The 71,617-nt window shown below is 40.8% G+C and overlaps 3 protein-coding genes across 5 annotated transcripts in view; 1 reads left to right on the forward strand and 2 right to left on the reverse strand.

The window, feature by feature from the left end:
* Positions 1-772: 772 nt before the first annotated feature.
* SPX (spexin hormone) lies at positions 773-5,449 on the forward strand. Its single transcript, XM_021539149.1, has 6 exons — positions 773-778; positions 1,663-1,743; positions 1,867-1,924; positions 3,396-3,458; positions 4,085-4,168; positions 5,403-5,449. The coding sequence occupies exons 1-6, from the start codon at positions 773-775 to the stop codon at positions 5,447-5,449; spliced, it is 339 nt and encodes a 112-aa protein (XP_021394824.1).
* Positions 5,450-8,623: 3,174 nt separating this feature from the next.
* On the reverse strand, positions 8,624-52,049 carry GYS2 (glycogen synthase 2). Of its 2 annotated transcripts, none has more exons than XM_021539178.2 (16): positions 51,520-52,049; positions 42,910-43,091; positions 40,237-40,428; positions 39,544-39,729; positions 30,400-30,544; positions 26,208-26,325; positions 25,682-25,802; positions 23,008-23,114; positions 21,013-21,072; positions 20,306-20,384; positions 19,684-19,797; positions 17,255-17,381; positions 15,857-15,952; positions 13,878-14,028; positions 12,668-12,748; positions 8,624-9,888 (listed from the first exon to the last, which is right to left on the reverse strand). In XM_021539178.2, exons 1-16 carry the CDS (start codon positions 51,638-51,640, stop codon positions 9,579-9,581), a joined length of 2,190 nt encoding a protein of 729 aa, XP_021394853.2. In that variant the 5' UTR covers positions 51,641-52,049; the 3' UTR covers positions 8,624-9,578. The 2 variants fall into 2 exon arrangements, with proteins under 2 accessions (XP_021394853.2, XP_021394854.1); XM_021539179.2 differs by having other exon boundaries at positions 13,865-14,028.
* A 9,969-nt stretch (positions 52,050-62,018) lies between these two features.
* Positions 62,019-71,617, reverse strand: part of LDHB (lactate dehydrogenase B) — a 10,682-nt gene continuing 1,083 nt past the window's right edge. For both annotated transcript variants that reach the window (XM_021539181.3, XM_021539182.2), the window contains exons 2-8: positions 71,224-71,355; positions 68,307-68,424; positions 67,643-67,816; positions 65,699-65,872; positions 64,322-64,439; positions 63,063-63,186; positions 62,019-62,368 (exon numbers count right to left, since the gene is read on the reverse strand). In XM_021539181.3, the coding sequence (XP_021394856.1) occupies positions 62,201-62,368; positions 63,063-63,186; positions 64,322-64,439; positions 65,699-65,872; positions 67,643-67,816; positions 68,307-68,424; positions 71,224-71,349 (1,002 nt within the window). In that variant the 5' untranslated portion in view covers positions 71,350-71,355 and the 3' untranslated portion in view covers positions 62,019-62,200. The remainder of the gene's footprint in view (positions 62,369-63,062; positions 63,187-64,321; positions 64,440-65,698; positions 65,873-67,642; positions 67,817-68,306; positions 68,425-71,223; positions 71,356-71,617) is intronic.

The following is a 71,617-nucleotide window of genomic DNA, read 5'->3' on the forward strand; positions in this document are numbered from 1 at the left end:
GCTCTTGGAAATGACCTCCCTAATCCCTGATTTTTTGCTTTTTTTTCTGTTCACTGCTCCACTGTTTGACCTATTCAAGCCCATTTTACTCCAGCCAATCCATGAGACAGAAGAGTGTTTCTGACTATTAGGAAGTCAGGATTTATTGGGTATTTTTGGTCTTTTTTGTTGTTGCTCTTGTTGAGCTTTGTACTTCTACTTGTGTGTAAAAAAACTAGATGCAAACAATGATTAGAGACTCAAACCACAGACTCCATCCTCTTCATGCATGCAATGAATAACCTCAAGCTAGTAACACTGGGTAAATCACTTTTGTCTTGATGCTGCTGAGCAATTTACCATCTTTTCCAGCTCCCACAAGGGATGCTAATCTGATATATTGTAGATTATCCTGGGTAAACTCTCACTATCCATATTCATGCCCACTCTGGCTGTGATTATTGATCATCCAGCAAACACACAGGGCTGATGCTGATGTATTCAGGAGGTGTTCACCTGTTTAATGGGGTGCATCTCCAAGTGCATCCATCTTTCAATCATTTCAATCAGGACTTCCTGCAAGGCTGTAGGTTTCCCTCAGGAGTCATCAGACCTTCTGCTTCTCCATCTACAAGGCTGACAGGAGATCCCTTCAGACTCCTCTGCCCCGTCACGGAAGGGGAGGGCACCTCCACTCCAAAGATTTAAAAAGGGACCCCGGCCGTGTAGGAAGGAGAGCTTGTGACACATCATCCCAAGCAAAGAAGAGTGAAGGTTTGTCACCGAGATAAGTATGAAGGTAAGTGAGAATTCTTTGGACTGTAGCAAACATTTAGTTTGCAATTAATACTTTTTTTTTTTTCATGTGATTGCAATATTTAGGAGCTGCAGGGGGGCTTAAGAAATTTTCCTTAAAAATAGCCTGAAAGAAACACACACATAGATATATTATATGTATTTCAAACAACTGCATTAAAAGTACACCAATAGCACAACCTCCTAAACCCAGGATGAAATGAACCACTGTGAAACATCCAGGTAGATTCTCTGGTGCCCATCACTGTTACCAATACAGGAATAACAACATGTGTGAACGAGCAGAGGTGCAACTTGTGCACAGAGGATTCATGCTCACTGTTTCCATTTGCATGTGCTGTATGAGTGAACTCGCTCCAAGAACCAAAAAAAAACTTGTAATTTGTTTTAATCATGGTTTATATTGATAGGATGCTAAATTAAAAATATTTTTTCCTTTTTTTTTAAGCTGAGGAAGTAGAGATTTTGTCTCTTTGTTTATTTGGAATGACAAGCCACCTACATTTGCTTGTTGTCTACGGTTTGGTAAAATCAAGGTAGCTTTTATACCATCTTTACCCATTAGTTTGTACATTATTCTCATTTCTGGAGGATCTGGTGTCCTTTGTAAATAGGACCACAAAAGGTGCTTGCCTTGATGGCAGCTCTCACCAGGACGGAATGGATTTGAGTAAAAAGAATAAAGTTCAATTTAATATTAATCCTCTGATCAGATCAGCGTGAAACATCCACTGAGCAAGAGGAGGTTTGGCAGCAAGGCGGGGATGAGGCAGGAGTTGAGACACCCTCACATTTCGATGGGAAGTGGGGAGGATGTGCAGATGTGAAAGACTTTTCCTGCAACTTGTGGTTCTCTGTTGTGCACAGGGGCTGCATAAACTCCCAGCATCTGCCCTGGCCCTGTTCCTGGCAGCGTCCTTCATTGCCTTCTCCTGGAGTGCCCCTCAGGTGAGCTCATGAAGCTCAGAGCTTGGTGCCATAAAGTATTTGAAGTAATTAGCAATGGCCTGGAATGTTGACGTGTCTCTTTTCCCTCTTTTTTTTTTTTTTTTTTTTTTTTTTGGCATAAAGGTTCATTTCCAAAGGAGAAACTGGACTCCTCAGGCCATGCTCTATCTGAAGGGTGCACGTAAGTCCCAGGCTCTTTCCATTTCGAGAAGAAAATTTTCTGTCGCAATCTGTGGTATTGATGATTCTGAGATTGTAAAAAGTCTCTGTCAACCCTGCTGCCAAAGCAGAAGCCATAATTGGTCTGTGCTGTTTCAAGGTTGTTTATTCTGTTTATCTCTAACATGTTCTGCTGCCCTGCCCAGCTCTGTCCTGCAGGGCAGCGTGTGGGGCTCTGCCCTCAGTGGGATGTTACAAACATTAAATACCAGAAACTCCCTGGCTGGATTTACAATAACGTGCCAATATCTGTCACCTACATTGGACAGTGTGTCCCCAGCCTGAACCAACAGAAAAATGCCAACACCACAGTGAAACATGGAGGGCATGAAGAAGGAGAAAAAGGACAAGGCACACCCAATTTCCTCCATCTTGTCCCCTTTGGACCCCTCATCTAGAATCCTAAAATTTTACTTTTGCACCCGTGCCACACTTAATTATTACTCATATCAAACAGAGCTGGTAATTCATCCTGTAAGATTGAAAACTCTTTTCCATGGACAGAGATCACAGCCAGTGTCTCTCAGGGCTCTGTCCAGGGGGGTTCCTGACCCCTGCCAGGGTCCCAGACCTGCCAGGGCAGCCAGAGGGAAGCCCTGGACTCCCACAATTTTCTCCACCTCTGGATTATTCCTTGGTTCCACGCAAGCAGGAGGTCCTGAGGATGCTGTGGGGGTAGAAGTTTTGAGGCTTGTAGGGAGAATGTGCTAATTGCATGGTGCTAATTATGTCATGGTCACACCTTTGGTCCCTGTACAGGCCAGTCCCTTCACAGTTAGACTCAAGGTCTTTGTGGGTCCTTGCCACTCAGGAATATTCTCTTATTCTGTAGTTAGAGATTTTGTCCTTCAATCCAAATCATCAAATTTAACATAAATATTAATAATGAAAAATTTTATTCTGAATTGTTGATTTAAAATTAAAAGATATCAGGGAGTGCAGGTACTAAGAGAGAAAGAAAAAAACTCCCTGTAAATGAGGGGAAAAAAAAAGAAGGTCATAATCCTGAAAGAAATGCAAAAGGGAGACAATATAAATAAATATAAGCTCCAAACAACTGTAAATATAACCGAAAGTTCTAGTGACATTAATACAGTTATTCCTAGTCATTAAAGTGAAGATTTTGATATTTTTGTTATTTTTTTTTAATTCTTCCAAATGAATAATGCATTGTGTTACTTCCCTAGTGAGCCTTTTATCATTCTTACTGATGCATAGGAAGCAATGTGATTTTATTTTGTTAGTTTGGGATTTGGGATTTTTTTTTCTTTTTAAATAAGAATACAATTTAAAAGGCAATATTTTATAGTCCAGCAAAGAGATTGAAGGCTCTTGACCATATACAAAGTTTAACAGAGTCCTTTAGGGATTTTGAAGTAGGAATTACAACAAGTTTGGGGATTCTTTTCACCCTTGTCCACCTGCTTTTGTAGAGGGCCGTCGCTTCATCGCAGATGAGAGCCAGAGGAAGGACATTTATGACAGAGTGCAGCTGGGTGAGTCACCATCCTCCTTCCCAGGTTATGGGGAAAATCCCTGGAAAAGGGCAGGGATTTGTTTTCCTGGAATCACAGCCAAGGAAACAACGAAACCCCCTTTTTTCAGTCCCTTCATTCCAACCAGCACATGACAAAGACTGACTTTCCTCTCTAGTGCACCTATGTGATTTCATTTACATAATTTTCAGACTGACCTGGCTGCTAAGTGGGATTTTCATCAGTGCTTTTGACTTTCTTTTTGCACTGGAAAAAAAACCAAAATCAGATCAAGCTATTAATTGTGCTGAAGCAACAAATAACACAAGGAGACGTCATCAATCCACACCAGGCAATGTTTCTGGAGGGAACAGAATGTTGTAAAAAAGTTAGGAACTTACAAAGAAGGAAAATGTTCTTTTTCCCTTCTGAGGGACTTGGTAATAACCTCCCTTTTAAAAAGAGTGCTAATCTCTCATGTTGATTATCAGGCTGGTTTTGAGCAGACAATGTTATAGAGTGAAGGAGACAATATTTTCTTGTCTTTGAGTCTCTAGTTCTAGAAATAATAAAAAAGCAAAGAACAAAGTAAAAAAAAATGCCATAGGGCACTAACTAACCATGCATCTCTGATTTTTTTATTCTAGAAACACGCAGCCATAGCACAAATCCTTTATCCCTTTCTGAAGCTGCTGCACTGTTCCTTACTTCTTTACAGAAAGCACAAGAAGGTGAATGCACGTTTTGTCTTACTCTGCCTTTTTTAAAAGCGGTTTTTCAGTATTTCATTTTCTAGCAAATTAATCTAGAAGGTCTGTTTTGAACTGAGATATTGTTTAACAGAGAGCCCTGTATTGGAGTGTACATTTAGACAGATTACAACATGAGCCACATAATGACAGCAGGTAAATATTTGTATATTCTGCTTTTAATTTTCTCTTCAGATGTTTTACTGGGTTGGATTCAAGGGAATGGCTATTTTAAAATTGAATTTTCCAACCCAAATATTTCCTGGGGTAACTTTTTCTATAGAATATTGTTTACTTGTGAAAATTTTATTCCTCCACTGGATTTGTTTCAAAGGTTTAAAAGAATCCATAAGGAGAGGAGCTGTTGGCTTCAAATCACCAGGCTGAGACTCTAAATCTTTGCTCTCCATGCCCTCTGTCCTTAAATCTCTCACCTCTTCAGCTACCACAGACTTTTTTTTTTTCTTTTTTTTTCTTTTCTATTTTTTTTTTTTTTAATTGAGCTAGGGCTCTGTGCTCAGCCCTCTCTTCCCTGTTGTGGCAGAACTTTGGATTAAAAAAAAAAAAAAAAAACCAACACAGTGGCATTTTGGAGAAAGGCAGAATTAAAAATGAGCATAGTGCTTTGGACAAAATATATGAGCACTTCTAAAGTTAAATCAGTGAAAGTCTCATTTGCATGCCCACAAAATCCTCTGAAGGTGGATTTTCCTGAATTTTAGTGGTATTTTCCTGCCTGCTATTGCTGTAGCAGGGGAGATGGACAACAACAGAGGAAAAAAAAGTGTAATATCTGAGAACTGGCAGCTTGTTTGAAAAAATCTAGGTGGAATAACATTTCCATCACTGTGTTAGGAAATAACCAGTCAAACCTGGGTAAGCCATGCACTTTCAGATCAGCTGATTTTAGACTTGACTGATGGTAATGCACAAATGAAGAACAAATTAATTATTTTCTTCAGCATGAATTTTTTTTTGTCATGTGCTAACTTACCCCTCTGGACATGGTTTGCATTTTTGTTCCTCAGCAAACAGAAAAATTACTACGTTTAAAAATGAGAGAAAACATGATTGTTTCTAGAAATGCTGTCTCTTAGCTGAGCAGACACACTGCACTGAATCTGTACCTCAGGCATATCTGAAAGCTGAAAACTTTGGCTGGCTGAACTTTTCTTTATCTACAACTCACTTTTCCCCATTGTGTCTTGTCTTACAGTGGAAGAGGAAAACAGTGAATACCCTGGCTACTTGACAGTCTATTAAATTGGTGAAATTATTTTAAATGTCTTTAACATTTGTACAGCTTTGAACCTGAAAGCATCTCTTATGTAAGTAAAGTGTTTCATCCATTCACACTGAAGTTCCCAAAGGGTGAGGTGTTTTCACAGTGCAAAATTTTGAATGCAAAGGGATTAAAAGGTACTAGTTCAGATTAAAAAAAAAAATCTGTAAAGTTCCTGCTTTCTTCAGAGCATTTTTTGTGTCCCATTTGAAATTTAAAATACATGGCACCATCTCACCTGAAAAGATAATTAAAACTGTCTTTTTGGTCAACTTAATCAAAAAGATTTTCAATTGTCATTGGGAAATCCTTTACCACCTTCCACTCAGCTGAATAGTGAAGCTTTTTGAACTCTGATAAAGATATATTCCATTACCACGTCACTGGTGGCCCTGTAGGCTGCTGATGGTCCATAAATTCAGTGAGATATAAACACATTCCAGCTATCTATGACTGCAAAACTGGTGATTTTTTTAATTTTTTTTTTTTTTTGGCAGGTATCAGTCAGCACAGAGAATAGGCAGCAGCACTTTTTGACCCAGTCCACTCCTGCAGAAATACTCTGAATAATCCTACTGAGCAAGTCCCAGCACATAAAGACAGTTTGGGGACAGGCCTTGCATTATCAGGACCTCATTAACAACCATTAACAACTGCATTGTGATTGTACTTTTTTGTTCTTTCTTTCTGAGTTGCAGAACTGGAATGATGCATAAATCTGTTAATTATCATTCTGTGCTGATAAGGATGTATTATTTATGTAGTTCTGTGGTCTTACTGGAAAGTCCTCTGTAGCTCTGATGTAATTAAAAAATAGCCACATGATTTCTGTGTCCAAGCAACTGTTTTATTTTTTTAACCTTCTAGTCATGTTCTTTATCTTTTAATGTTAAATTCCCCTTTCTTTCTCATAATACTGTGATTAATTCTAACTCACACTGACTATGAAGTTGCTTTACCTCAACACAAAGAAACACAGCTGAAGGAACAGGGGAATTAATTTGTTTCATGGAGGCACTTTCAGTAGTTGTTTATAATCTGTATCACTTCATGGAGGAACTGGTGAAATCAAAGTGTCCTGTTTTGTTCATTTTTAAGCACTAATATATCTTCCAATGTCAGCGTTTGTTTTATGACAGAACATTCATGATGAACTTCACCTCAAGATCAGTGGTATCCACCTGAATCCTTTCATTAATTTAGCTGCCCTTTGTTTCAAACATATTTGGAATATCTCAGGCACATCTGAGTGATTTTCCAGCATGTTTTACAAGATCATCAGTCAGTGCTCAGACAAAAAGTAGCATGGAATCAAAGAACACAATACTAGAATGGCCTAGTTAGGAAGGGACCTAAAAGATCAACCAGTTCTAAATGCCCTGATGTGAGCTGGGACACCTTCCACTAGCGAAGTGAAAAGGAGAGGGGTTTACATCCTTTGTTTTATCACTGCCTTGAAATTCTTATGCCTCTGCCTATCCCAGTGATACAGAAATGGTACCCACCCTATTCCCAGCTGACTGATTGTTGTGTGTGTTCCTGATTTAAGGTCTCAAGCTTAAACAATTCTCCACAAATATCATGAAACAGAATAAACCTTCTGCCTTGCTGGTGAGGTGTTTGTGAAACCCCAGTGATTTCCATCTGGAAGACAACACCTTATGGAACAGATAGCAGCTACCAAGTTTGTCAGGTGTCAGTAACTGTTGGGAATGCGTGCCATTTAATTTAGGCAATCTGCTGCTGTGGCTGAATGAGAAGCTGTTCCCCTGATACTCTAAATTCAACATACAGAAGTGTTTTGCTGTAGATAAATTGCCTTGTTATTAATGGTTAATCCTGGAATCAAGGCAGAACTAACATGAGCCCAAGGCATTGGCAAAGTTCACTTTGGCCACTGCAGCACCTGAATCTGAGAATTCAGGCCAGTCCCATCTCGAAAGCTGAGCACTTTCTAACACCAGGAGGGTGCTCAAAGCACGTGAGTGTGCTGAAACACACACACAGCCTTCCTGCTCTACAGCAGAGCTGTGGAATACAAGCAACAAATACAGATCTCTCAATTTATTTATGAAAACATCAACTTGCAATCAATATGCCCTTTATATGTTCTTTATCTTGGACTCTCAGTCATTACATCTTTTGACTCTGTAAGGGAACTCTGATTAGGAGCACTTTGTGGAAGAAACACAAAATGCAGTTTTCTCCATGTAGTAAACTGTGTGAAGGAAAAGATTTGCGGAATCTTTGCTTTCACCACTTTTATATGAGAAATTACCCAGTGTTTAATTACCTTTTAAATAGCTAAAGAAATAGTGACTCCTTTTAATTCCAAGTAAGTTTTTACCATAAAAACTGGACTTCTGAGAATATTCTTTTAAGTATCTGAATCAGCTCAAGAATGGAAGTCCAGTTTTAAAACTGATTTTAGGTGGCCAAAAATACAAATAGGCACATTATCACTTTTATTCTAAGTGGCCTATAGTCAGAACCATGTCATCAAGCACTGCTTAAGTGTTTGAAAGGTAGGAGCCTAACCAAAACTGGACATCTAGGCTCTCCCTAGGATTGAGATTTACTAGGATTTACTAGGAAAGGTAAATACCTCCAAAGCTTACATTGTCCTACCTGCTAAAGGACTGGCTTAACAAGGTTCTGAACAGGTCTTTTCTTGAGCAGCATGAGAAATTTTTGATGCACAAACTTGAAAAAACAAGAGATTGATCTCTAATCTCTTAATGATAAGATGTGCTTCTGAAGAGCCTATTCGGGCACTCTGCATCTCTAGCAGTTGCAATACTTCTAAAAGTTTTCTGTAAGGCAAATGAAATGTTTAGTTCTTGTGAGGATCAGTTATTTCCCAAGAGCTTTGAAGTCTCAAGTGCTTTTCAAAATAGTATCTGAAAGGTTTTTAGGATTATTTGTTGGGATTAGGTCTCTTCTAGAAGAAGTGAAACAGAGCATGGACTAATGGAAATTACTGATCCTTGAATGCTGGCACTTTGGTCTGTGGCTTCTTGTCTGCAGGGGAAGCTGCTACTCAAGGACTTTTGTCATTCCCTTTAGCCAAGTTACATTAATTTCCTCCCAAACCAGTTTGTTAACAAACTTACAATCTACAACAAGATGAAAATAAGAGAGACATACTAGAGGAATCAGAAAATAAACGGTCTGCTGTTTATTGTGGGTCTAAATGACCTCAGAAAGACGACTTCATTTGTCTCTAAAATTCAAATGCCCACTGCATAAGACCTTATATTGCCCCACAGGAAGCATGTTTTACCACCGGATCAAGACACTTCTGTGTGCTGTAAAAAAGTCTTTTAAATTATGTAAGTTTACAATAAACAGCATCAGGAAAAAGAAAGACCATTTTCTTTTCAGTGTATCTTTTTTAACTCTTCCAATATTTCTCCAGTGTGACACTTTTTTCTCTAATTTTTTGAGCTCTGGTTTAAAGTTCATGTTAGTTTAGGAGGGGAAAAGGGGAAACAAATTAAGCATAAATTCCTTTGGGATTCCTGTTGCCCTGATTTTTAAAAGTGTTAAGTTTTCTTTTATAGTTCTTTTGAAAGTTTTAAAGTTCTCATAAAACCTCTTTAGCCTTCTGTTTACATACTTCTGCTGGAGTTTTCATGCACTGTTCATGTAAATAATGATTGTTTTGCATTCTTCTTTGTGGGAGGAGAGAATTGATGGACTGTTGGTTTGACCAGTGTGGTTGGAGAGGTGGCAATTTCATCCTCCAATCCACTGTCACTTTTGGAATTCTTAATATTGCGAGGTCAGAAATAAAATTGGCTCTTTTACTCTTTTGAACTTACCAAGTTTCTGTGTACTCATTTTGTGTCCAATAGTGACAGACACCCAAAATGTAGCTATTTGTCTAGACTATGATTAATACAGATGACTCCACAGACAAAGGTATGATCTGCAGTTTTTATAAGTGCCTGAGGGGATTGTCTCATTCTCTAGTTTTATTAAGCCTGAAAAATTTCTTCTACCTCAAAGGGACACGGAAAAATTGTCATTTAAACTATTTTCAAGGTGAAATAACATTAGGCTTTCCAAAGGTGCAGCTCAAGTAACTTTAAGGTTCCCCTAATTACATCACACTGTCCTTAACACAAAGCTTGCCAAGCCTACAGGAGAAACTGTTGAGCAGATGGGGAGCGACGCCAGGGTGAGAGCAACGAGTTCAGTTCCTGTATTCTCCGTGCTGCTTCTTTTTTCCTTGAGGCAAGGCTCCAAGGGAAAAGGGGGACTTGATGTTCTGCCTATCCCTTTCAGCCTCCTCGTCCTCGTCGTATCTCTCATCCTCATCGTCATCCTCGGCTTCGCTGTGGTGCGGGCTGGAATGCTGGGAGGCCGAGGGCGATGGTGGCACTGATGAGGGTCTGGGGAACCTGAAACCTTCTGTCTGCAGAGAGAGCAGCGAGGGGAACTGTTACAGGATTTCTGAGAGACAGAGGCCACGATTTATGTTTGGAATGAGGTTTGAGCTACACAGCCAGACTAGGCCTGGTAAGCAGCCTTGAGCCTTTGATGCAGTGAGAATTCAGTAGTGGCACAGTCAGAAATTATGTTAAGGTAACTACAAAGCAATCAGCTATCCAAGCATGAATTAGGGTAGAGCTGCAGTGTGAAAAGCCTGACCATCTCAAGGCAAAGGTAAACAATGTTAGCTTGCCAGTCAGAGTGCCTTTGTAAGCTGTAAACTATATGGAAGTGTATATAAACTGCCATCTTCTCACTAATAAAGGGGAGAACGTTTGATTAACTGTGTGAACCCCGGGTTTGGCTGGGGTTCTCGTGTGGTGGTAGAGCTTCTCTTCTAACTCGTGTTTCTAAAGGAAAACTCCGCAGTCTCTTCTTGTTCGGTCTCAAGATGTTTTATTGCTAGTTATCTAACAGATTAAGTTCTCGGGCTGCGGCCCTTTGGTCAGCGGCCCAGGCAGAGAGGCACACACTCCTGACACCCTGACTGTCTGGTGTCTTCTTCTCTTCTCTCCCCGCCTAGGGCTGCTGCTATCTTTTATAAGATATATTACGTGTAACATGTTTACAATTATTCCCCAATACCTATTACCTACGTTACCAAGTGTTTTTCTATTCTAAACTAATTTGTGAGTGCCAACATCACCAAGAACATGGAGGTAAGGAAGAAGAAAGAAGAAGGATGGGTTCAGCCCACTTTCCTCCATCTTAGAACTTCTGACCCCCATGTACAAAGTAAAAACCCCCCTGTACATGTACTAAAACCCCCCTGTACACTACCAAAAAATATTTCCCTCTACTTTGTGACTACATTTACTATACTATCTAGCACTTTGTGACTGCTTGTTTTACCTTCAAAGTTGGTAATTCATTCCATGGTTCAAACTCGAAATCACAGCTAAATCCAGCTGCCTGCTGGGGTCCAGACTGCGTCTGACCACGGCCTGGAACCTCTAAAAATGTCTGAGAGGCATTTTGAGTTCCCACAATTAACCACATTGGTTCAGATCTGCGTTTGTCCTGTCCAGTTTCCTGTTTTCCTGAGATTCCCTGGCTTTTGGGAATGTGTCAGCTGAGCTCCTCCACTGCTTTTTTACAGCAATTTAAGGCTATCGCCACTTCAGAGGAAGCTGGTGGTCAGATGTAAGCTAGACCTAAATCTAAAATTAAGCTTCCCTCAACTCAGATCTCCTCATTCCTCCTCTGTCATACACACTTATGCACACTCTGTCTTTACACGTAAGTTTTAGGCTCATTCAAAGTTTGGACTGCACTGAAGCATGTGTACACACTTGTATGCCAGAGATGCTTACCCTGTGCCATAAACAACATCCTGCCCTTCCAGAATTGCTTTTGTAAAACATGGCCCTCTTTAATGAGGCTTAAAACAATCAGCAGAAGACAAACTCCTTCTGTACTCTGTAGTCAGAATATGCTTACTGAAATTTAGGGTTCAATCTGAACATTCAAAACAGTTTTCTATTTATAATGTCAGCATCTGCAAAACCAGAACCCAGAAATGGGTTTTGGTCTGAACCTCCTCTCTTGTTACTAAAATAAATAAAAAGAGTTGCTCTTTGAGGTTTGGTTTCAAGTAACACAGTTCTGAGGAGCCTCTCTTCTCAAATTGGTGCTAATCTGGACTTGGCAAGAACTGTATGAAGTGTGAGCCTTTAAAGAGACCCCTCACAGCTCCAGCCAACATACCATATTCAGATGAAGGCAATACCTTGCCTTGCTTTCCCTAGAACATCCTTTCCCAACTCCCCTCTATGTGGTTGGTGCAGAACATCTCCATGGCATTTAGCAGAAGCAAAAATTAGAAGCTGCCACTCTTCCAAGAGGAATTTCAAGGGCCAGTTCCTCAGCTGGTCTAAAGTGTCATGGTGCCATCCAGCTCAGTCTAAGTCATCTGAAGACCTGTTCCTGTGTCACACCAGGTAACCCCTGTGTTTGGATCTGATACCAGTAGGTTGTGGTTTAACCCCAGTCAGTAACTCAGCCCCACACAGCCTCAGCTTGCTCCCTCCTGGAGGGGTCCAGGAGAGAATCAAAAGGGGGGAGTGGGAAATCTCATGGGTTGGATTAAGACAGTTTGGTAGGGAGAGCAAAAGCTGTGCACACAAGCAAAGCAAACCCAGGAATTCATTCCCCACTTCCCATGGGCAAGGAGGTGTTCAGCCATCCCCAGGAGACCAGGGCCCCATCACAGGTAGCAGTGACTTGAAAAGACAAACAGCAGCACTCTGAACATCCTCCCTGAGCTTTATACACTGAACATGAGGCCATAAGGTCTGGAGTGTCCCTTTGGCCAGGTAGGGTCAGCTGTCCTTCTGTGTCCCCTCCCAACTCCCAGTGCACCCCCAGCCCCTTGCTGGCAGGGTGGGTGAGGAACAGAAAAGTTTTTGACTCTGTGAGAGCCCTGTGCAGCAAGAATGAAACCATTCCTGTGCTGTCAGCACTGCTTTCAGCACAAATCCAAAACATAGCCCAGCTACTGTGAGGAAAATTGACTCTGTCCTAGCCCAAAACAGCATCCTCCTGACTAGAGACTGGGTCTATAACTTATTAAGCTTTTAATTAGGAGTTCCTACTTCCTGTTAGTTAAACCCATAAACGCTAACTCTCTTCTCCCTCACAGTCTTCCTCTCTTCTCCTTGTAAAGCAGGTAAAATGAACTCATCTCCAAAAGCAGATTTTACCTTTGGTGGAGCACTTGGTTCCATCTCAAATTTATCTGGGAATGTTCTGCTGAGGGCCAAGTGTCTGGCATGCATGTAATACTGCAACAGAACAGAGAAGCCATTAAAAATCATAGAAATCTTGGGTAGATTTAAGCAAGGGGGGAAAAGGAACATAAAATGAGTTATCTTCTAAAAAAGGGTGCTGAACAAAGGCTAAACGTGTTTTCAGATAAACAGAATCCAGTTGATATCACTGCTTGTACTGTGAAGTGATGAGCCATTCATGACAGATGCACAACAAAGAAGTCTGGAACAGAAGCTGAAAAGGGTGTCTGTAAGATGTATTAAGGACTTGTCTTGGTCAGTGTGGTTCCTATTGAGTGACAGGTATTCTTCATCTCTCAGGAAAGAATTAGAGTTTTTTCTAATGAGGAAAACTTACATTTTTAAGTGTGCATATGAATTACATGTAAGTTTTAGGCTCATTCAAAGTTACTTTGGACTGCATTGAAGCATGTGTAACAGTGACAGAGAAGTAACATTTATGAGTTCACTGATGCCTGGTATTTAAGAATTTGACAAAAATATTTTTAGATCCACTGTATTCCTGAGTTTGCAGCACATGCACATTAAAAAATAGCTTGTTATATCTTATGCAGTGTTGGGAACCATATAAATACTAAGGTTCTCACACAGGTATCAAAGGTTCTCACACAGGAAGAAGTCCAAAATAGTTATAAAACTCATATATGTGCATCCACTTCTTTAGTCCTGCAGAATTGAGAACAATAATTTGTTACTGTCTTCTTAATAGGTGGTACTGTAGTGCATTCTGTGTCAAATTAAAAACACTACTTTCCATTTAAAGCGCAGAGGTAGTTAAGGAATGTTGAGGAGCCACAGGGCCCAGCAACATTTCATGAAGGACAGGAAGGATTTCTGAAAGATGACTTTGGAACACAAATCCCCCTTAGCGAAGGTGTTGCCAACAACACCAGATTTTTACATTGTGTTCAGCAGCAGCAAGAGCTTGGTGGTGTGACTGGATTCTGCTCTAACCTATTCAGGGTCTCTTTGCCACTGGAGCATGGAAGGATTACACTGAAATGTGCAGGCTCTGCCTTTAGCCCCTTGGAGAGGGGAATTTCAGCACAGGGCTGAAGGCTCTGGCCAGGCCTATGAGCTTGGAATTTTTAATTGCTCTTTCCCACACACCCTGCCCAGGTACTTCCAGTCCAGGAGGTCGGAGAGGCGCTCGGTGCGGTTCCTCTGGATGATCCTCTGGCGCCGGTTCTGCTGGCAGAACCCGTACAGGAACTGGGTCAGCTGGTTGCACGACTCGTCCGGCGAGCGGAACCTCCTGTCCACGATGTAGATCCCTGAGGGACACAAGAAAGGCTGAGGTGAGTGGGACTGAAAATGGGATCTGACCTCCTACCCCTCCAATCTACATGCTGTCATGTAGCCTTACAAATGGTACATGCAGTATATTCTTTCTAATAATAAAAGGCAGCTACAACTGGAACACTTGTCACCATTCTGATGAAATTGAGAGATACAGAGAAATATACTATTTTTTAAAAACTCCAATTTTTTCTACTTTTCAGGCTGAAATTCAGCAAATTCTTCAAAACTCAGAGACTTTGTTGTTGATGTGTAAGTATGTCCAAAAAGGTTCAAGTTTCTGGATAAAGACATATCATTTTTATCTCCCATAATTTTTAAAATACTGACTTCTTAAAGAAAACAATCAATCTAATGCTTTCCTAGCTTGCTGTAGAATTCACAAGTGTGGATGGCCAGAATCAGGCTGTAGGAGAGAGGCTGTGTTTTCTGTAGAAATACAAGTGTTTCCATAGAGACAGCTAACTCACATACATCATTCAACAGACAATTCTGGCAGAGAGATGGCAGAGGTAAACTTTGCCTCTACATTGTTGAGATTAATACTTTATTTTTGCCACCTTCCTTAAAGCAGAGTGTTGGGAAGAAGAGGGTGCCAGACCTTGCAGCTCTCTTATAATGGACGTGACAGATGCAAAACTACCTTAATGAAGTGCCTGGGACCAGCACAGAAATTTATGTCACCTCACACCTATGTTTTGGCAGAGAACAGCAAGTGACTTGTGTTCTGTGGTCTTTCTGAAGGGTCTCAAAGACATGTTCACCCAGGCAGGCATATCTAGATTTTGTACCTGGCTCTAACCCTTGCCCCTAGGTCAGGCAAAGGTGGCACCAGTGCAGGGCTGTCACTGCCTGAATGTGGAAACAAGCCCAGGTACTTGGAAAGAAGCCCTAGATTGGGAATATATTCAATATTCACAGAACCACAGAATTATAGAATGGCTCGGGTTGGAAGGGACCTTAAAGATTAAAGTTCCAAGCCCTGCCATGGGCAGGGACACCTCCCACTATCCCAGGTTGCTCAGAGCCTGGCCTTGAACACTTCCAGAGGTGGGATATTCAGTTAGCCCCTGCTAAGCAAGAAGGAGAGGACAAGGACTGTGCCTTGCTCTGTACATTGGGGAGGCCACAGCTTTAGTGACAATTGCACCAGTTGGAAAACAGGGAAAATCAACCCTAAAAGGAGGAGCTACTGAGGCAGAGGATGACTCAAGAGGCATGAATGTCCTGGCATACCAGGCATTGGCATTCCAGTTATGAACCATTTGTAAACCTTCCTGAGCAGATCATTATTTTAAGTAGATTCCTTGCATTTCCATTTCAATATTTTTTTTGTTTTATTTTTTGGGGTTTTTTTTTTGTTTTGTTTTTTTCACCAGTGTACATGGTAATTTAATGCTTGTCTGGGGAGGGTCATGCCACTGGTCTCCAAGTCCCAGACTATTAAGAGAAGCAGAATTTCCCTGCTTCGTTGGAAGGCTCAGAGTGTTATAATGCAACCAGAAGCACTAAAGGGAAGTGCTGGGAGACCGTAGACTGATATAAATAGTGATGAATTTGGAAGGATACAGCAAACAAAAGGTTAAAGGGAGACAAAAAAACTATCCTGGAAAGGGTTTGGATAAATATGAAAGCTGAAATCACTTGTCCAACTTAACAAGATATTCAGAGCTCTGAAAATATTCTCCCAATGGTTTCCCTTGTACTAGAGAAACATAAATTTGAGGAGTAACAGCATGGTTGCTGTGCTTTTTGCTTTCCTAACTCAGAGGTGATATTTTGATATGCTGTTAAAGTTTTTACCATAAGCTTCTGGGTCAGCAACATGCTCCTGCATGAAACAGCCGAATCCAGATAGGTTTGTGGTTACACTGGGAATGCCCATCACAGTACACTCAGCTGCAGAAAGAAACAGGCAAAAAGGGTTTCAGGACAATACACCTACAATGGTTTCACCCCAAGAGGGGAAAAAAAAAAAAAAAAACTAAGCCAAAACAGGCAGACAGAAAGTCCCATAACACTAAAGCTGCTCTGAAAATGTCAAGTGAAAGCTATAATAATATTTTGTTGTGGATTATGGGAAAAAATATAAAAAGAAATTTTAAAAACAAAATTCACTCCGTGTTTGCAAACATACATTTGAGTTTCAGAGCAGCTAAACTGAAAACTTTTTGGGAGTGCAGTTTTGAAACAGAGAACCCCAACATATGGTCAGGACTATTTGGATTTTAGATTTGGAGCCCCATGTACACCTATGTTCATTAGTTGTTCACAACTCTTTACAAAACTGAATCTCTTAAGGGCAGGAGCATATCAAACTTTGGATTTTGATGGTTTGCCAAGAGGTCTCTATAGCAGGAAAAAAAAAACCTCAACAAAATAAAAACCCCACCCCAAAACAACAAACCTCATCATTAATTCAGGACTGAGTTCACAGTAGATGTGGAGCTACTTTTATAAAATCAGAAAATGTATGGGTTTTTTTTTTTAGTTTTTGCTGTCACAGCCATGAGTAAGGATAATGCTTACCCTCCTTAAAGAGTTTTTGCCAAGGAGCCTAAGCCTAACCTAAACCAGCATGCAGACTCCAGTCTTAGAAAAATGAAAAGACATGTACATGGCCTTCACTCATATGACAATAAGCCTGGTGTCTATGAAAGAGTTATAAATATACCTTATAAAAACAGCCTTTATTTCTGGGAGATATAAGTGGGTATTGACAAAGAAAATATTTTAAGTCAGAATCTATATGCTCTCTGTATTTTTAGGAATTTCCAGTTAATTCAATGAGATTCACTACCATTCCATGTATTTCTATTAAATAACTTAGATATGGTATTACATAATTCTCTCAAACTTATTATCTTGAATTAAATCCACTGAACTATGTCAACTGGCTGCATCAGATTTCTTGCCCTGTTTTTTTTAATATTTAAATTCCTGCACGCCTTTTTTAAAAATCCTTCAACCAAGAATTAAGTTTTAAAAATTATTTCTTGTTCTAAAGCCATAGAAAATCAAAAGATTACACATTAGTATGGGAAAGAGTACACTGCAGGGACAATTTTGCCAGCAGTAAGACCTTTGTATGGCAGAGGAAACAGAGTCCAAAGAGTTATTGCAGCACTTCAGAAGGAACTGGCTGCATCAACAGAATGGGTGTTCATTTTTTCACACTAGTTAAGGGTACAGAATTCCTACCTGGAGTGTAGCCCCAGGGTTCATAGTAAGATGGGAATACACCAAGGTGGCAGCCTCTAACAAACTCCTCATAGTCCAAGGGCAGCAAGGGACTTGTTGAAGAAAGAAACTCTGGATGTAGGATGACCTGGATATTCAAAACTTATATTAGACATGAAAGAAAACCATCATTGATATATTTCAATTGTGGATAAGTTTGGGCACCTTATTCACCCTGGTCCTTTTCTAAGGATCTGGACAGCTCCTCCTCTGGCCATCCATCTGTTTTCTACCAATGCCTCCTGCCTGTGTGCATTCTTGTCCTGAAATAGGACTGATGATGAGCCCCTTTTTCACTGGACAGGTATTTAGCTTTATCCTTCTTCACCAAGGAGGCCCACATGCACTGAGAATTAGGCCTAAGGCTATGGCATTTAGCAAGATTTGGTCTGTTGTACAAAAGTACAGAGGATTTACAAAGGCCTGGAGTGACAGGACAAGGGGGAATGGCTTTGCACTGACAGAGAGCAGGTTTAGATTTGATATAAGGAAGAAATTCTCCCCTGTGAGGGTGGTGAGACCTTGGCAGAGGTTGCCCAGAGCAGCTGTGGCTGCCCCTGGATCCCTGGCAGTGTCCAAGGCCAGGCTGGATGGGGCTCTGAGCAATCTGGGAGAGTTGAAGGTGTCCCTGCCCATGGCAGGGGGATGGAATGAAATTTTCTCTGAAGTCCCTTCCAGCACAAACCATTCTATGACTTTATTGGGATGTCTCACTAGGAGGAGGCCTCAGACAGACACAGCACTTCTAAGTTTCACAGCAATCCCTGAACTAAAGGAATGTTAACTGTACTCCACAGATCTCCCAAGAACTGAGGGAATTTTGAAAGCAGACCATTACAGCCCTGCCACCACAAACCTGTGCTTAATTAATGTTGCTGAAAGACACCTCTAAGAACCAAACTTAATTTATCTGCATGACTCTGCAGGGCTTGGGGTTACTGCCCCACATCTGCTGCTCAGTTGAGAAGAGCCTTGTATGTGGTGCCCAGTCAGATTTGGGAGGAAGAATAAGGGAATGGTTGAAACTGCTCTGGTTTATCTCCCTGCCATTATTCCATGCCCAGAGCATGCTTTTATCCCTTCTTAATAAAATTGTCATGCCACTTGAGTAAACAAATGAATGTACTCAACCAGTAAATGGGCTGTAAACTCATTTTTCAAGCTTAGTTGATCCCAGTGATTTCACTGGAATTGCTAAGGGTATTTTTCACATGCCAGCTGTGTCTGCCTGAATATGTAGTACTTCTCTCAAAATTACTTTCAATTTGAAGTTAACAGAGTTTGTTTTTTTTTTTTTCCAGTGGTATTCAGCTCACTAAGTATTAAGCCTGTTCAAGCAGGAGGTAATTTTTCAGTGGTAATGATTTTTACAAACTTGACATTTGCTGAGAAGCCGAAGATGATGCCTGCTGTATTATATCCTATCTATCTGTTCTGTAATGCCTTCAAGCAGTTAATTCTGAGGGATTTTTTACTACATCTGTACACACTGCATCCTTCCCCCCTACTTTTGTTACATCTCATGTATTATTACCATATTACAATCCCAGAATTCATTGGAGTTAATGTTCATATGTTAAGCCAGGAAGAAGCAACTAGGAAGTGTAAGAAAATATTTACTCAGGCATAGCCATGGGTTTAAAAAGAAGCTGAGAATAAGTGATATGTCATTGTTAGAGATACCTTGGATATGGCTTTAAAGAAAAGGTTTGGAAGAGGAAGAATTTGCAATGTTTGGTTCAACTTTTACTAGATAGATGTTGAGATAGTCATAGTTAGAACATCAGAGATTGCCAGAAAAATATCAGCTTTGGCAGACTTGGGAAAGCAGGACCTTATAATTTCTGTGGTTTGACAAAGTAAACATGAAAAGGATTTATTTGCACAAATTTAGTCTCAACAGGTGACGTAAATATGAGCATGGCATGAGCAGGAATTCTTTTTACTCAAAGCCCTGGTTAATGTTTTACAGAAAATGATGAGTATGAGGGTGTTGCTCTTAAGAGATACTCCAGGAATGTCTGTGCTCAAAGCTTGGACCTCCAGTTTTAAGCAAGTGAATCTATGTCAGAATTTTCTACCTGGGTACAAATGACCCATGGCACCTTCTTGATTTCAGGAGTGGCAGCTCCTCATTCAGTGCAGGAAGCAGCAATGAAAACAACTCCCTAACCTCATATTTCTAACTCGAAATTAGCTTGGCTAAACAGCACCTGGGGATCTCTGTGCAGTGACAAGTTGTTATTCCTGGAAAGGGAGGAAGAGAGAAGTACTCTAGCAGTATAACATCACCTATGAAGAATTTCAGTGCACTTCCCATGCTGGTGATGCAGACTGAGAATGTTCAGGGAAATCCCATTTTGGATCTAAAACAAGCAGCCAGAACGCACCTTCACGCGGTCTGTGCGGTTGTTGAACAGCCCAATGCGCCGGATGGTGTTGAGGATTGGGTCGTTGCTGTCATCAATCATGTTGTGGGTGGTCACTGGAGGCAGAGAGTGTCTCTGAGCACAGAAAAAGCAATCCATAAATCAGACAAACTCTTGGCAAACACTCTTGTTGCCATTTCCTAAGGCTACTGGAAGACTACTGGCAGATTTTGTTATTGATTAATTAATTTACCTCAAAATAAATTAATTTGTTCTACCATTAAGGCAGGTCCACCATTTAATTTTTAAGACTCCTAGTCAATATTGTGTCTCCTTTAACATAGTCAATAAAACTAGAAAAATCCAGGCTCAGAAACAACTCAAAGTTCACACTTAGTTCAGAATAAAAGAATTAAAACTGCTTGTCACTGAAGCAATATCCATAGACTCCCCAGAAGGTTAATTTGGGTCATGTTCTCATTAAAAACAATCAGAGCTGATTTTAAGTGTCACTGATGAGAAGTAAGTTTGCTGAAAATTTCTTCCCAATGCACACATATGGCTATATGCCCTACACAATCGTGTTACACCATCACATTCATTATTTAGATTAGATGTTTATACAAATAACATATTTTCTGACCTGAGTTGAAAAGATGGCTCTTTTCATAATGCTTATGTCATCTCGGTCAAGAATCTTGTTCAAGTCTGGGATTTCTCCTCTGCAAAGGAAACACACAACCAATTTTACCAAATGATTCATTGTTCTTTTGTAAGGAAAATAAAGATATGCCTAACAAGGTCTGATCTGAAGTTTGCTGGTATCAACGTGAACCTTTCCTTTGTTTTCATGGCCCTTCTATATTCTTTATATTGTGTTCTCCCATATACTTGCTGATCTGCTAATTAGCTTTCAAAAAAGAGCTAAAGAATTGGTTTCTTCTGGTTTTTTTTGGACACAGCTTATTTTTACTGAAGTTTGAGGCATCTCATCTGTGCTTTGGGTACAACTGTCTTCTGAAATTATATGACTGAATCACTAACACATTTTACTTTGGTGCTTTTTTAAGCTGAAGTAGCTTGTTTTTGACAGTGGATATGCCTTTGTGTTACTTAGACATCCCTGTGTCTCTTATGACTCTTTCCACCACAGGCTATTGGAACCTTTTTTTTTTCTCTGTGATTTGCCTGTTAAACAAGTATCTTGTTTATGGTCCCATATCTTTGTACCATGCCCTCCTCTGGATGTCAGAATCCCCCACACAAAGAGGAAAAGCACAAAAACAACACAAGTAAAGCCACCTGAACATGAAGCTGTGCAAGGCTGAGCAAAGCAACTTATTCACTCACTTCAGCAAGGCATTGTAGAGTTTCCTTCCAAACTTTTCTTTCACAGATTGTGCAGTGTCCCTAGGATGATAAATAAATAAATGTATAAAACAGGAGAATCCAGGACAAGGACAGTATAAAAGAAATTCCTACTGCTGGAAATTAAACTGATATACTGATGGAACCCAGGATGCAGAGGCAGACAGAAGTCTGGTTCTCAAAGCTCTTTTCTCCAGCCAGCAGTTATGCTGGTGGATTCCAACAGAGCTGAGGATTTGACCTGCACCTACAGATGAGTGCACTGGGAAAGCCAGGGGCAGGCTTTACGAGGGATTCCTTCTAACCCTCTTCTATGATCAGCAGACCACATGTCAGCTGTGAAAAAAAGAGCTACCTATGACCTTAGGTACTGTAACATGATCATTAATAATGGACAGAGAGAGCTCCAACTACTCTTGACCTAGAAGAGAGATGCAAGAATTGAACAAATAGAGATTTTCAAAGCAGGCTTCCCCCTTCACTTTCTGCCCTATTTCCCAACTCAGACTTTTGGAAACAAGTGTTAGGACTAAAAGCAGTTTATCTTAGTTTGCAAAACAAAAAACTTCCTGGAAAGCTCTGGCCAAGTTTTAAGGCATTAATGAGGCCTGTATCAGACAAATGCTATATTTTAGGTAAGGAAAAACTCCAGTGAACCACTGTTCTGCATGCAAAGAGTAATTTCTATTATTCTGCCCTTGGCAGAAATTTCTGTTGTCAAAACAGCAAGTGCACTCTAAATCTGAGTAAATCTACTCTGAGTTAAGTTCAATTTCACAGAATCTTCCCTGCCTTTATAATTTCTAATTATCCTTTAGGCAAAGATGAAACTTGTTAAGTGAAATCTTAAACTTCATCAAGCTGGGAATCCACATACCTGTTTTTAGTTGCTCTTTCCCAGCTCACATTGACACAAGAGAGGATAAGTCAATTTTGGGTGAGTTGTAAAGCAGACAAATGTTAAGCCACACTGATCCAAACCCCAGCAGGATAGCTCCCACCTGAGTTGTGCCTTCATAGATTGCCATGCACAATACCTAAAATTTAACCCAGATGGGATAGACTGCTTTTTCAGAAGCAGAGAAAAAGAAGGATTTTATACCCCAAGTCAGCCATCACATATTAATTTCTAAGTGCTGTATTCCTTTATAAGTGCCAACCTCTTCTTGTCCTTAATTTCTGTGGCACCCTAAGAATATTATTATGAAATACTGCTAGCAGGTGGGTTTATCCTGGATTTCGTATTATGACCATGATAATGCTGCATACAGAGATGCAGAGGGTCTTCTGCTTTTCACAGAGAAGAACAGCTGAAAGCATTCTTTTCCTATACAGAATCACACAGCAGTTAAAGTGAGGTGAAGGTTAATCCTGCTCCTCTTTTGCTTTTTTTTGTTTGAAAAGTTGCAAAATTAGTAGGGCTGTTACAATTTTACCTTTATAGCTGTAAGTTTCACTGCTTGGTTATGGCCACTGCTTGTTGTAGCCCATATAGAAAATTACAGACATTTGTTATCCACTGCTGATCTGCTGGATCATACAGTGCAATTTCCACATTTCTAAATAAAGGAAGATGTGTATTTGATTTCTTTTTCCCACAGAGAAGCTCACTGTGAAAAATGAGCAGTCCTTATTTTGTGGGAGCTCTATGGCACATCCAAAGGGAGTACCAGAAACAGCCAGGAGACATTCAGAACACTGAATTTTCTAGAGCATTTGACTTTGTTCCTACAAAACAAGTACTACTCACTGATACAATGGCAACACAAGTTAACTAAAAATAATTTTGGACAAAACAAATAAACAAAAACTAAAAGAAGGAATATTTGACCTTATTTATATTTCTCTTTCATTCCTGCAATACATTCTAGTTACCCACAATCCTCAGTTTTAGCAAAAAAAAAGGAGCATTATTCTCCAGCTGAGACTTTTGAATGAGTCCACATCAGACTATACCAGGGTGGGAATGGCAATTACCAGAGCTGCTTCCTGACTGCTTGTCCTTTCAAGGTTTCCACGTTGAAATTGTTGGTCTTTGCTGGCATGATGAAGAACACGATAACTGTAATGTCAGTCTTGTGAACCTACATGACAAGAAATGGAGAGGAATTTAAAATAAAAACATCTGATACAGGCTGTCACAGCCAACTCTAAGAATTAGTTACAGGAAACGCCAAATGCACTCTGGTTTTCCAGGAATGCTCAGCTCTTGTAGCTCTTGTTACAAATGAAGTTTTGTCAAATCAGAGATCAAGACAGAGATGCCACCCAGTTTCAATTTGGGCTTCCTGAGCTCTCATGGTTTAGAGAACATGGCTTTAGCTGAGCACATAAATTGCAGAAAAATAAAAGCCCTAAACACTTTCTCACCAGACACAAACTGTGCTGGCTTAAAGGAGTAAGTAATTGGTTTACTAGCTGAGGTATACGTAGGTATGATACAGCAGAGAGAAAACAACTATTTTCTACCTGAAACTCTGGAAAAGAACCTGCTGGACACACAAAAAGCCACAAGTAACTTCTCGCCCATCTCTCCCATCCAGCTACTTCAGAAGCAGAAAGCACTTGCTGTAAATTCTGACCCTTTATTTCTAGGTGGTTTCAGGTCCATGCATGAATGAGGTTTTACTCCTCTCAGCAACTCTTTAATGAAAAGCTAAGGGTGAACTCTGTTCAGAGCTTAAAAATTTAATTACTTTGAACTGCCTCCATTTCAAATTTTAGATACAAAACTGTACAATAGTGTGCCTTTTCTCAGGCTGGCATAGAGGGAAATGTACAGGGTAAAATAATCTATGGGAGTCATCTATCATGTTAATGTTAATTAATGTTCTTCCCCTCCCTCTCTTCAAAGTGGGTTCCAAGTCCATAATGCCACGCTCCCAGTGAGCATTAACAATTTCTCCCAACATCCATATTTTATTTCCAAAATTTTAGTAAGATTTTCAAGCAGCAGAGGAAAACGTCTCTATAAAATAAAACAATTCCATGCAATGGTATGTACTTTTTAGGTTCAGGCCCACTACCAGGACTTATTTAGGAAGTCCCAGATTTGTAATTAGTACAGTCCATTTACAGATTTGTAATTAGTAAGATAGACTGCTACTCCCAATGGAATTACCTCTGGAATTAATTACAGAGCAAGTGTTGTTAGAACAGCTAATCGGATGCTGGCATCTACACTGGAAGAATAATGCAATAAATCCAGGCTCAGTTTATGGGAGAAGCAACAGTACAGTGTCCTATAGAGCCTCAGTTTCCTTTAATTTCCATCAGCCTTGTTTGTCATGGATGTCATCAGGAAGAATTTCTTTACAGAAAATGGGATCAGGCAGTGGAAGGGGCTGCTCAATGAGGTGGGGGAGTCACCCTCCCTGGTAGTGTTCAATAAACAACTGGACATGGCTCTTAGCACCATGGTCTTATTGAAAAACTGGTGATGGGCCAAAGGCTGGACTCAATGATCTTGGAAATCTTTTGCAACTCTACAGATTTTATGATTCTGTGATATTAATCATTAGCTGCAATTAGAGATTGCCGCAATAATTGCTCAGGCAATTATTTCCCTCTTATCACACAAAACCTTCCACATTAGCAGCATTCACAGATAAAAGCTATGTAAATGCCATTAACAGGCAGCTGCTGCTGCACAGCACTGCCAAACAACTGACTGTGCTGTGGAAGAAATACTTCAGGTCTGCAAGGTGACCTGTGTGAATGAAGGGATTAAGAATTTCCAGAAAATCCAGAAAATGCTCAAAATGGCATATTAATAGAAGGTGGTGGTAGAACAATTGTACTTAGGGCTTTGAACATTACTGATTCTTTCATCTCTGCTGACAGAGTGGTATCATAATTTTTATCTAGATTTTCCATATCATTCCACTGATAAGAGTACAAATGACAGAGTCTAGGACAACAGCTAATCGATCCTTGCCAGATGATTGAAAACCTATTAGCATCATTAACATTTTTTCTGGGTTTTATTTTCAATAGATTAGTCTTTGGGACACAGCTGGAGACATTTTCAATGCCCTCACTGTAGGTGGTAAGGGCTCTGCTCTGTGATTTTTAACAAGGCCTTGTTCTTGTCTTCATTGAAGTACTTCATAAAGGCATTTAGGAAACAGAACCACAGAGAACTGAGTGGCTTCCCATTGCTTTGCACCATACCACTGGCACTCTGTGAATTTTAATGCAACATTCCCATCCAATGGGGCAGCAGAGATTTAGAAGATCATAAACAGGTCCTACTGAATTAAGCTATTTGCTGAAAAGGATATTTTTAAAATGCAGCTTTAAGGGCTTACTTTTATTTCCATTATAATATGTAAGCCATCAGGGTAAACTTAGAATACTATTATATATACTCATTACTTCTCTCTAAAAACCAGGGAGGCAACCATGAATTAACTTCTTGAACTATGTAATAAATTATTTTCAATTATACAACCAATCTATCAATTAAACTGTGTGAAATCATCATATATTCTGATGGCTCAGGAGGAGAGCCATATGAAAACTGTGAATATCCTGTAATTACTTTACTATAAACCAGAGTATTGAAAGGGAATTCTTGTAGGTGACTTCCACAGTATGGTCAGTTTGAGCATAAGCTCTATGCTTTCAAAAGCTGTGTAAGCTTTCTTACCCTCAGCAAAAAGTTTAATCTTGATAAGGCTTCTAGAAACATATCAGCTCCTTTGTTGGAAAACTCATATCTCCCAGCAATGAAGAAAAACAAAGTCTTGTCAAGATCGAAGTCAAGGTGGCTGAAAGCAAGAAAACAGACAAGAACAAAGCATTTCTCAAGATACAATCAAACAAAACACACAACAGCTCTCTATTCTGGAGGAATTTACTAACCCCAGAAAAAAATGAAAGTGAGGCTTTTCTGCTGGGCTTTAAATTGACTATCTTCATCTGACAAACTGCATCTTGGGTAAATAACACACAGATCAAGATCTGATGTCTGATATCACAATCTGTTAAGCAGAGTCAGATCTGGTGTCTAAGATTCCCTTAGCTTCTGACTGAGAAATCCCAGACAGATATTTGAATAAGCTGGTTTCAACATTTCCACTCCTCTATGAAGTACTTGTTAGTCCTCCTGCTTTGGTTCTTGCTTTAAATAGTGTTGGACAAGCGTTGCTAATTTTTGAAAAGTAAAAGCATACCCATAGAAATGACCTCGAATGAACTCTTGGATCCTAGCCTTGTACATGGAATGCAAATTCTGAAACTCATGCATTGCTGAAAATTTCTTAATGTTCAAGCCATTTGGGGTGACAACATCTGGAAAAGCAGAGAAAAGGCAGAGGTAGACATCTTCAGAGTCAGAGAAATCTTTAAGGAAAGAACCGATGTGTCTCTCAAGGTTTATGTTAACAGGTTATGTCTTTATGTTACTCAGGGGGAGGGAACAGCACTGCCTCCACAAAGCTCTTGCACGTGGCTTCTCCACTGTCTGCAACATCAAAGCAGCTTTCACCCGTCCTCAGCACTGGGTAGACCCTGCCCTTTTGTCCTGTCAAGACCCCAGTAATGTCTCCTTTGAGCCAAATATTTGTTGTGCAACTTGCCCTTTACCTCTTTATCCTTGATATCACTGCTGCCTGCTCGATTGAGAGCCCTTGGAAGCAGAAACTGTGCTATGTCCTTGCCTAGTGCATGGCACAAGAGATACCCATTCTATCAAAACTTCTGAGGATTTATCAAAAAAGGGAGCATATAAGAAAGCTTTATAAAACAGCCTCTTTCCAGTAATTGGTTGTATTTCCCCTAAAAACATCCACAGACTAGTACACTTTACATTTTTACTGCTGCTCTCCTCTAAAGGATCTTACAATTGAAATTTGTTCATTTCCAGCCCTCCTCCAAAATTCTAAAGGATCTTACAATTGAAATTTGTTCACTTCCAGCATTTTAAAGGCAGAGATTTAGAATATACACAGAGGACAGGCACTGAAATTCAGTCACTCTTAGCCTACCTGGTAGATCAGAGTAGCTATACAAAGGCTTGCTCCAAATCCAGTCCAAGTAAATGGAAAGAATGCCATTTTCTGTCCTTTGAGCTGGGTTATGAATGGACATGAAAGGGAAGGCCAGTTCCTCAGCAGATGTATTTCATGGCAACACAACTGACTGAAACAGATCTATACTAATTTATGATACTTGCCTGACATTATGCAACTGGCACAGCCATTTAAAATTATTTCCTTGAAAATTACAGCCTGCTTCAGCAATATATGTGCTCCCCTGCCATGTAAGTGATATCTGGTTAAACTTTCACCAGTTAAATGTCCTGAAACACTCTAGGTTAAACTACAACAAATAAAAATATAACCTTTAGTAGTAACCATGAAATAGTAAAGTCTTAATGGATCTGTTTCTGGAATACCACTTTTGGAAATCTTTACTTGTTAGGTACTTAAGATTTGGTTTTCAATGACCAAACAGTGTTGGTGGACATGAGGAGAAAACTTGTGCTTTTACCTTCTCCTGCCCAGCACTTAAGAATTCTCTGAACAAAGACCACTGGGGGAGGTAACAGAGCAGAACCATCCTCCACTGTCTTTACTGACAACTCATCTCCCTTCTCTGTCCTGTTTCTTGTTCTGTGTGGAAAAACTAGCTCATGCAGTTCATGCTTTGAGACTCCAACCATTCAGAGTCTTCCCAATACAAGAAGAATCCCTTCCTCAGGTATTTCTGGCTGGTTTCCTTCCACTCTCACATTCATTTATCAGGGGGTTTTGGAGAGTCTCACCCACCAGCAGCAGCCTGTGTATAACCTACTCTCATGTGCTTTGGTTTAACTACAGCTTCATTCATCCTTTTCATGAGGCCTGGGGCTCAATCCATCTCTTGTTTAAAGCTTTGAGATACATGACATGGTGGCCCAAAGAACCCACTTCACTATTTCTGCTCAGCATACAGGAATATTTTGAACATGTGTGAGGGATGAAGTGACAAAAGAGAGCTTGGTCCCTATTTTGTTTGAAAATTTGTCCCAAGTAGGTCAAATCAGAATGTTTTAACTTCTGTATTTATAGGAAGGAAACTGGCACTGATTTAAGTAATATTAGCACAGAATGAAGTTTTCTCTTGATATATCACTAACATTTAGAGTTGACTTGTACTTTTTCAGAGTTCTGATCTATGATTTTGATAAAATATATAGAGATAGGAAGTCTAGATTTAAAACTCAATTGATACGTGAGTTTCTTGGAATTTTGATTCAAAGCCTTCTCTACTTCTAATTCTAAAAGGAAAAGTACTAAAAATCCCAATGAAAATGAAAAGTCAAGAGTTTTTTGAGAAATATGTTCCATATCTGAGTGAAAACACTAGAAATCCCATATCACCAGTTTCCAAATCACAAGACCATAACTTATGATCACTGACAGAATCCTGCCGGGTATGTCAAAGATACTCAAGCTTTTGACAAATATGGTTTGATAAATTGTTGATCACATAACAACTGTAGCAAATGGGATCAGCATAATGCAAGCAGTCATTCTGCCAGGTTTAGACTGGCAAATTTGCCTTTGTCCTGCTGCAAAAGTTCTCTTTGCAATCAGATCCATAAAATTTAAAAAATACTTTTCCAGGTGATGAGATTTATAATTTAAATTATAATCTAAGTTTGATATTAAAGGGAAGTAGCAGAGACAGTGCAATTTAGCACATTTCTAAGTTATTTTTAGCTAGCAATTTGGTTGTAAAATCTATGTCTCAATAAATGCAAATAAAATTTAATTGTGCCAATTCAGCATCCTCCTTTTAAACCTTTATTTTTAAAGTGGATGGAGAAATGTACACATGCTTTCAGTATTCATGTTCCTTTGCAGAATACAAGCTCAATGACCTACTGAAGGACTGCTGGACTTTCCAAAAAATCAATGACTATGCAGATTTCACAACTTCAGAGAGAATAAATAGTGTGAGAATAGGTTCCTGGACAGTTGATTTGTGGTCTTGGATTCAGAGAATCTATTAAAGTAGTTATTCCCATCACAACATGTTTTCCACTTAGAGTCATTTCTTAGGATTTGGGGTGACAATTTCTACTGAATTTCTTTCTAGCTATGTCAACATGAAGCATGGCATGTGTCAGTAGTTTTTTAACCCAAACATGAAATATATTTACTTGGTTTCTTCAAAGTTGCAAGAATAATCACAAAAAGCTCAGGCCAGTGAATCTTTGTGCATGGAATTCTCTTCAGCTTCAACTGATGTTTTATCTGTGAGCAGTCTGGAGATTTTCTTCCCCAAATTAAACTGGATTCAGACTCATTTCAGTCTCCTAAAATCCCAAAACACAGACTATGATTTTCAAAGGTAGCTGTGGTGGGGAGAAGCCTCATGCCTATATAACAAAAGCTTCAAAAGTCTGATTTTCAGAGTGCTCTGCACTTTGTAAAAATCAAGATCTTTCAGAGATATTCCAGTTTAAATGACTGAACTTCAGTGACTTTTAAGACACGCCTTTTGTGCTTAAAATAAAATCAAAAAGATAATCTAAGTCCACCATCCTATTGACAGCTAGTCAGGAATGAGGCAAAGGATTCCACAAACAGTTCTTTAGTTCAGGTTCAGGAACCACAATGTGGCTTGAAGCATTTGAAGTTAACCAGGATAAAAATCCCAAACTATAACCAGCACTGCAAATCAACCAATAACTCTATAAAGAGAAAGCAAAAAATCCCCCAAATTAACTAAGAAAGAAACAAAAAACCCCAACCAAAACAAAACACCAAGCCCATACAAAACCAATAATTTGAGCATGTTTTATGTAAAATAACCAAGATACCAACACACCTGCTAAATAGTCTCCAAAACTGTCGTGCAGTTTTTCCCTCATGCTGCATACCTGCAGATGGAGTACTGGGGTTTATCCCTATAAACCACTGAGATTATTTAAAGAGAACTTTGATGACACATCAAACTGGGATCATGACCTTACTTAAAAATCCATGTATGGAACAGGACAAGGTTTCTAAGCTTCATATTTTATGAGACCAATATCAAGGGGGAAACCAGACAAATCACTGGGCACACAACTATTTTTCAAACTCTACTTGTGGGTCTAATAGAAAATATTCTATCTATATGAAGCTTATAATGGTTCAGTTCTAAAAGCATGGAAACCCTGCCACAGATAAAATTCCTGAAATTGAGGCGTCCTGGCAAAAGAAGCCTGACATCCATGGAAAATTGGTTAATCCCTGTAGCAGAGCCAAACACACCTCTGTATGTTTTCTTTCTCTTCATGTTTGCATACCTGTCTCTATTGTATTCATTCAGACTAAGGAAATGTGGGCATTCAAAGGAAATACAGAAAAAAAAAAAAAATTCAGGTCTTACCAGGGCATTTTTTAAGCATATGTTCTGCTTCTGTAGCTGTGATCTGGGAGACTGTGGTGAACACATGGGCACAATGCACAGATGCCCGTTCCATACAGTACCGATGGTAAATCTGCCTCTCTCCAGCCTCCTTGTCAATGTCAAACTGTTAAACAATGAAACAAACAAAAAAGACACCTGTGTGACATGACCATCAAACTGTCTCCCTTCAGGGAAGGTTTCTCCTGCTAGGCTCCATTTCCCCAGGGAAAGTGAACTACGTGATTGTAGTGCTGTTTTGTTGTCCTGGTGTTTGTATTTTATCAACTTCAAGGAGTCTGAAAGAGCACGAGAATTCTCAGATCCTGCTTGTTCCTGAAAAAATGGCAGCTCTGCCATGGGAGGAAAGCTAGATTAATGATCCCATGAAAGGTAAGGATGTATGGAATTTGGCCTGCTGGCTGGCAATGTATCATGTTGCAGCTTCCATGGGCTTGTTGGAAAACTTGCGAGAGCAGGGAGGTTGCTGGTAGCTGAAGGAGAGAGAAGAAAAAAGGAATGGGGATGAGGACAGAACCTGGGGACTTGGTAGTATGGTGGGAATCACAGGTAGGCAAGAGAGAAGTGGAGAGACAGGATATAAAGAGTCACAAATCCTAAGGGAAAAAAGAAAATAGACAATAAAATATTTTCTGACCCTCAGAGATGTTCTTCCTCCAAATCTGCCACATTATTTGCTGTTTCTTATATTTCAGTTTGAACTCCCTTAATTTTTAGAGGCTGATGCAAGTTAAACTGCTAGATAAGACATTCCCAACACCCAAGTATTTCTAAATCACCTTCAAATCTTGCAGCTACCTTTTTTAACTGAGCTTATGTTATCCTGATGCAAAGAAAATGCACAATTCTCTTGAGTCCACGCTTAAAGGTTCAAATGTTCACTAACAGTGTCCACTGCAAAATTGCTACAACGCAGTCTAAAAAAGGTGTCAATGCTTTCAATTAAATCACAATCCTCTTAGTCTGATGTTTCACTTCTGGAAACAGAAATCTTGAGCCCCTAAGGGTCAACAGCATGGGCACCCAATGGCCTGTGTGTTTCCCAGAGGGTGACAATGACTCTCAGTGAGCTCTGTCGTGGTCGCTGCCTAATGCTGGCTGCACAGCCTGATTTTGATTGCATTTGACTGTGTAACTTCACTGACCATAATAGATTTAACCCTTATCACAGGCAGGGCAGACAACACTTTCTATAGTTAGGACTGTGTGACCCCTGCCATGGCCAGCTGCTTTTAGCACTTCAGAACTTGGACAGAAGTAAAACTATTTAGACTGTGGCCTGTCCTGCAAAGCTTAATGCTGGTACAGAACACAGTGTGAGAAAGTTGATGCAATGTGAACCATTTCAGGGAACTACAGTGAAGCAAACAAGTTCTTATTTTCCTTTAGATAGGTATAGACACAGATGTAGATATAGAAATCTTATAACTGCTTTGCTGAGAAAATTAATTGCTTTAGTGGCTTTAATTCTGCAGCAGTGCTACACTACTTGTGGGAAAGTGGCTTCCACTGTGTTAGTTGAAAGTGCCAATCTAACCACTCTAGTGTGACCAAAAAAAAGGACTCTCAAAAAATCTCAGCTGAAAACTTCCAAACAAACTAGATGCTTTATTCTGGTATTGATGACCCTTCATATCAAGAGCTTTTCTACATTTGCCAAATACAATTTACCACATAATGTGCTAAATATTATGATACCATTTCTCAGTTGTATCCTCCTATATTGTCTTTTCCACATTCCTCATGAGAATTTTATAGCATGAAATACAATGGATGATATTTTCTCTAGAGCATTCATCTCATTTGCCACAGAAATCAAGTGGTAGAAAGAGTACAAAGAGGAGAAAAATAAAGGGGGATTAATTTGGCTCCTTATAGTGCCACACATCTCAGCATCATCCTTGGCTTACACTAAGCTGATTCACAAGCAGCTCTTAACTGCATATTTGATTGTCTAAACATTCTGTGCAAAAAAGGTACAAAATGGGACAGTTCTTTAGCATGCTAGACAAACACATGAATGGGATGGGCACAACTACACAGTCAGAACCATGCAAGTCTTTTCAAACACATCTGGTATTAAAAATACTTTTGAAATTGCTAGCAAACAAATAGCTGGTCAAACTTCAAAGGCCTTTTGTTCTCTTTTCCCTTTCTAAGCAAGAATGGGTTTAAATTACAAAATGTGATTAAAAATTAAATTTGGGACATGCTCACCAACTGTTGATAAAGACTCCCTATAACACTGCTGGGACAAAGGTTCATGAAGAGATTGTTAAGCACTATGACTTATTTCTAGTTAACTTTTATTTTTTTGGTTTCATGAAAAGACTTTACATATTTAACATATACTGGTGCTTATTTCTTCATTGCTATTCATTTTTCCATCTTTTATAAACAGGAAGCATTTTATTTTGCATATGCTTGTGGGACTTTTGGCATGTTTTTGCAAAGGTACGCAATTCCACATCTATTAGAAAGTACAAACAGAGGTCACGGGGTTCTCACATTTCATTTGCTCTCACTCTCCAGCAGCTTCCAGCACCAATCAGTAAAGCAAGACCTTGACTTTTGACCTCAGTGTGGAGTAAGAACTGTGCATTACTGAGCAGGCTAGACAAGCGACTTCAGAAAAGAGCCTTAGCCAAGTTGAAGGGCAGGATAAATGAAAATTAATTGATGAGACAGTGCAGGTGACAAATTTAACCCACCTAGTCCTGTGAAAAGACAGCTGAGCCTGCTCTGACAATCTCCAGAGCTAGAGGCACTGTGGGGCATGGGACAACATGCTGAAACCAGCAGGACACCAGGGCAGCTCCTCACCCCCAAACCAATGTTCCTGCTCAACACTGAGCCCTGCTCTCTGTCCAGCCCAGCCCAGGCACCTGTGAACTCTGTTCCATAACCTTTGTGTTCAGCCAGAGGAAAGCCAAATTCCCGTCAAGTGCATCATGCCTGCTTTTGTTTGTTTGCTGTTATCAGCAAATTGGAACACTAGCTAAGCCACAGATCACAGCTGCATCAAGAGAAAAAGTCAGATGAACTGTTTACAGAACCCTTTAGGGTAGAACAGGCTCTTAAGATCCTTTAGTCCAACCATTTCAGTGGTATTTAAAAACCAACAACTTCAGTATCCACTTCCCTGTAAATTTATTGGAGGCTCCTCTCCTTCCCTAACTTGTAGAAACTAAGCAGGGTATTAGAATTTACAAGACGGCAAGAATTAGAAGGGGAAATTACTCCTTTATATGGCCATAAGATTTCAAAGCAAAAGAGGAAGATGTTCCACAGGTGTAATGCTTTGGAGTAAAATTTGCATTTGCTGCAGTGCAATTTTGAGGGAAAATTTTGGGTTGTTTGTCTTTTCTGTGGATCCATGTAATGAGCATAACATCTCATTGATCTCTTAAAATTCAACGTTAGGGAGCACCAGCAGGTAATCATTGAGCCTCCTAGCATGACATTCTGAACTTTGAATGAAAAAGAAGAGAATATTAAGCAGTTATGTTTCTTCTGGCAAAATTACTGAAGTAGTAAATTCAAATCAGCCATTCCTACTTCAAAATTGTAAAGATAAATTGCAAAGTATTCGAAAACAAAAGTATCATTTGAGAACGAAAAAGGAGGAAGGACTATGTTAGCTATCTAAATTCTTGTCTGAGAAAAGACAAATTATTTCTCACAGTCTGCAAAGAATCTCTAGATACTGATATTAGGTTGTACTCTCCTAATGAAAAAAAAAAAAAAGTATGGTGAAAACCAACAGAAGTTAAACCAATACAAATTCAAACTGGAATTAATATATGTAATTTTCCTAAATAAAATATTATGACACTTTTGCAGAAATAATACAGACTACCCTCACCATTTAAACCTTACCTCAGGAATGGATAATATCACTGTAAATATTTTGTAATTCAAATAAAAGGTACAGGTTTTGATGCATGAGAATTTTAAACATAGAATGAAATAATCTTTCTTCTTTTAAAACAGTGGTACACTCAAGTTCAAAGTGATTCTGCAGGGCCAAGGAACAGTCAGAGACTGGTTTGAAATTTAAATTCCTTACTGACTAAAAGGTAGAATGGAAACATTTTTGCTTTCAGCATAATCTCACTGGCTGCCTCTGTCTGAATTAGGTAAGAAGCACCCCCTTAAAATCCAGTTTACATCAAATTTACCTCCAATTGACTTCTGCCTTGTGTAAAGAGAACTTTCTGGTATAGCTCTGCCAGGTCAAAAGAGAATGAAATTTACACTTCCTGGCTTAAATCAGATTTCCATCAGCTGCTCTGCTGCCAAAGTGGATTAGCTGTGTGTAACAGTGAGCTCGGTGACAAACTGGATGGTGCAGCACCAAGTGGAATGAGATATTGTCAGCAAAAAGCTCTTGACTATTCATTTTCATTGGGATTTTTAGTACTTTTCCTTTTAGAATTCTTGGGACAGGATTTTCTATCACCTTGCAAGTGGGATTCAGCTGCACGTGCATGAGCTGAATGAAAATGTTCCAAGTTCTAAACCGAAGTGTTTACACATCAGCAGGGCAACCTAAGGAAAAAGGCAATGAAGACTACAACTAACCTTTTTCTCCTTCTCCTTTTCTCATTAAACTCAAAGTGTTTTTCTAGTAAGAAGCATCAGAGACTGAACCACACAACTTCTCCATGATGTCAGGCCAGTGGTCCCAAAAATAATTTCAGATTATGACCTCACAGATGAAATTCCAGGTTAAATCATTTTCCAAAATGAGCTGTCTATTTACCTAGGAACTTGTTTGGATCATGTCTCAGTCCATTTATGAAAGGTGCTGGTCTATTTAAAACTCAAGAGGCATGAAAGGATACAAAAAAATCCCCATGCAAAACAAAAAAAAAAAAAAACAAAAAAACTGAATCAGTCCCCTCAAACAATGGGGAAAACAATAACAGATTAACATTCTTAATCTTCAACTGGGAAGCCAATTCCTCCTGAAGAGAGAAAGCCTCCACAGACTCAGATTTTTTTCACAGAAATTCCTAACTTTTAGCAATTTTGCTTCAGTTTATCTTAGCAGCAAACATAATTTCACACACCAGTGTAAAAGCTACACTGGACTTGGAGAAAATAGGAAAATGTCCTGTTAGCTGGACTATTTAGACATACAAAAGTTCTTAAACTTCTATTGGAATGCAACTCATAAAAAGCCCTGCTTGATATTGAAATTAGGAAGTGTTGAGTTTGGAAGAGTTCAAGACAGTAACCTAAAAGATAGGTTTAGTGAGCAGTCCCTGGCCCATCTACCCAGGGTTCTTCAAATAATTTAAAGTAAATAAAAATAAAGATACTGCCAGTTACTGTACATGTCACCCGATTTTGTTCCTTTGGTTTTCCCTCTCTTCCTTTCTCCAGGACGAGAGCAAATTAAATGTGGATCTAGGTACTAAAATATGCACTAAATAGTAACATGGCAGTGCTATTTCTGGTGGCCACTGTGCTCCTGAACACCTGCTAAGAGTTTAACACCCAAATTCTCACTGGAGCAGAGGCAGATAAATTCCAGCCAGCCCGGATGAACTGAGTTAAAACTGTAAGAATATAAGAATTGTATAAGCTCAAACCTTAACCAAAAAATCATTAAGGTTGGAAAAGACCTCCAAGATCACTGAGTCCAACCTTTGGCTAATTACCACTGTAGGAATATAAAAAGGTAAAAGAATTTAGAAAGTGCAAAAAGGCCCCAGAAAATAGACATAAAGCTGAGAAAGGCTGGGAAATTTCAAAACCTTCTCATGGGAAGCTAGGAAAGTAAGAACCAAGTGAATACATTCATATTTATCATAAGGAACAAGAAAGAACAAGAACTTATTGATAGTTCGGGATGTGAAAAGTCCTAGATATATGCTTTGCAAAGGTAGAAGAAGTTTCAATCTTATATAATGAATTATTGTGTATTGTTTGAGATTCATAGAAGTCCTTTTGTTAATGTTAAACTCACGTGGGTCCTTTTCTTATTGGTTAGAGTATAACGCCTTTGCACCTTTTCTTTTATGGTATTGGTTCAAAGAATATGTAGAAAAAGCCTTTGCATAAGCTGCCATCTTGTCTTTGATCTGGATTTGCATGGATGTTTGTTTCTTTGTGTCTCTTGCTTTTTGCCTGTATGATACAGACAGATAATAAATCCTAAGTCTGCAACCAGTCAGGGTCCCATCCCGTTTTGTGAGACACAGACCAATGCAGCAGAACCACCTTGTCAATTAAAGCATGGCCCTGAGTGCCACGTCCAGTTACTAAGCTGTAATGCTGCCTAAGATCCAGGATCCCATCTCTGACTGAGGCAAACAGCAGATGGCTCAGGAAGAGGTCAGGACTCTCACAACACTGCAGTCTTACATCCACAATGCACCCTCCCATCTTCCAGCCATCCTCTACAGCTCTCCTCTACTAGGCTGACTGGGCTTGTAACCCCCCAGAAAATATCCTCTTGGAGATTACAGGCTGACTTGTGCCCTCAGCTCATGGAACAGGGAGTTCTGGTAGCCTACAGCTCAGGACTCTACTGATCTTGCATCCTCTAGCCCTCTTATCTATGGGGATGTTTTGACAGTGCAGTGGGAGAGTCCTGCACTGTGTGGGCAGCGTAGAACTGTGTACCAGGGCTCCTAACTCAGCATTTTGTGGACTGTGTGGAGGACTCAAAACAAAGACATGAGGTTTCCTCTTCTTTCTGTATGAGTTGTACATATTGTGTCAGGCACAATAAGGCCACACACTTTCATCCTGTGCTGCAGCCATTTTTCTGTGACGTCTGGCACAACACATCCTGCAGCTGCATCCTTCCCCCCATCTCAGCTGCTGCCTGCTGGGAACTGTGTTCTAGCTGTGAAACCCTGGTCAAACATGAGAACTTAATCATACTGCAAAGGAAAACATTTATGCAATAGCACAGAAACAGGAAACCCAGCTATTTTTGGGGTGGGAGAGAGTGAAATGCTCTAAAAAAAAATATCGCTCCCTCTAAAGATTAAACATTAGGAAGCACAAAAGGATCTTTTTCACTAAGAAAATTGCTTGCTTGACCTAAATAGTTTGCTGCTAGAAGGCAACAACAAGAATATGTCTGAAGATCTAGCTGTTATTTAATTATGGTATTCAGGATCAAGTTCTTGTGTCTCAGCTGACTTTTGCACCAAGGTGACCTTTTCACAGCCAAAGAAGCCCTCACTAAGATAGCTAACTTTCCCAGGAAGAGTTTTAGCATCCTATAGAAATATTAAACAATGGTATAACAGCTTAACATAATTTCCTTTATTAGTACCTGTAAATGTCAGCCCACAGAGGGTATAAATTAGGCCCATATTACAGCCTAGAAATCCACAATTTCCTTCCCTTAAATATTATTAACGGCCATTTGAAATGATATTTGAAATTGATACTTATGTTTCATTCCACATATTCTTAGAATAAAATCTGACTAGACATTTCTGTGTTTGTGACATAGCTGATGGTTACCAATGGGATTTGTGAGGCTTTACAGGATGGACAGTGCTTTCACACATAAAGGTGTCCATGTCACGTGTGGACAGAAAATACTATATTAATACTGTGGCTAGTTTATAAATATATTAAAGTCTGCAGGTTTAGTCAGATGTGAGTTCATTAGCTTTCCTTTTGAGTACAAGGGTGAGGCCCCCAAAAGTATTAATGAAGAGAAAAAAACCCAGTTGCTTTGAGAAAAAAAACTACTTTCCAGACTGCTTGCAGCTCACTCAATTAACCAGAATCAAAACAAACCATTCTATATTATACACACAGACAGACTATGAGTGAGCAGGGATGTCTGGACTCCTGCACAGCAGGACTGTGATGTTCATGCTGCCTTATTAATGCACCTAACAACCATAACTAACTTAGGAGTCTAGGAGAGATGATTTACAAGGGCTTGGAGTGAGAGGACAAGGGAGAATGGCTTCACACTGACAGAGAGCAGGTTTAGATGGGATATGATGAAGAAATTCTTCCCTGTGAGGGCGCTGAGGTCCTGGGACAGGGTGCCCAGAGCAGCTGTGGCTGCCCCTGGATCCCTGGAATTGTCCAAGGACAGGTTGGATGGGGCTCTGAGCAAGCTGGGATAGTCAAAGGTGTCCCTGTCCATGGCAGGGGTCGGAACGAGATGATGTTTACAAAAAAAACCCCAAACCATTCCATGATTCCATGATTTTATGTTTCTGAGTCAGGCCAGCAGCACACAATTGCTTAGGCCTTGTCTTTGGAAGACACAGCTCCAAATTTCAAACATCCAACTGAAAATTACCAACCATGTAATTTTCTTCACTGATTTCTGACAAGGAAGTGCATGAAGAATGTGGTTCTTTTATCTACCTCTACTTTCACTAAGTGCTGGAATGGAAAAACCTCTTGAATTTGGGTTTGTCTGTGACCATATAAGAAATCCCAGATCATGCAAAGTATCCCGATGAGGGCAGTGCTGAAAACATTTGGGTCCTTGAAACATTGGTTTGTGCTCTGCTTTGAGTGGAAAGAGAACAGTGGAAGTCAAAACCAATAGACAGTTTAAACACATTCCAAGAAACACATAGAGTCTTCTGAACTCAGAAAATACTTCCTACACTTGCCAGTTACAAATTAGGCCTAACCTGAAATGCTTGAATTTAGGACTCACTATGGTTTGTAAAAATTAAGAAGCAGGCTGGGAAAAAAAAAAAAAAAAAAAAAAAAACTCAAAGCAACCATCATCCACCGCAGTTCTGGGGTATTTTTCACAAGAGGAGGGCTATTGGTTATTTTTTCTACTGTGCTACATTAAGAGTGTTGTGAGGCTGCACCTGAAGGGTCAGATGTTGTCTAGAGCTGAATAGGTTTTTCCAGCTTCCACAGAGCTTTCAGACCTGTCAGATGAGACAAAGGCACTCATGCCTAGACACTTCATGATCTTACAAATACCATTTCTCATGCTCGGGAATCAACAACCAGCTGTGGGTCAGTCATAAGCAATCACACAAGACAGAAAATTCAATAAATGGTTTAACACAGTAAACAGAAAGGGAGCCAGGAGATGATTAGCTAAATAAAACAGAGAAGAATAAGAAAAACGTTTCTTACCTGGTCCAGATTGTTGTAAAAGTCAATACTGGCTGCACACAAGTATCTCCCAAGCAGAGTTGCATGGGTAGTAAAAATTGTGGCGACAGGAAGTTTCTGTGATCGAGACAGGATTAAACCCACTCCTGCCTGCCACTCGTGGAAGTGGGCAATTATATTGGGCTTGTCATCAAACTGACAGGAAAGCTGAAAATAGAAAGAAATACATTAAACATACATTGTCCTGTCCACCATCCCAGCCCCAGAGAACTTTTCTTTTGGTGTTTTTTGTTGGTTTTTTTTTTGTTGGTTTTTTTTTGTTGTTTTTTGGGTTTTTTTTGTGAAGCCTTCTGTATGCTTGCTTTCCTTCTTGTGACAAAACAGTGCAATTTTAAGAGGACATGGGCCTTGATTTCCATCAGCCCTAATCCTCAGCCCAAGAAAAACCTGTGCCTCTCTAGTGCCTCAGAACAGAACTTTCTAGAGTGTCAGAGGGTTTTGGCAAGCACAGTCACTCAGACGCCACACTGGGCAGCCCCACTGCCCTTCTTCTGGAAAAATATAGTTGAATTACCACTAAACATTTCAGTTTTAAATACAAATTTGATCTACACTGAGATCGACTTCCTAAAAATCTTGGTTTTCAAACTGGAGAATAGTTACCACATCCCAAGGTGGTTTTGGTCTATAAATATCTAGATTTAAAAACTGTACCTCTTTCAAAAACCAGGCTGTTAATGATCCAAAAATCACAGCGTCGTTGGCTTCTCGGTCATGAAAAGGGATCCCTATGTTGCTGACCTCCCAAAATCCACCTTTCCACTTGTCCAGGTTCCAAGCTGCTGATCCTATATCAAAGAGTAAGACATACGGGCTGCCCTCTATCAGCCATCTTCCAAAAAAGACCTATGGAAAAGAGGCAAGGATAAGAAGGATAGAAAGAAAATGTTAAAGTGAATGTAAAGGCCAGTTAGCACAATGATCTTCATCCATCAAATTTCTGATGTATTTCATACAAAGTCACAGGCCTATAACCCAGGACTTGCAGTTTTCTTTACAAAATACATGGGATAATACTGAAGCAAAGGAAAATATAATCTTTGGGAACATTTTACTTTTAACTCTTTCATTTTAGATTTTCATTGCAGTAGTAACTTCTTTTCCATGAAAGAAAAAAAAAAAAAGTTTAGGAAGACCACATTTGCTTGAATAATGAGGTCTTTTTATTGAAGTATCTATGCCAGTTCTGGTCTTAATTTAAATTATTCTTTTCTTTTGCTCGTATTTGTCTCCAGTCTTTTACAATTTGCACTAGATTACTGGGGAGAGGTTTTGTAGTACTGAGGCTTGGTGCCTGTATCTACCATGACATTTCTTCCTTCTTCCCAAGCAGCACAGAGGGGAAGGATTCCACTTCCACTTGGAAGAGTGGAAGGATCAATCAGAAGGTATCTCAATACCTAAAATCACATCAGGCTAAAATGCAGCTTTCCTGCTTTGTCTCCATTGGTATAATTAAACATTTCTAAGAGTATTCACAACTTCACTACCTGCACTGGCCTGCCCAACACAGCTGGGCCCACACTACAGTCTGCAAAGTTAAATTATTTCACATTAAATCTGCCATCAACACGGCTGGGACCTCAGGGGTTGAACCCAGCCCTGATGCTGCAATGAGCTGAAGAGAGGTCAGGTCTTGAAAACAAAAAAGATAAAAGCTTTTGGCCTGTTTTCACAAAAAGTACAAGGCATAACAAAGACAGGTTTGCTCTTTTTCACTCCTCATGTATTTATTTCAGACTGTCCAGATTTGCTACTCAAGAAAATGAGGTTAAAAAGCAGGGAACCCAGACTTCATCTAAATACACGGTCAGGTTGTGGCAAGAAACACACCTGACCTGAGACGTTTGGAAGCATTCCTAGGTCCCCTGGTTTAAAACCATCCATTGTGATGCATAAGCAAAATCCAGACATAAATGTTAATAGGATAAGTGCAGCTCCTGGAAACGAGAGCGTCATTATTGGAGATCAAAGCTATATTTGACATCCCTGGGACAGATTTGCTGCTGTATATGAATAGTCCAGCAGCACCATGCACATGTTGGGCTGGCAGAGGTGGCTGATGAAATTGGAAAATTTAATTGCTGGAAAAACATAAAGCATTGTAATCTATCTGCCCCAGAAATCTTAAGCTGTTTTCCAGACAAAGGAGTGTTACAGAGGCAGCATGGAAAACTCAATCAATCACCTATGAAAACCTGATAAAGATAAGAAATGGCAGATTGGACCTTTCAGTTCGAGCCTGTACAATTCAAGCATCATGTCTGTGTCCCCAACAGACACCCTCCCAAGCTGTGGCACATACTCATACAACAAAAGACATCTGCATAACAGGGCACTGGATCCTAAGAACAGCACAACTGCTCTTACAAAGGGAGACAATGCATTGCCAATGCCACAGCTGGTGGCAACCCAGGAACTTCAGGAATTTCTACACTGAAGTGTGTCAATCCCCTCAGCAACAGTAAGAATCCACATTTGTTCAGCACACAGTATGAGCAGACAATTTTTCCTCCTGCAAACTGCCATCCCTGGGGGACTCAACACGGAGTCAGAGTGCAGGCAAGTTCTACATCTCTGATAAGGACCTCAAGGAAGGAGGTCAAATTTAGCATGAGTTACCTTCCACCCATTTTCAGGTAACCAAAGCTGCTTGCAGCTTAAGAACTGCCCATCAACACAGCAGTTAATCTATTTCTTTTAGCAGATAATCTTTATAGGAAGAAGTTTATTCCTATTTTACTGTTGGAGAAACCAAGCCTCAGAAAGGCTATGAGATCACACAGAAAACACTGGTTAAAAATCATGTTGGAAAGGGAGTTGAATCTACTTCTGGTGTCGTGGTTTAACCTCTCTTCCCAGGGAACTGACACCTAGTTGCACTGAAGTGAGGAAGTGGATTCTTTGCCACCTCAGTGCTTTTCTAGTTTTCAGCTCAGTATTATGCAACATTAATAAAAATGAGAGCTAATAGAACACTCTTCTCACTCTCATGCAAAAATGAAATGTAAGGGCTCAAAGTAAGGTCATATTTTATGTACTAAAATCTCACCATACTTAGAGACCAGATAAATAAGTAATTAATCCAATTAAGCAGCCTTGCAGATAAATGACTGTTAAAACCCATAATTGGATGAACTGGTTCTTCCTCAAAAATAACCTTTAATGAATTGACTCTGCTGTTCTAACAGTGGATTCCGAGCCTTTCCCATTGTGACATTGACTAGGACTGCTGTGTCAAGTGGAACGACAAGAGCATTAACCCAAACTTTAATCTCCTCAGAGTCAGATTTGTTGCCCTGGGAAGCAGCAACACATCTGATTTACCTGACACCCTTGGCTTTTCATGGTGTCCATTGCCTTCTTAACTGCAGAATTTGGAGGTTCAGAGAATTCCACCTGAGTTTTCACATTCTGCTCAAAATAGGGGCCAATGAGGAAATAATTTTCGCCCCATTCATCTGCTGTAGTTTTGGCTTTTGTCTGGATCACAGTGTAAATGCCTCCCACTGCAAAAGAAGATAAAGAACAAAAAATTAGAAAGGGGCACAGGCCACAGATCTCTGTACTAAGCTCCAACCCATCTGTGGATCAGATAAACTGCTAGTTAAATCCCTTCACATATGTAGGCTTTAAGTGAAATCCAGCCTCAATCAAATAAATAGAAGTTCAGTCTCCTAAATGGTATCAGAGCTTCAGTGTTCAGTTGGGGGATTAAAATCCTGTGCCTCATACTTCCACTCTCCCATGTCTGATCTTGATTCTGCTGCATCCCAAGCACAGCCTTCTGCTTTTGCTTTATTGCCTCAGTTGTAATTTTCAAACCTATTTTTCATCACGTGGTAAGAACTGAGCTTGTTTGACACAAATCACCAAGAGAAGTTGAGGAACCAATGGATTTCATTGACTACTGGCTATAAAAATGGACTTAACCCAATATCCTCAAAGCATAAGAAGTCTTGTTCCATTATCAGCCTGGAAGAGTTGTTAAAGTTGAAGGGAATGTAGCCTACACTTAAAATATAAATGTCTGTAGCATTTTTAACCAAAACACTGTCTGCTTTAAAAGCAAATGTAGCATTCATAAGTGTAAGAGACTCCAGCAGCATTCCCTGCCAAGTCAATACAGATCCATCCAGTCTTGCACATGGTGTGCAAGAGTCCCTTAGCTGCTCCTGCTCAAAGTTTGCCATAGCCAGCCCTGGAATTCACACACACTGGCAGGGCAAACCTCCCTTTGCCACAGTGCCCAGGGCGCCAGACAGTGGATACTGCACCACCACCAAGTCAGAAGAACAATAAGGTATGCTTGAATCCAGCAAGGGGGTGGGATGGCAAGGGAAAAGAAAACCTGAAGCCAAGCAGCTGCTAACACCAGAAACAATGAGCATAACTCCAGCAAGGTGGGAGAGAAGGAGCTCAACAGGTACAAAGAGCAAAAGAAGCACTACAGAAGGGATTGATGCACCTACATAAAATTTTTTCCCTCCACTGAATGTTGAAGCTTTGGAAATATTTGGCAGCACTCTGGGGAAGGAGATGGTGCTACAGCTTCCAGCAGCAAGTTCAAAGTTACCTATGGAGTCAGCATTGAAAGCTGCCAGGGACTGAGATCTGGCACTCTAGGCTCACCCTTTTAAAGCTATTGTGATATCCAGAGGTGCCAGTGCACCTCATCCAACAGAATTAAGACCCTTGAGAAGTTACCTAATTCTCCTTAAAAATCTGCCACTGCTATGTACAATACGGTAGCTGAAGTTGCTCAGCGCTTTGGGAGATTAGTTCCCAGATTAATTACACTGTATCCCCTGACAAGCACAGAAAGCCTTCTGCAAAGTCTTGCAGCCCTGAGCAGCCAAATGACAGAGCTACAGTTTTAATTATACTCCTAGAAAATAAATTGTTCACTTAAATGCCTCTTCTCTACAAATGTCCCATTTGTTTTGAATGCTGGAAGGATCCCTGGTCTTAATATTTTTATGTCTCAGGATTCTAGGTATTTGCAAAGACAAACAAACAAAAAAAACAACAAAACAAAAAAAAAAAAAACCCCAACAACAACAACAGTTCCAATCTACCAGCTTGCTAAGTAGAACTAGTACAATAAATTATTACCTTTACTAATTCAAGACCTGAGAAGACAAGAATCTTGCAGATGTCTGTTCCTAAATCAAGCTGTCAGTTCAAGAGTTTCCCATCATGTAGCCATGGAATTGCAGAAGGAAGCCTATACCTATGACTATTATTCTCCCCTTCAGCAGGACCAGAAAGTTTAAGAAAGTAATTTATAGTCATCATATGATGACTATAAATTATGCTTTGGACAGGGATTTAGAGCAATCTCAGATAAATAACACTGTATTTCCCCTCCAAGTTTCTCTGCTCACAAGCTGAGTCTATTTGAATAGCTTAGATTCAGATAAACATAACATTTTAATTATATGAGAGAAATCAGAACATTCAACCTATAAAGCAATAGTTATGATGATACATCTGTTTTTATGGGGTTGTAAACTCATCATAGGAGCATAAAGGACTTCAATCCAAAATGGATAACTATGAGGCTTGGTAGAAATCTTAGTCATGAAACTGGCTGGGTTTGAATTGGCAGGGATACAGAGCTTAGAATGAGGGAAGATTTTAGTGCAGAGCAGCCTGGTGATCCAGGAAAAACAGAAAACATGACTTGCAAGATGAAAGACACTAAATACCATGATAAAGCTGTATATGCCTGGAGTGAAGCAAAGCTCTTTCCCCCATCCCAGCAGCATGGACAAGCCTCTTCCATACTGCAAGGGCTTCAACACTGGGATTGGCAACACAGCTGACTTTCCACAACCATGGATTTGAGGAGAAATGAAGAAGCTGCAGCTCAAGGGCTGGGTAGAACTGGATCTTTGTTTCACATAGCCAGTATCTGAGTGTTTCTTTCCACAAGAAAGAAACTGTGTGCCCTAAAGGGACAAAGATGTATAGAAGGCCTCTTATGGGGGAAAGAAAGGAGAGTATGCCATAATCTGTTGCACAGCAAGGTAAAACAACATTTAAAACATTTCAGGGCACAGATTTGGCTGAAATGCAATAAAAAGTACCTATGATAAAATTCAAGGAGTACATTTTACAGATTGTTAAAATTCCTCAGAAGGTAACTGTGATAAAAGCAGTGCTACCTGGCCCCCAGACTTGCTTTTGTCTTCCCTGTTACTGTGGAAATATGACTCACAAAGCATGTCTGTGCATAAGGTTTAATTGACAGCAGAGGGAAACTGCAAGTGAAACTATGTATGTAGGAAGTGTTGGGTATAACTTAAAAAAGACATCTTCAGAATAACAGAGCAATGCCTAGAATAATGTATTGATTTTTGAAATTACACTTCTCCATAGCAAACTCAAGGAACACATTATATATCTTTTAAGAGACTGTTTCTACATGCTCAGTTGCTTTGAATTCCCTGGAAATATCTGTGCCAGTAAGCAAAACATTACATATCTACTGAGTAACAGAGTAGAGGCTTACATGTTCAGCTCACAGAATTCTCAAACTGCTTCAACAATTTGGTAACCCTTCTTTTACTTGTCCAATACGATGTTTTAGGTCGTACTATAAACAGAAAACCATTCCAAACAACAGGGATGTACCAAAATGTTGCAAGTTTCTCTGTGCTGCCTCTGAAATTTTGTACTTTGAATCAGGGTTAAAGCAAACAAGAAATGACAAAACGAGAAACCAATAGAGAGTCAGTAGAGATCAGAACAAGAGAACTTGTTTGGAATATCACAGACAAGGGGAATTAGCAGTAAAATGTTGATACAGTAATAATTTAGTTTTCTGATGTTCAACAAAATGCTTTATTCAAAATATTAAGTTTTAGTAATTTGAAAACATCCTTGAAATAAATATATTTCTATTATTTCTTTTTAAAACATGCTTTTAACCTTTCTATCAATAAATTAAATCAACTTTAAAAGGAAATCAACAAAAAAATCTTTCCCCCTATTTATCTCCTTTCTGGTTTTCCTCTTTTTTTTTTTTTAAGGGAAAAATAAACCGGCAAAGAAGGGGGAGCTCAGTTATTTGGGAAAGAAGGATTATGTTAATTTAAGGGAAGTTTGATGTCTTTTTACTGACCTCTCTAAAAAATAGAAGATGAAACCAAAATATATCTCAGAAAATTCCACAGAATTATTTTTAAACTCTAAACCTTTTTATCTGTGTTAACACTACTATAATTTATCGAAAGGAGTTCTGCATCACTCCAGTGTTTTCTTTTTTCCTTGTTTCAAGTCCTGCTGTATTATTTCTTCTGTATATTTAAAATCCAAGCAGCAGTCAGAGCTTGTCCTCCTACCCACCCCACACTGCAGACGGATGGAGTGAAGGAGCAGCAGAAACCAAAAATGAGGGAGAGAAATAGGAAGGGAACTATGGAAGTGAGACAGAGGTAAGTGGATATTGTCACTGATCCTTTCCCACACAGAGAGAGCATCAGGATGATTCCAGGGCTCTGCAGCTTCTTTGCTACGTCCTGACCAGGCCACTCTGAAGGCATCAAAGCTTCCTAAGAACCACGAGAGGCACAGGATCCATGGGAGCAGCATGAGCCCAGGCTCGGGATTCAAACTGCCACAATCACTCTCACATCAATTATTTCACCCTTCTCCTCAGAATAAGTCTTTGATCTGCACAGGTGTGATAAAAATTCAGATTGAACTTGTTTCTAACATTTGACTGGAATCTGATTGATTCTGTCAAATCATTCTGTCTGTTGAGGTACCTTTAACAAAATCAAGTAGTAAAATGTGTCAGGTGAAAAACAACCAATATCTTCAGCCAGCAGATATCTTTCCTGTGGTTTTTGAGCTATGCTTGTGGCCAGGACTCCACATTCTTTGAAATTCTGACAATTCCAAACATATTCTGAAATAATACTGAACCATTGAAACTTATGACAGATGTCCACAATTGAGAAGCTATTTCTGTGTGCATCATCCCCAGTGCACAGGATTTCATTTGGAATTGATTTGACATTGATATTCCACCCCACTCTATAAATGCACAGAGCTCTGAGGCTGTGCTTATGCCAAGTTTATGCCAGCACATCCCCACTCCCAAAAGGGTGTTACTTCAGCTGTGTCACAAATTACAGTAATCACCTTCTTCCAAGGAAGTTTCATCATGGGAAGACACAGAGGAGGTAAAATGCTGGCCCTAATGACTTCAGTGGATTCAGGATTTAATTTCCAAACATCCAGTTTTTCACCAGAGAAACTGAACCAAGATCTCTGCTCCAGGGAGAGCTGAAACAAGTTTTGTTTTTAGCACCGTCTTCGTTCCAATGGGGATGGAATAAAAATATTTGAGATTGATCTACCACTGACTCTTGAGCTAAGCTGTTCACAGCTGAATGATGACACAAGCTGGATGTTTGCCCAGCATTTTTAAGCATTCTTCTACTTTCTGTCTAAAAGCTGTGAGTGGTACAGCAAGGCATATTAATCTAAATATCACTGGAATTATTTTCAAGACATCTTTATAGAGGAAAGAGCAGATCTTGAACATTGTCAGCCCTTCTAACCAATGTGTCAGAAATCCCACTACAGACAAACTCAACCCAGGTCCAAAATCTTCATAGCTCAGTAGCTATTTCTTTTGTGCTCCTGTACTTAAACCTTTTAATGGTCTTCACGCTATGGAGGAAAGAAACCAGTCCTTTTTTCCATAGCTGTATGGTCAGGCCTCACTTTACTAGAGCACGATGGCCAGGAGAGAAAGGAAGAGTTAAAAATGCTGATCTCCCCCATGATTACCACCAGATTGGTGGCACTGCAGTGGACTGGGACCCTTCACTGCTTGAATTTTTCCCCTCCTGCCACAGAAACACTGTAGATTCACTTCACACAGGGTTTTGCCCATCAGTGAAATGCCAACTAAAGTGAGGGAAATCTCAAAAAACAAACTACACATTTCTTATTTCTTTGGCAGAAGACTTTCAATGCCAGAGGATTTCAATACTGTGGTTTAGGTGGCAAATTCCCTCTCATGTGACTTGGGGGAAGGGTGAGGGAGAGAGTAACACTGGCAGATGAGCCCTTTATATTTCCCATTTTCTCCTTCAGCTACCTTATCTTTGCTTGCTCCAGGACAGAGAATAGTGAGAGCAGTAACTGAAAGGCCAATATTTTCTGTGTCTCCAGAGGTTGTAACTTAGCACAGGCTGCAGCCAGGACAGCAAATGCAAAAAGGAAACATGGAGAAGTAGAAACTGCCTTGTTAGAGCATGTATTAAATTATCCATTCTTAAAACAAAAGGAGAGACAACTTCCCTGTTCCAGCTGCTGACAAAGAAGAGATGAGACTCTGGAAATGATGGATACTTGTAGATCTCTGAGCCCTGAGTTCATACAACCATCTGGTTCTTCCCTACAGCTGCACCTCATGCCTCAGTAACAACCAGCACCATCAGGGAAAAGCCATGGAATGCTTGCTCCCCCTCTACACAATCAGGTATTCTCCAATTTTTAGGAGCCCCTCGCCATCCCTGGCTCTGAAGATGCTCAGCTCAGCACCTGCAAAGGTCATTGCTTACAGGGTGTAGGGATGGATATCCACCTGTGAGCTCTGCTATCACCTTCCTCACAGGAAAGAGGACAATTCAGCCTGATTGCCAGTGCCACAAAAGAAATGGAGGGATTACTAAGAAGCAGCACTAGCCAAGGAGGAAATGTACCCAAGCACCTGGTGATACACCAAAATTAACACAAAGACTGGTACTCGCTCCTGTGGGCAGCAGCAGCTTTACAACACCTCAGAAATGCAAACCAACTTCAAGTTGAGCTCCTCTGACATGCCTTTGCATTACCAGAAAAGAAGAAAGAAACCTTCATATTAAATGCTTAAAATTAGCTTATCAGGCAATAAGTCCAGCTAATGTTTATCTTGCCCTCTGTGTTAGGAACATATGCAGCAGCACAAACACTTCAAACATGCAGCAGAACTAAATCTCTGTGTGGTCAGCTTATTTCATCAAATAAACAATTTCTCCTGCTAAAAGAGCTAGGAAATATACAGTACAAGGTAGGTGTAGTTCTGCAAGCTTCCACTATTATTTCCTAAACTTATAAATCTTCTGTGATGACTCTCCCTGTGTTTTGCTGTCTGCTCTCTCTCACATCTCTCACAGTGCCCTAACATTTTCCCAGAACCATTTACAAAAGTTAGGTCACCAGGGAACAGTTCTCACCACGTGACTTAGACATTCAGCTGCCTGGAAGATATAGAAAAAAACCCCCAAACCCTCAGTATGAAGAATTTACCAGAAAAATAGGCTGAAAAGGGATTATAAAAGGGGTTTTGCACAAAGGTTTATAGTCAAGCTTGGTTAATAGAAACTTTGCACAACATCAGATTCTAATGAAGAAATTGTTTTCCATGCCATGTTCCTTCAGCCCTGTCTGAATGTGTGGGCTTGGAAAGTGGTGTAAGCAAAGGAACCTTATTTTTAAACACACTGAATAAATTTGACTTTATTAGTATTTATTCTCTCATAAAATGTGTGAATAGTAAATTTTAGCTGTGTCAGCTGATTTGGCTCCAGTGAAGTCAGCCAGAGCTCTGTGGATGATTAATGTTTCTCTATGTTTTGTACATGCTCTGGGAAAATCTAATTGGGTTATCTTCTCTTAAATATCTTGTGTGATAACTACAACCACTGGGTCCAGATGATTCAGAAAATATGTATGCTGTGGAGTTCAGAGAAGTTAATGAGAACTCCTGAATTTCCTAGATTTCTGCTGCCATCTGCTTGCCAGAGCCTTACTTATCACACACACTACAAAAATGAATGCTGCATGCTCCAAGTTGTGGCCTTAATAAATTACTCTAAAAGTTTGGCTGAAGCTACTGAAAAATAAACCTACAGGGATTCAAACTGCCAAATCTACTCTGTCTCGCCTCTGGGTATTAATAGGGCTCATCACCCTAAAAAGAGCAATGTAAAACAGCAGAAATTATCACAAAACAGTAATTCCGGTTTCCCCATGAGCATAAACCCCAGCACTGCCTGTTCCTCTCACACATATTTCCTCTTTAAAGTTAAATTCTTAACAGTTTACAGAGCCTCTCTCCTGATTAATCTCCAATTATCTACCAGGACAGCAACACAGATGAGGTCAATCATTTACTCATACTAACTCACTTTTGCAGTGAAAATGGAAGCTTGCAGAACTACATGTACCTGAAAGGGGACAGTTTGATGAATGAATTAGAAATGGAAGCAGGAGGATTTTTGCCTAACAAGCAGCATGCCCTTTGCCTGACCAGCAGCAACCAATGAACAAATGAAGCCCCTGTCTGGCACCACCTGCTCTTTGCAAACACAAATTTGTGTTTGCAAAGAGCAGTCCAGAAGAGTTTCAGCTGGCACACAAAGCCTGCTGGTCATTGACTCCGGGGCTTTGTTCAGTGGCTGTAACACAGCTCTATTTGTTTATACCCCTTCCAGGCTTGGCCTCTTCTCCACACTGCTCTAGAAGGCTGAGGGGGCACTGCTGAATTGCTGTGCATCTGATCTCTGTTGTACAGCTCATTTCCATGCATGACATGCCCAAGTGAATTTGCATGGAAGGCAAAACCTAAGGATGCACAAAGCAATTTATATATCTGCACGCTCGGACTTATCACTTAGGTGTTCAAACCCCCTCTCCCTGGTGGTGGAACACAAAAAGACACAGAGATATCCTGGCTCTGCCCATCCTACACAAGTTCAGGCAGATGCAGCCCACACTCAGCATGCACCATTACACACCTGCACTTCTTGCAATCCAGCAGCTCTACAGCTCTCTCCAACCTCCCTGTGAATGCCTTTCTTCTCCAGCACTTCACCCTCTCCCTCCACTCCTGAGAAAACAGCAATACTAACCCCCAAGTGTGGTACAAACCTTTGTTGGTAACTTCCCAAGAAATTTCAAAGAGCAACAAATCCTCCACGGGCAGGTCTTCATCCTCACACTGCAGAAGCCCATTCAGAGATGTCATGGACAGGGATCTTGCCAGTGGCATTTTCTTCAGCCCCTGAGTGCTCACCACACAGGCCACAGCAGTCAGCAAAGGTCCAGGTCCCGTGGCAGGCTCTGCAGTTCTGGTTAGAGCAGTCTGCTCGTGTGCTGGTATCCCAGGAGAAAATTATTCAGATAGCTGGGAGCTAATGGGTTTAAACTGTCTGACCACCAGCATTAAATTGGCTCAGTGAAATCCTCAGGGCTTGAGAAGCAGCTGCTTGGAGAGGTAAGAATTTAACACTGACCTGAGAAAGGTCTTGACTGTTTTGGGGCCACAGCTCTTTCTTTTTCTTCTCTCAGAAGAAGGTAAAAGATGATTTTGAGCTCCTGAACCACAGCATTCAGTATCCACCTCAGGAACAGTTGACATTGGAGAGTTGTAAAGTCAGCACCACCCTGAGCCAACTCTAACAGGGAGGACACTTTGAGTTCACCACCTGATTCGAGTCCAGCCCCTGAGTCCTCCCCTCGAGACACACCCTCCCCTTACACCCGTGGAGTTTTCCTACCTGCTGGCTGCCTGCAGGAGTTAGACTCATTTTACACCATGTCTCTTGGGTTCCTTGCCAGGTTAAATGCTGTTACCTCTTCTTTGTCAGTTCAGCAGTCTGTAAGCTGGAGTTTACCTCATCTCCGACCTCCACAATTATCTCCAGCTTTGTTCCCAGGACTCTGCATCAGCTGGTGGCTGCTTTAGCAGCTCTGCAGCCCTGCCAGCTTTTAAAGAGCTACAAAGGCTCTACCCCTGTTTTGGCATGCACTCTGCCCCTGCTTGCAGTCCTGTCCCTGATTTTCCACCTGTTTAGTTTTTTTTTCTATGCCACAGGTCTTTCCTGGCCTCTGGGCTCATGTCCTCTACCCAGGGAGCTTAGTGAGTACTAAATCAGGGCACAGCATGCCCCTGTCTTCTCCAGCACAGAGCTGGGATGCTGTAAGCACTGAACACACATCTACAGAGATGCTGGTCCCTAACTCACAGCCTGAGATTGTCACAACTCCCCAGAGCAGCTGTCTGCTTGCTAGATGCTTATATTACATGTCTGGTTGAAAAGCCAGTGCTTCTGGGACAGCTGTGCAAGCTGAATCTGATTCTCAGCTTAGAGCACAATCTGCCCAAAACCCAGAGTTCAGCAGAGAGCAAATCTCCAAGTGAGCTCCAGGACATCTCTGGCACTGTGAATACCACTGCACCAGCAGGCATAGGGGAAAAGGCTCTGAGCTCACCTAAGGCAAAACCAGTCCAAGACAATTGGTTTAGGAGACAGGCAGCCCATCAGCACAGAAGTCTCTTAGACATAATATATAATGCAAGGCACAGCTGAGCCTGCCTTAAAGAATACTTACCCCCCAAAAGACTTGCTCTTCCACTTCTACATTCCGAGACCTCTCTGCATTCATGGCAATCAACCCACCCCTGAGCTGGTGGATACAGCTCACTGAAAAAACCTGCAGAGAAATTTTTTTGCAGGTTAAGAAATGGAGCTGTCTCAGAAAAGAGCCTGGTAAGAAGCCAGGGAAAGATTCAGGGGTTTATTGGCTGAGTGTCATTTTGTCTCAATGGTTTGAGTTGCCCTATGCACCAGTTTCTAAAAAAAAGACCTGGCCAAGAATCATTCTTTTTGGAGCAGCTGTGGCTTTTACTACCTGGAGTAGGTAGGAAACCAGATCACCCCATAGCTGAAAACTCATGCTATTTAAAAGAAAAAACAGTAATACATTAAGGCTCACTTCACTTCTGAACACCAACCTGCCCAAGTCAGAGTTTCATAGCTTTGCTGGGACATTCATGCCGAGGGCGAGGCCTAAGGCTGCCAGGTGTGCCAAGGCCACCTCAGGTGAGGAGCGGAGAGCAGAGAACAAAGCAGCTGACAGCTCCATCCCCATCCCACACGTTTTCCTCACCCTGTGCAAATGAATACACAGCCAAATTTCTCATTTTAAAGGTGACAGGGGCGCAGTGAGCCCCTGGCACCCCTCACTGACCACAATCCCCCTCACTGCGAGTCAATCCCAGGAGCTGCAGCATCCCCGAGGGAAGCCTGACGGATTTGTGGGTGTGGGGGGCCCATCCCCACTGCTGGCTGGGCACCACTGGCTCTGAAGCTCTTCACACAGCTCTCAAGCCATTTTGATTAAAACTGGTCACATCAGTTACCTCTCCAGGGACCACAAAATGTTCTGGGTTGGAAGAGATTAAAGATTTAATTCCACCCCCTGCCAAGGGCAGGGACACCTTCCACTAGCCCAGGGTGCTCCAAGCCCTGTCCAGCCTGGCCTTGGGCACTGCCAGGGATGGGGCAGGCACTGCTGCTCTGGGCACCCTGTGCCAGGGCCTTTCAGTTTAAAGCCATCACCCCTTTTCCTGTCACTCCAGGCCATTGTAAAAAGTCCCTTTGCTGCTGCCTTGTACCGTCCCTTCGATCTGTAATAAAGTCACTGCAGAGCCTCCTCCAGGCTGAACATTCCCAGTTCTCCCAGCCTTTCCTCATAGGACAGGTGTTCCATCCCTCTAAAAAACCCCCTATTAGTGATGCCAGATAACCAGTGGCACTGGTTCACTGACATACCAATGTCCCTAAGCATTCAAAAGCCTGAAAAACATGCAAATAATTTTACAACCATGAACAAAAGTTGTAGCAGCAAATTTTTCAAGCTCCTCACCTAATCTGTGGTTTTCAGATTCTTGAGTGTCACGTTTTTCCAGCTTCTGTTTGTAATAAGATGATAATTCATTTATTCTTTGATTTTGACCAAAGATGATATAATTCCTTAAACCTTGGTGAATGGTTTAGTTAGTTAGAAAGAATGGTCAGATACTATGAGAATTCCACAAGCACTGGCAATGCCATCCTTGAGTGAACCTGGGAGTAACTCACCTTTGGCAGTCTGGAGATAATGGAGTTTTTATCTGATAAAAAGTGCTCAGTAGCACAGTAAACATCAGCACTCCTTTGTATTCTGAGTACACTTCATTTTATCCAAATTGTATGTCTTAAAGAAGGAGGGTTTTTTTCACACAATGCCATCCCAAATTCCTGCTTTTCTGTTATTAGTAAGCGAAAAGTATTTGAAGTGCCCAGAAAAGGCAAGCTCCAACAGATAATCCAGAAACTTTCATCCCTGCAAATGTTCTTAATTGCTAGAGGGCAAAGGACCCTATTCATTATATTTATGGCCTGTAAGGATTAACTGTGGGATATTTGGGGTGCAGCTGGAGTTATCTGGGTTTAGGGCCATAAAGGAGGTTGGGTGTTGCTGTGCACATATAAGACAAAATAAAAGCTCTTCAGAAAAAAAACTGTATTCTGCTTTTTTAAGAAGGGCAGCCTCTAGCTGTCCTCCATGGGAAGTGCAGTGAGGTGCAAGTGCTGAAAGAGACCCTCTGCTGCCACTAGAACAATGTGTCATTTTTGTCACAGAGGCAGGGAAAGGTTGTGACTTCAGTCATGCAGTTTGCTCCTTCTGCACCAAACAGAGGCCAGCTGCTGAAGTAGTGAGATGGAAACATACCAGAAAGACTGGCTTTTAAAATGTAACATTGATTAAAATATTTCCCAGAAATCTGGAAACCAGTGGGACTGGTTTTGAGTCCAGCCTAACTTCTCATATTGTTCTTATCATAAACTACATTGTGCACATGAATAATACAATATTCATTGTGTTTCAATTCTGCCAGACACCAGTTGTTACCCCACCAAATTCTTTTTCAGCTGACAGAAGTGAAATAATTTTGTTTGCAAGAATACTGGACAATGTGAAGGCTGAGTTTGCAAGGTCTTTGAAGAGAAACATACAAAAAGTGTTGTTTTTTTTTTTCCCCAAGTTCCCTAGAGTTCTAAGAGGGAGCAATGCAGGGATGATGCTTTACATTCTGCCCTACCCAAATCTCATTTTGAAACTGTTACCTCTAGGCTGTTGTCTTGTCTGCACACTTTGGTCCAATTCCAGTTTGGGTAGAGCAACTAACTCAGAATATCATCCCAAGAAGTGAGTTGTGGATGTTGTCTTCATACCACAGTCCTTCCACCAGAACCACTCCAGACCTTTTATTCTTGGAATATCAACCTCAGCCTCCTGGCTGCAAGTGAGAAGGTGCCTGTCAAGGAAGAGACACTGTCCATGTGTTGAAGTTTAAGAGAAGACCATTGTCTAGGGCTGGTTTGCTCTGAACAGAACTAGGGTTTTCAGGTTTGCCTAAATTTGGGAGAAAAAAATTAGACATAGATGTTAAAAATGCATAGATATTGAGTTAAATTTGAGAGGAGGAAAGGACAGGGCTTTGTAGCAGTCACTGATGCACACAACACTGCACTTGTGACACAGAGCAGTAGGTGGCACTGATGGCATTCACATGAGTTCTCCAGTGTCCCTGTCATTTTGTCATTGCAGAATTTAGGGGAGATCAGGGAGGGGCCCAAAAGCGTTCTAGGGACAGCCCTCCTTGCCTGCCTGGCAGCAAGTTCACCTCATTCCAGCTGAGAAGTGATGGCCTTTGCTCCTGCCCTGTCTGTGCAAGGCCAAAAAATGCTCCAAATCTCCCACAAGTGGAGAATTTTTCTTCCAGTTAGAGGACAGGCATGTCGAGTAATCCTGTGAAACAGCCAGGAGGCAGAAGGAGCTACAAAACATTTGATGGGACACAAAGGATTTTTCTCAGTGACACCTGGTATGTGCTGTCCAGAATTAGGAATTTGGGAGTGCATGGACTTCAGGACACAGCAAACCAGACATTCTTATCAGCTGGTCGGAGAGGCTGACATTCTCAGTTCTGAAGAATATTTTGGCCTCTACTCTTTCATCCAGGAATGACAGTGAGAACCATCTTGTAAATAACAGCTTGCCATGGGCAAGTTTAAGGTTAATCTTTTTGGACTTGGCTTTGGAAAATTATGCCAGAGTAGCTTGGCCACCCAGATGGATCCTGCAACTCAGATAAGCATCAGAATGCCACCATCCTATTTGAAGTTTAAAATAAATGCTGTGATGAGCAGGTATCCCTCTGAGGGACTGGACTGCTCAATGCATAATCTATGCTACAATTCATGTGTGCCATTTTCCCATGTGAGCAGAGATTTGGGAATGTTCCCTTTTGAAGTCACCTCACCCCAGGCACCTGAAATGATCTTCTGACAAAGGAAGGACATACAGCTCACATTCTTGGAGAGGGAGAAGTGTCGCTGTCTGTATCTCCAGGCAGGCACTAGGCAATAGAGACTAAAAAAATCCCAGTAATTCTACTGGGAAATAAATGCAGAGGCACATGCAAACCATTTCTGAGAGATACCAAGACTTTCTGTGTGATGTCTGAGATGCTGTAACTTGAAAAATAAAATGTAAGCCTCTTTTCTACTGTTCGGTGCCAAGCCCCCACCTATAATTCAGATCATGTAAAAAAACACTTTCAAAGATATACACTCGTGTTTGCTTTGATAAGGATTCATTTCCTGAGGTCATCACAGTGTTTGTATCATATTGAGCATAGGAATTTGTCAGTATGCTGGTGTAACTTGTGGTATTTTCTCCTTAACTAAAAGTTGTAATCACAGAGAGACAGAAACCTCACTTACTAAATATCATAAAATCACAGAATGGTTTGAGTTGAAAGGGACCTTAACAATCACCCAGCTCCAACCCCACTGCCATGGGCAGGGACAACTTCCACTATCCCCAGGGTGCTCCAAACCCCATCCAGCCTGGCCTTGGACACTTCCAAGGATGAAGCAGCCACAGCTTCTCTGGGCACCCTGTGCCAGGGCCTCAGCACCCTCACAGGGAGCAATTTCTTCCCAATATCTAATCTAAATATCTAATTTCTCTGTTGGTGTGAAGCCATTCTCCCTTGTCCTATTTTCTCTTGTACACATATGTTCTGGAAGCTTCTGGTTTTGTCTTGACTCCTTTGCTTACAATAGTTCTTTTTCCTTTCTGTTACATCAAAGTCAACTCTTCCCAGGTTTGTTTTTTATTGTGATTTTTGGGATTATAATTTTTGTTGGGTTGGCCTTTTTTCTCACGTTAAAAGGTTCACACTAGGCATGAATTCTTATTACATCTATTATCTTGAGTGACCTTGGAAGAATTGTTGTCAGGGATGGCAGCAAGTAGCAACTGCATTATTTTACCTCTCTGGCTGCAAACCAAGGTTTCTATGCTTTGAAAGACTATGCTGCAAATAGAGCTGCAGTGCTGAAAGAGGCATTTCCATTCATTCAGCTGTAGAAGTATAGTGAGGACTTTATAAAAAACAGGTTATGCCATGATAAACCTTTAAATTAGAATTTAACATAATGAAAATTAACCCCATTCAACAAACCACTTAAGCATAAATCCTACTCTGTGCAATAGAGGCATTTGAGCTGAGGTCAGTGTAGTCTTAACATCTTTTCTGCCTCCTTGAGAGGCACTCTACTGACTTGAATGCACTTGAAATATAGAAAAATATTTCTGCTTATTCTTCTGTCTTTTCTCTTTAAAAAACTCAACCAAACAAACAAAACCCTGCAGCACACAGAAGCAAACCAGTACAGAGTAACCTGAAAATTATTTCCTTCTGCACAACAATTTGCTATGGGAGAAACAAACTCAGAAAAATGAACAGAAGTTCAACAAATACTCGTCTAGACTGATCTTCAGTCAGAGTATCAGGGACTCTGCTACTGTGGGTAGGAAAATCAAGTTTGATGTGGTTCTTAGACTGATTCCCAGTGATACTGGGAGAGTATTCCAGTATCTGGTACTGGTGGAGACTGCTGAGTGAACAGAGACTTTGGAAATTATTGCATTTCTGTCTTATTGCCCAAGATAAAGAATTAGCATCACAGAGAAAGCTGCATCTCAAGCAAAACTGGTTTTTTTTGCTTCCCTTGTATATTCATTTAGTGTATCTCACAGAAGGAGAAATATCAGTATTTCCTTCCAGAAATCATTGTTGGTAGGAATCCACCTTCATGCTATTTTGACAGGTTTTCTGGATTTTCTACCTCAGGCATTGAATATGTAAACATATTTAACAAAGTTGAAGAGCTATTAAAGAGAATACCATAAAGAAAAACGTTATTTACTCAGAAATCTTACTTTGCATAACTGGCTGGTCCTTGTTTCTTATGTTTGCAGGTAAATTATTCGTTTCAGACATTGAGCAAATCCAGCCCTCCTGAGCCTGACCTCTCCAACAGAGCATTCTAAGTTAATGATTTGCACAACTCCCTTGTGGCACAGAATAACAACTCACACAGCAATGGTATCTCAGGAGCAGTTTACAAAAATGTGCTACACCACAGGGGCTGGTGTGGATTTTAGGAAGGCCCTGGCTACTGTAGTCTGAAAGGCTTTGGAAATTTTGCCTTGCATAAGGCTGGATTCACACACACGCATTAGGGGAGAATTGCTTAGAGAAGAAAGAAATGCCCAAAATTGGACATTGCCCTGGGAGCTCACAAGAGCACAATGTAAGGATCTGACCCCTAAATGTTTCTGGGCTACCTGTCACACTGACATCAAGGAGTTCAGCATCCACACTCCACTGAGAGTTTGTGGTTTAATTGGTCTGACTCATACCTGTGAATCAGGGGAAATAGCATTTCAGTGAGCAACTGAAGTACCTAATTACCATAAACCACAGCTCTAAGTTAGCTGGTATGAAAGTCATGTAAGCACTACAAGTCTTCAAAATACATTTATAATATATTTTAATCCCTCTGCAGCTATGTGTTCTTTTTAACACTCACTGTTTAAACGTGCCTCCAATTCCCTGTCCCAATTTTATCCTTTGACAAATAAAAAAAGTACATCATTTAACACTAAAAGGCAGTAAAATCCCTTGTGTCTGTTGTCAGTATGTACATTTGTAGGGCAGTGAGCCTGACTTTCTTCTCTGCAGACAGTGTTTGTGCACCTGCAAATGTAAGGGGGTCCAGAGCCTGAAGGCAATTAAAATAACATTACTGATCTTACCCTGTGTGAGCGAGCAGAGAAGGTTGTCCTCACTTTTCTGAAGTGTTTTGAAGTGTTTCTTCTTGCTGGCTGCACTGCTCTGTCCAACAGCACCAGAATGTTCTCTGTTGGGCCAAGGAGTGATCAAGGTACCTCTTGAGACACAGGAATGTGGCTAAAAGCCTATATTGCCTTTCTTGGAACAAAACAAGCAAAGTTTGTATATCAATGGCCTGGACAAACAAACCATACAGAAGATAAACATAATCCTATTATATTTGCATTAAAACCCCACAAATGTCCTATAGCAATACTGTTATTTAGCAATTTATATGGTTGATATAAGACTAAATTGTGGATAGACTCCAAATAACAGGAAGTGATAGGCTGGTATTGTATAAAAACACACAGGGAAGCTATTCTACAGCCATGCAGCTGCAATGAAGAAAAAAGATTGTGTGTGGTAAGATTCCCAAGAGAAAATTATCACAATATCATTGATGTACTTGCATAGGTCTTACAAACATCAGTGGATGCAATTAACACCTGAAGAGCCTATTTATAAAAACTTAAAATCCACTAACATCGGATACTCATTCCTATTTAACAATTTGGAACTAATCCTAACTGCTGCCTAAATTTTTTAGACTTTTCCTTCATGATGTCATAGCCCAAAAGAGAAGTTGAAAAAAAGGAAAGTAAAAGGAAAAAAGGGTGGTACAGTGATATACAAGAAAAGTTCTCACCAGCTAAACCAATTTTTTCTTTATTCCTTCAGTTCCCTCCTTCACACTCTGCTTGCTTAATGTCTAGCACTAAAGATCTTGTTAAATCTGTGATCACTAACAAAAAAAAGCCTCCCCCTGTGGACCTCGAGGGGATTGAAGTAGATGACAGACAGCAGGTGACAGAACCCCTCAGCTCAAACACCAGGACCACATATACTCAAAATGTACCTTTGGGTCTCAGTTTGCCAACCACAGAACAAGGTCTGACCCTACATTTTAATGGGTGAGGAGGCAGTCAGTGAAAAATCCTGTTTACTGTAGCCAGGTGACCTTCAAAAATCAATATATAACACCACCAGAAGGGGAAAGGGCTCACTCCCTGTTCTCTGAGACAGCTATACCTCTTCATGCACATCACTCAAGAATCCCACAACACAACTTTGAATTACTTCATTGCAGAGAATAGTCTAAGAACAAAGCCAGGAAGGAACTGTGCAAGGTTCCTCTATTAAATATGCTCAGGTGATTTCCTAATGCGGGTGCCCTGAAGAGAGCAGCACCTTGTGCCATTTACCTCCTAAATCCAGCTGATCATGAACAGTTCTTAGCAAGAACTTTAATCTATCCACGTGTGGAAAGCCTTCCAGTAAGATCTCCTCACCATGCTAGGAAAGCAGAGAATATAATTTTCTCCCTCCTGTTGGCAAAGAAGTCTGGAACTTAGCCTGTAACTAAGAATAAAACATCTCCCCAGGTCGCCCTGGGATACCCTTTATAAATAATGCTGCCAGCAGCACCCCATGCATATTTCAGTAACTACATGATCCTGCAATAGAACAACACTTAGATGATCTTCCCTTTTAAAAGCAACCACAAAACTTGTTACCTGCTTGTGAAAGTGTTTTAGTCCAATAATCAAAGTATTTTAATGCAGATAGAAAAGAGCATTACATTGTTCCAGCATAGTCTCAGACCATTTGTTATGAAACAAAACTTACAGGCCCCACAAGACAGATGGATTTGATGCTGTCTGTCCCCTGGACATTTAGGTTGAGAACTTCTAGTTTATGGTTAATATTTACTCTATAATGGTAAGTGATTAAGAAATAAACTTTATCATTTTTTTTAATCTGCTCCCCCTCCAAGTATATAAAGCCTTTAATAATCATGCTGAAATTTAGACATTTAAGACCCAACTTGGCTTGTTTAATAAACAAGACATAAACCACAACATTCCAGTCTAGGTCCAGAAAGAACCCTTGAATTTTGGATAATCAAACAGAAAATAATGTTTTTTGCATTATAATAACTAGACACCATTAACAAGCAAAGAATTTAATCCAAAAGGGTGAAGGATCTCAGGGACTCCTTCTATGCCAGTGGCATACAGAACCTTGTTGCTGGTATATTTTTGGCTGGTGGCACTGAGCCAAATGCTCATTCCATTTCCTCTACCCATCCGTAAAACTATGAAGTTCTCTATCAGAAACAGGTCTGGGAATTAACTCCACCTACTCAACACCTGGACTGAGAAAAGCCTCACAGCAAGGTAGTGTTAGTGAAATCCCACCAATTCACTCTTACGTCTTTGTTTCCAACCTTTTAGAAGGACACATCAAGTTTATGCTTCCATGCAGTCCACGGCAAACACTAAAGGAAAATGCCAGAGAGTAAGGCAGATAATTTACACACTCAAAAAGAGTCACTAGGACAACCAAAGAGCCTGAAAATTGCTTTATTTGTTTGTAAGGTTTGTGCGTTACAGCAAGCCTAATTTTAGCTACCATGGACAAAAGTTCTGGAAGAACATTTCATGTTGACCATTGAGAGATATAGTGAGTAGAGCCCCCATCTGCAAACAACATGCTGTTTTTCTATGGCTGGAACCTAACATTCACAGGTTACAGATCCTTGATATCCTTCTGGACATTCCACAGTGTTTCTGCACTCTTCCTCAGCTGGGTCACCTCTTCGTCCTTCAGCTTTTGGTTGATGACACTCGTCAGGCCAGAGGCACACAGGACAGAAGGAAGGCTCAAGAAGACTTCATTCTCAATGCCATACATGCCCTGTCACAAAAGAGATCAGACAGGCCTGTCAGCACAGATCTGTGGCTGGTTTCTGTTGCAGGGTACCTCCTCAGAGCAGAGCTCCAAAAACCATCATTTTACAACCTGCAGAAAAATTTCAGCCACAATGAATTCAAGAAAATAAATAGTAGAGAGCTGTTTTGGATCCAATGCTTGGCAATACCAAACAGCTGATGGCAAACCCCACTTTTAGTTCTATACAGCAGGGAGCTGAAAAGATTCAGACACAGAATTAGGACAGGCCAACAGAGGGAGCAGCTCCCCCTGCTCAGAGCCCTGCTGCAGCAGAGGTTGTGGAGCTGGCACAGATCACGTGTAACCAGTTACACCAGCTATAAAAAGGACAGTGGCTCCTGGAATCACAGCTGGGTCTCCAAGAAGTCTTCCACTTTGACACTGAAAACTTCCTTTCAAGGAATCTGCATATGCTACACATGGCAAAGCTTCACACAATGGTAGTTCTGCACAGAGAATTTCATTTTCAGCTCTATACTTGTGGCAAGAGCAGGCTAAGAAGTCAGCCTAGAAGAAACAGCAATAGTACGCTACCATTTGAAATTCAAAGTAGTATTTTACAAAGCTTCCTTGGTTCAGCACCTTGCTAATAGAGGCTATTTAGCTTGTCCAGAACAATAAAATGAGCCAGAGAGTCCAATCAGCCCCCAGTACTTACCTTTACCAGAGTAGCAACTGAATGAACCCGGTGGAGGTTCTTCAGGATGGTCTCACAGAGGTCAGCCACACTAAAGCCAATAGCCCAATTTGTGTATCCCTTTAGTTTGATCACCTCGTAGGCACTAAGGAGACATTGAAATACAACTTCATTAAGATGTCTTCAAGCAAGTCACTGCAAATTACAAGTCTTAAAACCAGTGAATGTTAGCCATTTAAAATTTTTCGAACTCCTGATACACACTGTAAGGTTTGGAATTAAAATGTCCAAGTTATGCTTTTCAACACTAGAGAATAAAGCACAAAATCTACATTATCCCCTATGCATAATAAAGAATCCTGTTGTTCTCACCGGATTAGCTGAAAACAAAATTAGCTCCTATCTAGGAAGAGATCCTAGTGTCAAGTAGAAAACCACACTTATACCTGAAAAGCTGTTTCAGTCAGAGGCACAGTGGAATAGGCAAACATGTAGAGTCAAAGCACCACTACACCCTGGAGTTTTAGCCAACATCTGCACACATTTTATCCCAGTGAGTGTACACTCATTTCACAAAAGACTTAGCAACATGTAGTCAACTGTACACAAACTCTCCTGCATCCATGAACAGCATTGTCTCCAGTTCCAACACTCTGCTTACAGAAACATGCTACCTTTTCCTGGGCTTGTGCCCTTTGAACAAAGTTACCCATTGAAGAATCTCCATGTGGGAAAGCAAGCATCCCCAGCTCTGGGTGCTCCAGCACTTGACTAGGTTTGTTATGCAGTAACCTGTCTCCCTGCAGGATAACAAATCTAACCAGCTGAAACCCTGCATTTCTGTTGTTATAGGACATGAGAAAGCATGACGTGAGCTGCTGCTATTGTAAAGGTGAAAAACAGAAAGTTCAGTTTTTGATTCTAGCATTTTTAAATTTTCAAAGGTGATAGTGGATTGGAGGGTGAATGTGCTACCTCTCCAATGACATCAGGTAAATTACTAGTATATTAAGTTTTTCTGCCTCTATGGAGGAATGTAAAATAATAGATTGTTTACAGAAAGTTGTGTGAGAAAGTTCTCTGTAAGAATGTAAACTCAGAAGGCTTTAGAAAATCTTCAGAACTAGGGTAATGCATTTCTATGTTTAAAAAAGCAGTCCCACTCACTCAAGAAACGCTCTACCTAAGAGGACATGAAAGCTGCACCAGAACAGAGGCAGAGTGCAGACAAACTGTTCTCAGCATGGCATCCATCCACATGATCCCTCAGGTCATCATACCTTGCAACCACTTGCTTGTGGATCTCCTTCCAGTTCTCAGGATCTTTGTCAGTTCCCATGGCAGGGTTCAGCTCCTGGAGGCAAACCCCTGCCACGTTCACTCCGCTCCAAACAGCCACTGCAACAGAGGCAGGACATCAGTGCCAACAGCACCTGGCAACTCCCCCCCACCTTTCCTAGCTAAAATAATTGGAAACAAAGGAGGAGCAGCCAGAATCACAGCAATGGCTGAGGCAGGTTTTAAGTTTTTTTTTAGCTACAGTTAAATCTGAGAACTCAGGGAGTCAAACATGAGACTGTTTTAGTACTGGCACTTGGAACAAGTCACTCGTAACATGTGACAGCAGTCAGAGCCTGGAAGTTTCTGAAGTCAGAAACATCAAATTCTAGTAAAAAGGCGTATTTTAGCTACCCAGCCTTTTAGAACTGATTTTAGTCAAAACTGCAGCATTTGCAGTTTCATTAATCAGCATTAGAATTAGCCTTCAAGAAGTCTAATCTTATTTACACAAATAAGAGCATTGCAATATGCAAACTTATAATATCAAGACAGGAATTTGCACCTCTCCCTGAATCCTGGAGGCTCAGAAGCAAGCTCAGTCTCTGTTTCTGGGAAGTCAGCCGGAATGTGGAGTTAGTTCAAAGCAAAAGTAGCTGTAACAATGACACAGGATAAGCTCTGCATGTGCTCAGCCAAACTCTGCTTTCATTGGTACAGGGCTGGCTACAGTAACTGCTGCTGTGGATCAGACACTGTACTTTGATCAAATGCAATGGGACAATGAAGAGGTGGCTCCCTTAGAAATACATAGCACGAAAGTATAAAGAAGTAACAATCTACATGAATGTTCTGCTGCAGCATTTCAGACTTGGAATAAATTAACTGAATTAGGACAGATAAACTTCTTTGATTTTACATTGTAAAAATAGCTTTGTTTTAAACAGCAAGGAGAAAAGTCACAAAATAAGGTAAGGGATAATTTTGTTAGCCTGGATCTGGACTGCTAGAATAACAAACTCTGCTATTGACCTAGCAAGTGCTGATACTGCTTTCAGAGAACTGTGCTACAGGCTGTGGAATGGTACTCCAAAAACTGAGGATAAAGAGAAGAAGCAAGCTGCACCCTTCAAAACACAACCTCACAAAACTATCCTTTTCAGTTCAGGCTTTAATCATACAGCCACCATCACATTTATTAAATATGTGTAGGTATTTTTCCTATACTTCTCTCAACTCTAATCTTCATAAAAATACAGCAAAGTACCAGTTACTGGAGCTCAACTGCAGCTGTTCCTTCAGAATCCTGTAACAAACCTCAAGCCTCAACCTCTGCTATGGAATTGCTCATTCCCAGGGAGGTTAGAACTGCTTCTTACCACTGGAATCACCGTGCTCTCCCAAGATCCAGCCATGGCAGCTGCTTGGATGGATCCCAAGTCTCTCGGACATCAGATAACGGAATCTGGCCGTGTCCAGATTGCAGCCACTTCCAATCACACGGTTTTTTGGCAGCCCACTCAGCTTCCACGTGATATAGGTTAATATATCCACTGAAAGGAAAAGCATGCATGGCAAATGAAACTCCACTCACAGCAAGAATGCCCCAACAATTTCTTTACTGAGTGCAGCAGGGCAATCAGGAGGACTCAAAACACAGTACTGCTCACTGATCAAGGAAGATTGGATCTGGTTGTTTGGGGGATTAAAATGGATACAGTGCTTGAAATTTTGAACAGTAGCTTGATGGGTGCTGAGAAGATTCGAGGAAGGTCTTTAGAGGTTAGATTCCTACCAGCTAAAGTTGGACACACTTTTCTTGGTCACAGTTAAAGCCCTAGGGCATTCAGAACTGGGACTGATCTCATGTGGCTAAAACACTCCAGTAATTTCTTGAATAATGTTCCATTCCAGTTCACCATCACAACAGATTAAACAATTTACAATCAAAAGTCTGAGATTTACATACTCTTTGTAGTTGGTAATTCCTTCAGTTTAATTTGATTTGTGCACTAAGCACTTTCTACTTCAACCACCTCTGCAGCATGAAGAGCCAGATAAGCAATATGCTTTAGCTGCACGTTTCTAAAAATACAGTTTTAGGAAAAAAACCAACACTAGGTAGGGCAGACAAAGATTCGAGCAGAGAAAAAAACCTCTAATCCACAGCCCAAAGAAACAACAAATAACCAGGCTGCAGGAATTGACTCCAACTGAGGAGCCAGGCAGTTCTCAGGAGGGAACACATTCGTGTACACAGATCTGAAATGCATCATTTGCTCTGCTCGGGCACCAAAGCACAGCTCACACCTCTCAAGTGGCATGTTCCCTACAGCCTCAGCCAGTGCAGGGAAGGGCATCAAGTCCCTTCCATGGGCTCACAATGACCTTCACTATGTAACACTAGTGGACAAAAGTCCACACACTGAGAAAACAAAGGATTATAAAAATAATTCTGAAAAAGCAACATGCAAGTCTCCTCCTGCAGCTGCTCTGCTGGAGAGAAGTCGACAGGTTGAAATCAGCCTTGCTAGAACAAGAACAGCCTGATCTTTGTCTCAGTCTGGTTTTCAGGGAAGTGCTTAAAACTGCTGCAAGTTACTGCATTTGCTGAGAACACTGGCTAACTGTACAGCAGATAATTAATTACTCAACCCCCAACAGAGCATGCAATGGTTCCACTCAGACAGGTTTTCTTTAAGAGCAGTGTCACTTCACCATCACAGTTCTTCAGTACTGGTTTCAGTAGTTGAATTAAGCAAACCCTACAGGGACACCCTACAAAGCACATCAGAATATTTACTGTCACCTTTAGACATCCAAATATCCAAGCTGTCTCAGTGCAATGAGATACTTGCAAGTGAACACACAAACATGCACAAATAACTCCTTTTTCTGTTTTAATTGAAATGTGGAGTACAGTCAGCCCTTGTTTCACCATAAGCTTCAGCGTGCAAATTCTTTTTTCTGAAAATATAGCCATGACTATAGGGGAAGTTCTTCATGCTGAAAACAGCCCTATCCTATCCAGACACAGAAGTTATCCACTAGAGATAAAAAATTTAAACTTCCTACTGCTTAAGCCAAAGTATGCAAAGAACTTTAAGTATTTATCACTAAGCATTCTTTTAAAATATGGACACCATAGCAAGTTCTGAATGAAGAGAGCATCAGAAAGCACAGAGTATTTGTCTGCACTCTCAGATGTCCACAAAAAGCTATTAAGTTTCAACAATTTGTATTTGAAGAGACATTCTGAGAACTAACTAATATTTTATCTTGTCAAACCAAATCTGTAAGTGTTTAGGAAAAGACTGCCTTACCTGGGTTGGAAACCACCAGGATGATGCAGTTGGGACTGTACTTGACAACCTGAGGAATGATGAATTTGAAGACATTCACATTCCTCTGCACCAGGTTGAGCCGACTCTCCCCCTCCTGCTGACGGACTCCTGCAGTCACCACCACGATCTTGGAGTTGGCAGTGACAGCATAGTCTAACCAGAGCACAGGGGAGAAGATACAGAGTGTGTTTAAAATAATTCCACTAATTCCAGTAGCATTATGTTAATACAGGAGTCACAGGGAGCTTCTGCATTGTGCGTTGCATTCAAAACCCAAGACAACAGTTTGAAAACCAGCACCATCTCCTAACACTGACGTGATATATCAATATGTGGGTGCTCAGAGTCCATTTGGTCATTCTGACTCTTATTTCCAATATGAAAATAATACTATTTCTGTTACATACAGTTTCACTAAAATCAATTTTACTAATTGATACAAGCCCCAAATTGTAAAGAGATGCAAAAGACAGCCCAGCTTAAGAGCCATTCCCTTTATGGTGGTCGTCTGAACTCGCTCCAACTCACACACTTCACCTTTTCAATGCCAAATCCTAAGAGCTCTTTAGGGCTGCACAACTAATTCTCCACACTATTCAAAGTCACAGAGTATCAGTGTTAAATCAAAGAAACTGAGGTGCACCTTTGTCTGCCACGATCTTGTGAGTGTGAAGGAACAAGCTCCCGTGCTGCAGGTCCATCATTTCTCCTTTTAGTTTGTCTTCCATAACATCAACAAGAGCAAGCTCATCACAAAGACCCTGAAAACAACAAAATTTGGAGTCAATGATGCAGTTCACATGCATTTTAAAATTAACCCAGAGCAGAGCTAAATTACATTTTAAAGTAACACATTTCATCCCTCTGAAAGCATCTCTTCTCCAAATAAATCAGAACTATTTTGGTGTTCTGATGCATCTCACAAAGTCAGAGGCTACTACAGCACAGGCTCATGAAACTCAGACTTCCCAAAAAAGGTATCATTTGTGGGGAGTTTCAGTGCACAGCCAACTCTTTGCTAGGAAAGCACTTCTTAACTTAGTTATTACCTTTGGAAAAAGGTTGCATCTTTCAGAGTTGTGGCAAACCCTCTAAATCTATCCAGCAAATAGGCCTGTTTTAAATATTTAAATATCTGAAATAACACATTGTATAATTATCAATTAAGCATTCTCTTTCAACAAGCCATCAGTCAATTCATTTCACAAAAATATGCAATTGGAACAGACTTCCTCAGCACTAAAATTGAGAGAAAAAGGATTCTTTCGCTATTTTTCTCTATAGGAGCTACTGCGTGATATTTACATCGCAGAACAGATTTAGCTTCCATTTCTAAATCAGTTACATCAATGATTTGTCTCTAACTGAGCAGGAACTAAATAACCAACATGGAAGTTTTACAGTCATGCATATTTATACATTTAATACCACACTAACAAACTGAAATCAGTATTAGAGCCAAGCATCTTGCACAAGTCAAACCCACATCCTATTGGTTGGCAGTGGCTGAACATGAGCCAGCCCAGCTGACCAAAAAGGCCAAAAGCATTCCAGCCGTATCAGGAACAAAGTGGCCAGCAGGACCAGAGCAGTGACCATCCCCCTGGGCCTGGCACTGGTGAGGCCACACCTCAGAGCCTGTGTTCCCTCACTACAAATGCATTGAGGGGCTGGAGCGTGTCCAGACAAGGGAACGGAGCTGGGGAAGGAGCTGGAGCCCCAGGAGGGGCTGAGGGAACTGGGGGGGCTCAGCCTGGAGAAAAGAAGGCTCAGGGGGGCCCTTCTGGCTCTGTACAGCTCCTGACAGGTAGGGTCAGGTTCTGCTCCCAGGGAACAAGGGACAGGATACACACTGTGTCAGGGGAAGTTTAGACTGGATAGGAGGAAAAAATTCATCACCAGAAGGCTGGTCAGGCTGCCCAGAGAAGCTACTGGGTCACAATCCCTTGAGGTTTATAAACTTTTGGATGTTGCACTTGGGGACATGCTGGACTTGGTAGTGCTGGGTTAATGGTGGGTCTCAATGATCATAAGAGATCTTTTCCAGCCCAAATGATTCTACTGCATTTTATTATAATTCATTTTCAAGAACCAGATGGTTTTATTATGAAAACATTTTATACTGCAGCTTATAGTTGTGAGAGAGTAGAAGCAGAAGCCTGACTGAAATAAACTCCATGTCTCCATCTATGCTTGAAGAATTTAAAACCAGTTTTTATTCTGGGTTTGGTGCATACTGACAGTAAAACTTTGTGCTTAGCTATCTGACAATGCAGTTTGATCCTGCTTAGAGAAGTGCATTAAATGAATGCTGAATTGTGGTTCAATTTGTGGTAATATCACCTAGCTCCATCACTGGTTACATCAAAAACAACTGTTTTCAGACCCTGAGAGGCAACCATGTGCTTAAAAGTATAAATATAAAAACCCACAATGAACTATCACTGGTTTTCCATTACATTTCTTCTTCACTTATGTGTTTTAAAAACTATTTGCTACTTTCGCATCAGTTTCACACTTAGTTTCACTGTGGCCTGTTCCTACTGTCAGTTTTTCCTTGCTCACAGGGCTCATGAATATCAGCAAGTGAAAGGCCTTACTTTTTTTAATATAATTAAACATGCATTAAAACATGCATCCTCAGGGTAATACATTGGAGGGTCATCTACAAACAAACTACAGCTGGTTTGTTCTTACAAGCAAGATTTTCCATCTGATTAGGAGCTACCTGATTTAAAATCTGCCCCTGCAAGGGAGCATTGCATATCTGTTGATGCCTTCTTTTAAAAACAAAAAAAATCTGCAGTTTCTGTGTCTTTTCAAATTTAATATATTTAGAATATTCTCCAAAAACAAAGTGCAAAGTACACGACATCCTCATTGATTAATAAGCCTTTTCTTTGCTCAAAGACTGCACCATGAGATTTGATAAACATATCCCACAAACCAGTAGCAGGAAAAGTCATAATAACCTCCAAGTCCAGCCCTCTGTTTTTAGTTATCTAAAAACTAGCTAACACCTCTCTGGAAAAAAATAAAGTAATATAAACAAGCAAAAAGGGCTTAAGAGAAATCAAGAAGCTGCTGAAGGGGAGAGCAGTATTTTCAGCTACTAGGACACATATTCTTTAAAAGAATAAAAAGCAAACACTCTCTTGATTGCTATCCTATATTTCACCCAGGTTTTTGCTCTGTCCCCATTCTTTGCCCAGCAGAGCTCCCTCACCAAGCAAACTCCAGCTTTGTTGTGGAAGAATAAAAATATTAAGAGAACAAGAAGTTTGGCAGGGGCTGCAGAGTCATTCCTACCTACATTTTCCCAGCAGCCTGGAAAATCATTCTGCCTAATGAGACATTTACTGCTAAGCACAGACAGAAAGGTGAGAGAACAAGGAGCAGCTGAATGTGGAGGTCAGGCTTGTAGGTCATTGCTTGCTTACCCGAGCTGCTAATGATTCATTCCTGTGCCAACCTCCCAAATGTCCCACCTTTTGCTAAGAGAGGCAGCGCAGAGCACGACAGCGTGGGGGCTTGGAGAGCACAGTGTCCTTGAGCCGTACCTTTGCAAGGACGCTGATAGCAGCGGCCATCCCAACCTGGCCGACCCCCACAATCGTAATCTTGCTGTTGGGGAGCTTGGCTTCCTCCGCAATGGGGCTGATCAGCTTGTCCTTGAGAGTGGCCATGGTGTTCTGTGAGGAGACGGAAAGATGTGGATCAGAGCAGGCCAGAAGGAGCTGAAAGGCGTGTTCTGAATGGAGGAGTCACCTGCCACAGCCGGGGCGACGTAAGACAGCTCCGGGCACGCTGCCCTTGCTCGCAGGGCTCCCTCCCAGCCCAGAGCCAGCACCCACCTCCCGCACACTCTCGGGGCTCTGGGTCCCTGCCCTCGCTGTGCCCGGCCAGGCGCTGGCAGCACTCCCCGCGAACGCCGCTCCCAGAGCCGCCCGCCCA

Source organism: Lonchura striata, chromosome 5 (assembly GCF_046129695.1).
Source record: "Lonchura striata isolate bLonStr1 chromosome 5, bLonStr1.mat, whole genome shotgun sequence".
Classification (NCBI taxonomy): domain Eukaryota; kingdom Metazoa; phylum Chordata; class Aves; order Passeriformes; family Estrildidae; genus Lonchura; species Lonchura striata.

What these genes read in the sequence shown, in the direction of transcription:
- GYS2 (XM_021539178.2), bottom strand. Translation starts at nt 51,640, where the DNA reads ATGCCACTGGCAAGATCCCTGTCCATGACATCTCTGAATGGGCTTCTG. An exon ending in GATTAAACTTTTTGCTGAGG is followed by an intron (nt 23,115 to 25,681) that starts GTAAGAAAGCTT and finishes CTTGTCATGTAG; the next exon opens with GTTCACAAGACTGACATTAC. An exon ending in GCAGTCAGGAAGCAGCTCTG is followed by an intron (nt 21,073 to 23,007) that starts GTAATTGCCATT and finishes TTATCATCCTAG; the next exon opens with GGACACTGCACAATCTGTGA.
- SPX (XM_021539149.1), top strand. An exon ending in GCTCTATCTGAAGGGTGCAC is followed by an intron (nt 1,925 to 3,395) that starts GTAAGTCCCAGG and finishes CTGCTTTTGTAG; the next exon opens with AGGGCCGTCGCTTCATCGCA. An exon ending in TTTACAGAAAGCACAAGAAG is followed by an intron (nt 4,169 to 5,402) that starts GTGAATGCACGT and finishes CTTGTCTTACAG; the next exon opens with TGGAAGAGGAAAACAGTGAA.